Raw genomic sequence first — 72,089 nt, 5'->3', positions numbered from 1 at the left:
TTCCCCTCATCCACCCACATGTACTTGGAGTCGATGACGTATCCCAGAAACTGTACTGAGGAGAGATGAAAAGGTGCATTGCTCAGCTTTCAGGAACAACTCGTAGGACCTCCACAACGTGCCCTTGGTGTGCCGTCAGACTTTTGGAAAAAAGCAGTATGTTGTCAATATGTACGATGACAAACCTCTGTAGGAAGTCTCTGAGTCGCTGACTAATCCATTGTTTGTTTTATTTAAAATCCATTGTGGTGGTGTATAGAGCCAAAAAAAAATGTTAGAATTGTTTTGATGCCCCAATATTTATGGACCTGACTGTATGTGGACAACACCCCTCTAAAATTAGATGCTGCTGACCAACTTAAACCAACTAAGACCAGGCTGCATGTGCAAAACATCTTTCCAAACATGAAGCATTTATAAACCTCTTGGCCAACAAAATATTTAACAACATGCATCGGCTTGCAAATTATAATCAGAAGAATACAGATAAACCATATATTGTTGTAACATTGTGTTTATTAGTCATGTTAAATCAGTGAAAGCAGTTCAATCCCCTGTTTCCTGGAGCAACATGCATTACCTTTGTTCTTTGTGGCATATATGGAGTTTTAGCACGAGGGCTTGGGATGGAGATTTACTCACAGAACTGTGATTCACAGACAAGATGCGCGTAAAATCACATTCTATTAATCGTGCAGCATTATGAACAAGTAATCCATTCAAAATCTTACTCAACTGATACAATACCCTAACAAACAATTTGTGTCTTGAGTGGTTGGTTTATTCCCTCACAAAAGAAGTCAATCAAGACACAATCCAGTAAAATAAGCCAGGTCTAGATATCCCTGGGTGTAGTCCTCAAGCACTCGGGTGCCCTGCTTGAGAGTTAGTAAAGACATTCTGAGGCACATATCTGGCCATGATTTGGATGACAAGCCATTGAGTCCTGGTTTGATGTAGCATTCTGTCACAAATGATGGGTCTGAGACATGCAGATCCATTTACAGGCTTTTAATAGGCAAATCCAAGAAATAACAAGGCAAGGAAGAACAAGGTATAGGCTAACAACAATGTTACATACAGGTGCTTCTGGATTTATAGTCCTGAAACAGGAAGTAGCCGCAGAGGAAGCAATCACAAATCATCTGGTAAGGACTCCCTCTGCTGGCTTGGTATAACAAATGGTTGGTTTTTCTTTCATTAATATTATTAGGATATTAAGTAAACTTGATGCTCCATGATAATATTCTGTAAATTTACTGCTGTAAATATGGGCTATCATCTTCATCAAATTCCTGATTTTTTGTTATGTCTCTCTCAATCAAATATTGTCCTGTCCTAACAACCAAACATCAATAGAAAACTATTTATTAAGCTTTCAGATGATATATAGCCCAAATATGGATTTTAAAATTTACCCTTATGACTGGTTCAGAGTCATAAATGTTCTCCTACTTGCAGCTTTGGATGAAAGTATCTGCTAAATGAGACATCTGCTGTCTTTTGTTGCATTGTGCTGCACTAGAATTATCCAGACTAAATTATTATTTCCCAATATAGCAAATTTATAATATAGCAATATAGCAATATAGCTGATTATTTTCATTTTTTAGTTAAACTACAATGTTTATTCTATCAAGAATTTATCATATGAACATGAACTTACTTTCTACATTAAGTAGGCCTACATAATTTGTTAGAGAGTCCCATCAGCCTTTTGAAAACGATGCTACACTTGGCGGGATAAATAGATAAGGAACTAATTAAAGTGATACTAACTCAAGGTCAGAAGTCACAGGAGGTTTATCCTTTAGTGTAGGGGCAGAAGCATAGAGTTGTTACTCTTCAGAGACATACAACTCAATTCTGAAGATGCTGCTATCTGAGCATCAAAAGATGACTCACACTCTTTTTATCACACACACTCATTTCACAGACAGAATTCTCCTCTTTCCTCTCCTTACATACACCATTTACAAGCTGTTCTTCTTCTTCTTCCTAGAGAAATTAGATTTTTTATTGTATGTGGAAACAACATACATAATACACTTAATTGTGACACACTGAAGAGATACTGAGAATAGTGTAATAATAATAATAATATTTGTGGCAACAATTGTTGAGGCTGATCTTGCTGGCCACTTCCTAACTGTGGTGGGGCATTTATATGGACTTCCTGTCATTTTGCATAATATTTAAGCCCCAAATTGGGATGAACACCTTTTCTTCAGTAACACACATCATCTGACACTTGGTGGGGACCTTTCCCCTGCTCTGGATTATAGTGCATCTAGACCTGTTTCAATATACAAATCAGTCCATACAGTCCTGATTTTTCTAAAAACATTTAGGATAGCCAATGTTTAGAGATTCTATAACCCTACTACCAGGTCTTTTATTTTACTCCTGGTACATAACTCCTATTCACAAATAGATTTTTTTTTTTGACAAATCTCTGACAGTTGTGAGTATGAAGCCATATTTATCTCAGACTGAGGCTAACTATGACGTATGTATTGCTACCAAAGAACTAGACTACTGACCCTCTTGCTTGTTTTGTTAGGGACACTTAACTTCTAGTGATTATCGTTAAACTGATTACAGAGACCATCTTCAGCATTTAATAGCAAATAGTTCAATCTAAATCATTATACATCCCTATCATTGTATTCTTCTACTTTATATTGTTCACTGCTTTGATACTTGTTAAAGCGCTATATAAATAAAAATGATTAATTGATTGATTGATTGATTGACCCTGGAGGTTTAATTTCACTCTACTCTCATACGAGTCGTTTGTGAGTTATATTACTTCAGAAATAGAAACTTTTCTCTCTCTCTTTTGTAAGTAGGACCCAGGAAGTGTTGAAGGTATATCTTAGAGGCCAAATTATTGTGTTATGTGTATGCCAGAATAAAATTAATTGAAATTTGACAGACCAGCACACTGAAAGCATAGAAATTCATTCTTGTTTTCATACATTTGATCAAAATGAATATCTCAATTACAATTTCAGAGTATTCGGACTGGCAAAACACCAGGTCCAGATGAATACCCAACTGAATTTCTGTACTCAAACGTTTCTTCATTATTGCTGTCCATCTTTGAAAATTCTTTATTATCTCATTCTTTTTACCATACACTATGCCTCAAGCAGTCATTTTTCTGACTCTTAAAAAGAAAAAGAATTTCAGTCTTAAATACTGATGCTAAGATTCTAAGCAATGTTCTAGTTCTGGGTGTATAAAGATGTTCTTCCAGTAGTTATATCACCTGATCAAATAGGCTTAATCAAGAATCAATATTTTCTTTTTTTTAAACCCGACGTCACGATTCTTCAAAAGTTATTTTATCACTTGATGCCGAAAAGGTGTTAAATCGGGTGAGATGGAATCTTCTGCCCCATATCACAATTGAACCTCTAGCCAATAGCATTAAGGTTATCTAATAATATTGGAGGGTTGTGGAGGGAAAATTTGAGCATAAAGTATCCTTATATGATGACAATGTGCTGCTGGATATTTCTGACCCATCCTCAAATCTTCCTAATTTTTTTCACTTGCTCAGTGAGTTTGGTCAACTATCTAGCTATAAACTTAATTACCAAAAGAGTGAATTACTGGTCAGCTTAATGCTATGGCAATTTTATACCTGGAGAAACACGAGAGAGCAAAGGAGAGAGAGAAATCAACCCACTGTCAGTAGGAAATCCAAGATGGCGCCGTTGAGGTCGGCTGCCGCCACGACTGCCCGGGCAAAACTTTTAGTTTTATTTTCCCAACCAGAAGCCGTGGGTAGACAAAACTATCCGTGTCTCTCTGAGATCCGCCTGCAGCCTATAACATGGGGATAGTCACTGGGGATAGGACTGAATACAAAGCTGCGCCGCACAGCGTGCACAGAGCGGTGAAGGAGGCAATGAGGCGCTACAGGAGGAAACTAGAGTAACAGTTTCAACACAGTGACTCTAAGAGCCTGTGGCAGGGACTGAGAAACATCACGGACTATTGTGGACGAAATCCCCAGGATCCATCAGCGCGTTCTGGGAACAAACCTGCAACACCTGCACCAGCCACTCAGCGACGGATTCACCGCACTTGGAGCTTGTCAGCCACGGGCCAGATATGCCCGGCCAGGCGGCGGCTTCCAGTGAGCCACAAGACTCGGAGCTGGATGCTAACCTGTTGTCTCTCTCTTTGTCTCCCAGAAGCCACATCGTGACGGGCCTACCTGAGCTAATTCCCATTACCCTCACCGTGGACTCCCTCACTACTCTGAACCTTGGAAGCACGGAGGACAACTCACCGCTGCACTCACCGGACTCACCGCTGCGCTCACCGAACTCACCGGACTCACCGACTCACCGCCACATACTGCTGTTTATCTAATAAATACACCCTCCAGGGATTCCAAATCCTGTTTCTTCTTGTGCTTCCTCTGCCTCGTCACACTATAAAATGCAAACCTCCAGAGTGGAGAGCGCGGATGCTTCTCTGGCAGACGAGCTGAATAACTTTATGCTCATTTCGAGGCTGCAGCTAATCATGCTAATCATGCTAGCGAAGTTAGTGGTATGACGAACAGCATGCATGACGAGAGAGCCGAAGAGGAAATCACGTTCACCATTTTGGAGCATGACGTAAGGAGGGTGCATTCAGGAGAGTGAACACCAGGAAGGCAGCAGGACCTGACGGGCATCACAGGTCGGGTTCTGAGAGCCTGTGCTAAACTAGCTAGAACTGGTGTTCAATGAGAGATTTAATCTCTCCTTGAAACATTCCACAGTCCCCAGTGTTTCAAACAGTCCATCATTGTTCCTGTGCCAAGAAACCTCAACCATCAACCTCAAAACAATGATTACCGCTCGTAGCTCTGATGTCTGTAGTGATGAAGGGCTTCAAAAGACTCAGCCAGAGACTTCATCACCGCATCACTACCGGACACACTGACCCACTACAGTTCACGCCTACCGCCAGAACCGGGTCCACGGAGGATGCCACCACACAACCTCCACACAACCAAGAGTCACCTGGATTTTAGGAAAGGGGGACTGTGTGAAAATGCTGTTCGTGGACTATAGTTTAGCTGCTCAACACCATAGTTCCTCCACACTCACCTCGGGTTGGAGGTCCTGGACTCAGCCTATCCCCGCGCTGTTGCACTGATCACTCAACTTCCTGACCGGTTGGTAGACCACAAGCCGCAGATAAAACAAAGGGAGTTAATAGTGGATCTCAGCACGAAGCAGGTGCGCTTCTTACCATCCCATCGAGATCAACACCACTGGAGAGATTGTTCAAATCACGAGGACCTGTCTTGGTCCTGTCACATCAACACCCTGGGTGAAGAAGGCCCGGCAGCTGCCTATACCATCTGAGGCGCTTTAAGGGACTTCAGACTCCCATCTCAAGAGTGAAGAGGTCCTGACGGGAAACATCACCTCCTGGTTTGGGAACAGCACCATGCAGGACAGGCGAGCCCTTCCAGAGGGTGGTGGGTGCCAGCTGAGCGCACCATCTGCACTGAGCTCCCAGCTGCAGCACATCTACAACAAGCAGGACTAGGGGCCAGGAGATCAAGTGAAAGACCTCAGCCATCCCAACAATGGACTCCTTTTCTCTGCTGTTATGCTCAGGAAAGCGCTTTGTTCCCTGAAGGCAAAAACAGAGAGAATGAGGAGGAGCTTCTTCCCGCAGGCCATTCGGACTCCCATGTTCACCCCTCTTTCCCAGATACTGGGCTACTTACAATTGGACAATTACACTGGACAATATTGCACTAGTCACTTTACTACTGTACATTCACACAGCCACTTTTTACACTTTATATTTTATACTTTATTTTATTTTATATTTTTATACTTTGTACACTTCTTCTTTATATATATTTTATATTATATATATATATATATATATATATATATATATATATATATATATATATATATATATATATATATATATATATATATATTGTTTTTTCTATTCTGATGCTGGACGCTTGTAAAAAAACATTTCACCGCATGTCGACTTGTGTGTTTGTGTATGTGACAAATAAAATTTGAATTCTAAATTTATGTTCTGCTTTACCATTGGTACATCATTTATCTGCCTCCTTTGAACAATTAGTCCAGAGATTTACTATTCTTTGTAACATATTATAGATATTTCATTTAACTGTAGTTTTTATCATCAAATTTAAAAACAGTTTCACCTGTTGTCCTCTATCAGTCTCTCAATTGATTCCTATTCTAACATGGGTGCGGAGAAAACGATCCATTAGGCAAAATTCTATGGATTACTTAATCTTATATAATCTGTTCTCAGAAACTCTAAAAACAATGGAAATGGAGAAACCATACTGATGATGTTTGACAGGAAGTTATTCAGGAGAAATACACTGGGATTCAATTCTCAAGACCTTTTGCTGGCAGCAATATTTGGAATTGTTACTCAAGACTATAATTTAAGTAGATCCTAGTGTTGTTTTGTTGTTAAACTTCACAAATACACACACACACACACACACACACACACACACACACACACACACACACAGGCAGGCTACATATATTTGTTTGTATACATGAAGAAAGATTTGAGTTATGTTAAGTTTGGAGTTGACAATAGAGAACCATAGCACCACAGCTCAAAATAAAAAATAAATAAGCGCTATGGATGGAAGGAAATAGATTCTTTTCTATTTCTCTTCTAAGGTCCAATCAAGTTAGCTCCTAAAAATACCAACACACCTGTATTTTTACATTTACATTGTCATATAATCTGGGAGTGGCAGATTTTATGTTTTATTTTTCCACACCTTTGTATAAGTACATATCAAGACCTGTGTAGGTGTAAAAGCTATATCTAGCCTGTAGATAGATTATGCATAAATTACTATTTGACAAAGATGCTAAGCGCTTTAAGTGCTTATGTGAAGACATTTCTGAGCATTTAAACTATATGAAATGGTGGGTGGTCCTCAGTAATTTAGTCAGGTTTAAAATTATTTTCATTCAGTGAAATAGCATCACCTTTATCTTTATAAGCGCTTTATACAGGCAGTTGTTTCATATTAAACCTTAATAATCTAGAGAATAATATAGAGAATGAAATTTGCCGTCACAGCTGCAATGGCATTCTGGAATTAAGAGCACGTAGGGAGCACTGCAGTGAAGTCTGAAAATATAGTAAATGTAGACGTTGGTACTAGCCTTGTTTTATATTATTATATAGATGTGTTGGAGTAGTTAGGGAGCTCACTTTGCGCTATTGATTAACGCTATGCAGTAAAGGTCTATTCAATGTGAACTTAAGATGAATCACACATAAATATAAAATAATATAATTCTTTCGACACTAACCAAGCTGAAATGTAAGCTGAAACTGCATTGTTAAACAGCAAATAGTTGTGGCAATAATTGATCTCTGGTCCACACTACAAACAGAAGAAAATTATATGCTTTGGAAATAATATCTGCAATAGCTCATTTATTTTTAACCACAGTGGTGTAATGGAGGAGTAAATGATGAGTATACAAACAGCATATACCCACTTCTTTATCAATCGGCTTTGCTTATACCACTTAAAAATCACTCTGATACAACATTTCATGTCACTGTAGAGTCCACAGGTGGCAAAATCATGACAGTCCACCACATCAGTCTAGTTCTGGCAAGATCTTTCCCCTAGGATTATAAAATTAAACTTGAAAATAACCAACAGACAACGTTGTCTTTAAGTTATTTTAAAAGAACCCTGAGGAACGTTTCTAGAATGTTCTTATTATTTATTCAGGAGAGCGAATCAGGTAAGGCCAGGGGTTTTCCTTGTTTCTTCAGAGATAAACCAGAGGAATGCACGTCTATTGGCAACTAAGCACTCAGGCATGCGAGTTAGGAAGTAAAGAGTATGTTTAATGTAGACCCCCTTTCTGAAGTTTTGTATTTAATTAGATAACTCTGTTTCTGGCTATATCAGAGTAAGGCGGACATCAGTCCTGGAGAGCCACTTGGCCTTGCAGAGTTTATTTACAACCTAATAAAGGTTTGAACAGTTCTTACAGAACTACAGACCCAGGTGAGTTTGAGTGGGGTTGGAGCTGGTCTCTGCAGGGCTGCCGTCTCTCCCAGGGCCAGGAGTTACTCTGTATAGATGGACACGACACACGACACATATCAAATGAACATTTATTAACCTCATTTGTACTTACCATATGGACTTTAAGCAGTAATATTGACTATGGCTGACAAGCATGACACACAGTTGCCTTCCAGCTAAAAATTGCCGACAGAACCTTAGCAGATTTAAGTGCAAACTCCAAGCTGACTTCTAGAAGAGACGAAACCACTTCTCAGACAGAAGGTAGGAAAACAAGAGATTATGTAGCATGCAACAAAATACTTCTAATGCAAATCTTTGTATAACCTGCATGTGGATATATAGGTTTTTTCTCTAACCTCCTGTCCTCATCTCAAGGCATAGAGACCTCCTACAGTAGACCATTTTTGGTACTTTTTGTTTTGCAGAACCGATGCCTGGCTCCTAAATCAGTGTCATCACTATTGCCATTTGTTCATGACCCTTCACTCTAGAATAAACTCACAGCATTCCAAATGTTGGCATCTGTTTGTTAACAAAACCTTAAGTCTTACGGTGATCTTGTTCTCTAGCTGCTTGCTAAGCTCAGTCAGATGCTTTGATTAGGAGTAGCTATATTGCCGGCTGTTTAGCAAAAGAAACATAGTCAACAAGGTTCATAGAATTTAATTTCTAGTTTCTTGAGACCACATAGCATAACTAAATAATCATGACTCAAAAATGACACTTATAATTATCCTATTTGATTTATACTCTACGACTTTGTATATTACTAACAATATGGTAATGCCCGGTCGCTAAATACTTCAGCTCATTATCAAAAACTAACATTAGACCATATGTACAGCTGTAATTGGCATTCAACTGGTAATGATCAGTGGTATAACTACTATGGTTTTTCAATAACATTATTGTTGCCAATCTTAGCCTCACTTGAATGCTGTATCGTTTGTAACAAAGTTTTTTTTTTCATTGCGTTTCTGCAGGAATTTTATTACAAATACTGTGGATTAAAATGGTAAGAAGTGTCACTTAAAGTTAGTGGTTAATTGCCAGTTATCATGGTTTAACTCTAGTAACCATGATTATATTTGTGTTGACAACATGGTTCACGTTTTACAGGTAACTAATAACATTGTGAACTGGCGGCTATTAAAACGGTAATACTTACATTTGGCCTAAAATTTGAGTTTGTAACTGTATCAAGCACACTCATACTAACTGGAGCGTGCATCCTGAACAGTGTAGTGTCAATCCAGATGATAAGTCAATCAGAAAGTAGAACAAAAGTCACATAAAGCGCAACCATTTTGAGAAAGCGTAGAAAATGTCTTTCTTCAGGCGCTTTTGTAAGTTGCTGAAATGTCTAAATTCAGCTGAGACCAAAGTCTCTCACTGCCCACGTAGACACACACCTTTCGATAATATAAGATATCTCACTGACTGGAATGTGAAGATATATCATCCACCACTAACAACACACTCCTTGGATGTGTATATCGCAGAAAACGTGACTCCCAATGTTAAACACGTGGCTGCAGTGTCAGTCAGTAAACACAGAAGTCAGACTGAGGATCTTACTTGCTGAGGGGATGAACTGCTGAACTGCTATAGTCCAAAAACAACTCAGAGCTGATCTTTTTTCTTGAGATGTGTCTCTTCTTTCATTAGCTGTGATTTCAAGGCATGCTGATCCTACTTCAACTCTTGCTTAGACAGGAAGTGCTCCAGTCGCCTGTTTTTAGTTTTGCTGTATTTCTCACAGGAAACAGAAAAAAAATGATCAGTTTCACGAAATAAAGCTAACCAGGGTTTTGAATAAAAATGTTACTGACATTGCATTGTATGATAAAATCAACTTAAAATTTAATTTATTAAACAAAATATTGTATACAAAAATATATAATTACTATTTTCCTGAGAAAAGCATAAACATAACATCATAAAATCTTCTCAAAATCTATATAATAAAAAAATTTATTTTATTAAACAATAATATTTGCAATATTGAAAAAAGAAGACGTAAGTTTCAGGAACAAGTCTTCTTCTTCACTTGACTCCCTCTCCCCAGACGCTTCTCAGCTCTTCCGAACACAGAGACGCTCCCAGGTGGCCAGGGACATAGACCCTCCAGCGTGTCCTAGGTCTTCCCCTCCTCCCGGTGGGACATGCCACGAACACCCCTCCCGCCAGGGGCGTCGGGAGAGCATCGGAGACAGATGCACGGCCACCTCAGCTGGCCTCTCCTCGATGTGGAGGAGCAGCGGAGTCTAGTCGAGCTGCGTCGATGACTGAACTCCTCATCCTATCTCTAAAGGGCGCCCAGCCGCCCTACAGAGAAACTCATTTCAGCCGCCCCTTATCCGAGGATCTCATCCTTTCAGTCATGACCCAAAGCTCACTGACCATGAGTAAAGACGAAGTCGACGTGGGGTGAGAGCTTCGCCTTGTGGCTCAGCTCCTTCTTTATGACAGACCAGTACAGTGACCGCATTACTGCAGAAGCTGCACGATCATCATCGATCTCTCGTTCCATCCTTCCCACGTGAACAAGACCCCCAAGATACTTCGCTCCTTCACCTGAGCAGGGCTCCCACCAACCTGAGGGGCAAGCCACCCCTTGTCGACTAGGGGACCATAAGTCTCAGACTTGAAGTGCTGATTCTCATCCCGGCCTTCACGCTCAGCTACCAAACGCTGACGCTTTTGCAGGTCTTGGCAGATGCAGCCAACAGAACAACATCATCAGCCAAAGAAAAGCAGAGAAGCTATTCTGTGGTCACCAAGCCAGACCCCTCCAGCCCCGACTGCGCCTAGAAATCCTGTCAATAAATAATAGAACCGGTGACAAAGGGCAGCCTATGAGTCAACATCACGCAGAACCACGTCTGACTTAATGCTGTGTCTGAACCAAGCTCCTGCTCTGATCTTACAGGGATTGGACAGCCCTTACTTAAAGACCCCCTTACCCCATGATACAGAGCACCCCAGGGCCATGAGAACCGGTGAATGCCTTCTCCAAATCAACCAAAAACACACATATGGACTGGTTGGGCAAACTCCCAAAGAACCCTCAGCATCCTGAAAGGGTATAGAGCTGGTCAGTGTTCCACATCAGGCCAGAAACCGCATTGTTGTTCCTCTTAGGCTGAGGTTCAACTATCGGATGGATTCTCACTCTCAGTACCCTGGCATAGACTTTCCCAGGGAGGCTGAAGTGTGATCCCCTATGGTTAGACACACCCTCCCGGTCCCCCTTCTTAAGAGGAACCACCACCTCGATCTGCCAGTCCAGAGGCACTGTCCCAGCGTCCACGATGCTGCAGGCGTGTCAGCCAAGACAGCTTCAACATCCAGAGACCTGAAGAGGTACTCAGGCGGATCTAGTCCACCTGGTGCCTGCCACCGGAGGCTTCTCAACAACCTCAGTGACCTCAGCCAGAGTGATGAGTGGTCCCCGGGTCCCCGGCCTCTTTGCTCTCAGTGGAAGAGATGTGTTGGCAGGATTGAGGAGGTCCTCAAAGTATTCCTTCCACCGCTTGACAATATCCCCCGGTCGAGTTGCAGGTTCTCACCAGCACTGTGCCCGGTGTTGGCGAGCACCTACGCCCTTTTCTGAGGCGTCGGGGCGGTTTGCAAGACCTCGGCCTCCCGAACTCACTCCCAGACCCGAGTTTTTACCTGCACAGCCACCCGGGCAGCCCAGTCCCTTGGCCCACCGGTACCTGTCAGCTGCCTCCCAGGAGTTCCATGCGACCAACCAGGCCCGATGGGACTCTTTCTTCAGCCAGCGGCATCCTTACTTCCGATGTCCACCATTGGGTTGAGTTGATGCGGCGACATGCCACCGGGGCCCTACGGCCACAGCTCGGACCGGCTGCATCGGTAAAGGGTGAGAGCATGAGTCCCACTCGGACTCAATGTCTCCAGCCTCCTCGAGATCCAGTCAAAGCTCTGCCGTGGGAGGAGTTCGAAGATCTCTGGCAGGAGTCTCTGCCCAAGCGTTCCCAACAGACCCTCGGTGCATTTGGGCCTGCCGTCTGTCTGGCCTCCTCCCCGCCAGCTGGATGCAACTCACCACCAGGTAGTGATCAGTTATTAGCTCGCCCCTCTCTTCACCAGTATGTCCAGACATGCGTCCGGAGATCAGATGATACAACCTGCAAAGTGATCATGACCTCCAGCCTAGAAGTGTCCTGATGCCACGTGTACTGGTAGAAACCTTATGCTTGAACATGGTGTTGATTATGGACAGACCGTGACTAGCACAGAATTGTAACAGAACTACCACTCAGGTTTAGATGAGGCCGTTCCTCTGATGTGCCCCTCAGGTGCTAGCATCACCGCGTGGCGTAGGTGAAGTCTCCCAGCAGGGCCGATGGGTCCCGGTTGGAGCTGCTCTAGCACCCCTCCCAGGACTCAGAAGGCTGGGTACTCTTTGCACCATTTGGCCGTAACCACAAATGTGTGAGAGTCCTCCCCCAACCGAAGTACGCGAGGCGACCTCTCTCGTCACGGGTTAAACTCAACACATGGCGGCTAAGCTGAGAGCTATGAGCAAGCCCACACCAGCCTCGCCTCTCCTGCAGGCAACACCAGAGTAGTGAAGAGTGTATTCGAGAGATGAGTTCCAGAGCCCAAGCAGTGCATGGAGAGTGAGCAGCTATCTCTAACAGGTATCTCTCGACCTCCCGCAGCAATTCAGGCTCCTTCCCAGAGGGTGGCGTTCATATCCTAGAACTGGATTCTGAGTCCAGGGTTGGAGTTGTGAGGTCCCTTAACCGACTGCCACGAAACCACAGGCACGGCCTCCACGGTCCCTCCTGGAGTGGTAGGCCGCAGGAGGATGGCCCCGTCGCTGTTGGGCTGAGCCCGGCCGGATCCCGTGAGACCAGGGCCCCGGCATCTGGCGCTCGCATGCGCCCCAGCCCCAGGCCTGGCTCCATGGCCGGGCTGCGCCATACTGGCATCATCGCGACTCCATTGCCCGGTAAGTTTCAAGGAACAAGTGTGACCAGAAAGTATTAAGTCACTCAGGGTTTCTTGGTAAATATTTGCCAAAAATATTGCATAATATCTTCTTAAAATTGAAATTATCAAATAAACAAAACAAAAGAAAGGATCAAGTATGATCCAAGATAAAAGATCAAAGTTAAATTCATTTAATGCTAAAAAGAACTAAGAAAACTATAAATATTGCATAGTATCATAAAATCTCACTGATAATTATCAAAAATTATTATTAAATAAAAATATATGTTTTCCTAAAAACAAAAAAAGGAACAAGTGTGAAACCCAAAGTGAAAGAGATCAGTTTTATTCATTTTTAGTAGGTAAAATAATAGTATTATAAGAATAAAAATATAAATAATAATAAAGAATATTCTTAAACAAAATATGCTGATTTTGTTGAAAGGACAAAGTGTTATCTGAAAATAAAGAGATCAGATTTTAATTCATTTTATTGTAGAAATAACTCAGAAAATGTATAAATATTTACTTAAGTATCACAAAATCTTACAACATTTTAATATTATTAGAAAATATTATTGAACATGATAATTACATAGATAATAATAACATATATAATTCACTATTTCCTGAGAAAAAGCATAAGCGGACATTTCAAGGAACAAAGTGTCACGAAGTGGAGTTTCCAGAAGTTTAATTAGTTTTAATAGTAAAAATAGCAGAAAGAAAAGCATTTATGTATGAATGTTAGGGCGTATATTTGGAACCAAGTGTGACTTACAAAAAGTGAAGTTTCTGAGGTTGAATTAATAATGTTAAAATTGACCCAAATATGAGAATACTCAGATTGTATTGATGTTTTAAGAGTCAAAAAGAATTCAGATTCAGTCTAAAGTTTGATTAAAGCGTTTCAATATATTCATATACAGTGTAAATATGACTTAGTTTGAAACATGCATAATGTAATGAAACATCTTCCCTCCTGATGATGATGAGGATGACTTAAAACACACTTTCACATCATTATGGGTGTGTGTGTGTGTGAGAGTGTGTGTGTGTGTGTGAGAGAGGAGAGAGAGTGTGTGTGTGTGTGTGAGAGAGAGAGAGAATGTGTGTGTGTGTGAGAGTGTGAGTGTCTGTGTGTGTGTGAGAGAGAGAGAGAGAGTGTATCAATGCCATGTGTGAGAGAAGTGTGAGAGTGTGTGTGTGTGTGTGTGTGTATATTGTGTGTATGTGTTTAATGTTTAATGTGACACAGAGACACTGAAAGGATTTGTTTCATGAAGTCTAAACTGATGAGTAGAGGTTTAGTAGATGTGTGTGAATGTGTGTAGGTGTGTGAGTGTTTGTGTGTCAGAGGCGCTGTAGAAGGACAGAGAGCCACTCGACTGCGTCAGAAACCTCCTACTCTCTTAGAGTCTCCAGGAGAAGAGATATGAGTGGAGTTATTGCTTCGATGAATGGTGAATCCGTGATCAGAACAGATCAGTCCAGGAGTTCAGATTATATTCAAACAGGCTATGTCACTCTCTCCCTTCACTCTCGATGTCTTTATAACACTGATATTTCAACAGCTCCGCTCCTCAATCTCCCAGAAACAGCGTCAGTCAGAGTCTCTGAACATAGAGACCTGACACACATCGAATCTGTCTAGATGATCAGGATATGGCTGTATCTCTTTCACATTCATCACCTTCCTGTGTCTTCCAGACAGAGCGAGTCGAGTGTTTGCTGTGTTTGGAGTCAGTGAGATCACAGGCGTCTAAGCACAACACACACACATTTACTACTGAACTAAAAACAAGAAAACTGTGTGTGTGAGAAAGTGTGTCTGCAAAGTGTTTATGTGTGTGTGTGTGTGTGAGAGTGTTTTACTGCTGAACTGTGTGTGTGCCCTTTCACAAGTCCTGTCATAATCCGTTCCTCACTCCACCAAAGCCACTTTAACACACACACACACACACACATGGATGCACACACAGACACACACACACACTGAAATCTTCTCTAGCTTTTGGACCTTGTCAAGTCAATGTTTTTTCTTCTATATCACTAACAGAACTGAATGAGTTTGTCACATGATCCTGTTTGCTGTAGTTCTCTTCATCTCTCAGCTGTGTTTGGATTTAAACCTCATCTCTCTCTTAGTCTCAGTCACTGTTTCTGGTCTCCTGTTAACCCTTTGATGAACTACATGGAGTCTCGCGGCCCGTATTCGTGCCTTTTCTTATTTCAAGTCATGCCTTTGATTCTTTGCTGAATTTGGAGAGAATTGATTTTTATCATTTATTATTCCAGCTCTACATTAGTGCTGCTTGCCTTTTAGGTGAAGCCGCATATGACTTTCCTCATCAGTTCCGTTAGTCATTTTTGCCACGGACCCATGAAGCGTGCGTCAGTATCGTGATGTTGAAAGATGTGCTATGACTTTTAAAAGCCTATCGGGTCTCGATGATGGAAGTACGCAGGGCGGCGTCTTCCTGTTCATAGCCCGCCTAATAACCATTATAGATGACCTTGCCTTAAATCCAAACATATCTGAAAACAGATTCAGAAACGTGAGGTGGGCTCGTTTGACTGCGAGGCAACAAACAGCCAATCCTGAATCACCATAGACATCTCACTATCACGCCCTTATACATTATCAAACACCTAAAACCCCAACACCAATCCCAAAGTCACCAGAGACATAGGGGTTGAGTTTATATCATTCATACCCGACAAGCAGTCTTTATAATATCATGATGATAGCTGCCCGAGCAACCCCCTTAGTAACCAAACACAATAAACTAGCAACCTTTTAGCAAGACCTGTATCTTTCTGCGTCAGAACCATTACAGACATGGGTTAGTTGCTAACTAATAATCAAACAACCTGTATTATATTTAGCATGCTAATTTAAACATAATCATGCAGAAACAATCTTTAGACACATCTTTGTGTATACTGTAGTCACTTTGCTAAATCATGCTAGAAACATGCTAAGCGGCATGCTAGTCTTACTAGCGATGCTGTAACACGATAATCACTTACTAATCATACTGGACACATGTTAGTCAGCCCTTTATCACTCACCCAGGCATCTTTAGTCAATACTTTAGCAGGCATGCTAGTTATTTCTTAATCATCTGAAACATGCAAGACACATTCTAGTCACTTTCTAATCATGCTGAAACATGCTAGCGACATGCTAGTCACTTGATATGGCATGATAGAGACATATAGCAAACCGGACTTCAGACGCTTGTGGTGATCTTTGTAGTCTTACGTGCTATGATGACCTTCCATGCTCATTCATGTGAGAACTCTTTCCCAAAACTCAATAGTAAGTACTTGGCAGTGCGAGTTTTGCAGCAAGCACCACTCAAATTTTCTTGGAAATGCTTTCTAAATTAAATATCTTGTTTAAATCATCATATTTATTTTCCATTTCTTCCCATAGTGAAAAAAACAAAACAGTTTTTGTATTTTACCATCAATTTTACACACAGAGAGTCAAAAATGACCCATATAGAAACTTATTAATATAATTATTTTCTTCTTTTTTTACCAAGTAAAAACATATTACTGCAGAAAACTATTCTGCATCAGTGTGGCTGCTGTTATTTAAATTAATAGTCTTATTTTTTACAACAGAAAATATTTGATATACTGTAGGTAATAGACATAATATTTGATTGTTGAACTCAGGCTATCTTGACCTTTAATTCTATTGTCAATTCTATAAACATGTCTAATAGGCTGCTATTATATTTGTTGACATACTATTTTAACTGACTAATGTGTGAGTCAACACAATATTAAAAAGTCTAAATAATATATACAAGTATATTTATTTGCTGTCATGAAGAAACTCAATTTTATTCATAATGGAAATTATATATATATATATATATTTTGTCATAAATCTGATTATATAAGTTTCTCAGAATCTCAGGAGATCAAGGCGTCTTGAGTCACAGATTCAGAGTCAAATATCTTGGGAACAGTCTAGTTCACATCAGGCTGGGACTGGAGTTCAGGCCTGTTTGAGCCGTAACTCGCGGCTGTGGAGCAATGCATGTTGGACGTCTACACCAGAGGAAGCCACCTCGGTCCTGGGAGGTCAGTTTTTATGAAGCTTGAGCTAAACCCCTGCAGGACTCTGCCTCTCACAGGACCCCAGCTCTGACAAAGGCACAAACCTGGTTGTCATTTGTGAGGCAAATGAGATGGTGCTGTACCTGTGCGATTTTATTTTGAATTGATGTAGTAACTTCAGAAACATAGAAAAATATATCTATTAATTTGTAGTAATTGTAAAAAATAATCTTTGAACATTTATGGATCTTGGAAATTAAAGATCAGAATATAAAATGCTAAATCAAAAAGATAAAACAAAAAACAAAAATTGTGAAAAACAAAATTGAATTAAAATGAATATAGGTAATTTCTTATTGTGCATTAAAGGATTTTTTACAGCATATGCATCAAAGTTAAATTTCAGATCATTATTCTGTAATTTATCTGTATTATTTATCAAGTCCAGGAAGTACTGGCCCAGATAGATTCCAGAGCATACAAGTTAATTGGCATTTAGAGCATCTAAATATGATCAGATTTGCACAAAAGATGGGCTGACAGACTCATTGGCTCTATTATCCTACCATTTTAACTTTTAACTAATTTAGTTTAACTGAAATAATAGTTTGACTTTAAATCGTATTTCTTGTGTCTGGGAAATCAGCTATGGTTCTCCTTTGTTAAAAGATAGTTTATTTAGTTCAGATGGGACTTAGGGCAGATTTCTGCAAAATGCGGATCTTTTGTAAAATGTAAGTGAATTCCAGTCAAACTTTAGATTAGGTCACAGTACTATAGAAATTTTAGTTGTTTTAGTACTACAGGACTTTGGGAATCTCAAAGGGAATTTCGGTTTTATCGATTTTTAACAACTTGAAATGTTCACTGGTTCTCCAACAGAGTTGCAGACTTGTAACAAAAACACTTCCATCTTTGAAAACTTCTTCTGGATTTAATCCTAAAGGGAAACATGTACTTGCTTTACTTTTTGATCCATTGACTACATGAGCGCAGGAGCAAACTTTGAGTCATATATTTCCCCAAATCAGTAGCGGTGATCACTTTTCCTAGAAACTAGCCACTGCTAGTCTATTTCATACAAACACAGCAAGATAATTGAATTTTTTTGCATCATATGAATTTAGATGCAAGAGAAATATCCAAATTCATCTGCTTTATAAAAAACCTACTAAATGTGAACAAATGAACAGACAAATGTTTAAATGACATTTATTCCGTCATGAACTTCAGTCAAATCAGTAGCCTGATAAATGATTATAATTTTCCTGAACCAAGTGGAATTAAATAATCCTCTAAGATGAAACATAGAATTGTCATTTTGTACTAATATTAATATTGTTATTTTTGTCCATCGTAATAAATCACAGTAGACATCTAGTAAAACCAGTGTACATACAGATCTGAGAGAGATGATTGTTTCACGTTCTTGCTTGAGTTTGTCAGATGTTTGAGTGTTGAGAGAGCAGCTTCACTCCTGAATCTCCTGGATGATTGTGGCTCAGATCCAGCTCTCTCAGGTGTGAGAGTTTGAACTCAGAGCTGAAGACAAGTGCTTCAACCTTCTGCTGTCACCATACAGTGTTAAATCTACAGCAGAAGTCTTCATGTTAGTGGGCTTCATTTTTAAGGCCGGGACACAGAGTATAACACAACCCACTAGCCACAATGCTCTATATCGAAGTAGCACCAATAGTTAATATTCATCAAACAAGAAGCACAAACTAAGAAATAGAGATAGAAATATAAAGCGAACAAAACTGAGTGCACTTCATTTTGAATATCAGTAACGTGGCATTGTTCTTTGTTTTAAACGCTCCATTGTCTTAATACTGATATGTTAGATCACTTGGTAAGATCACACAGAATTACAGAGTCTTCTGTTTGTGCATTTCATTTGATTTTCTTGTTTTCATCACTTCCTTTAATTCTCTGGCATAGCTCATTTTGCTTAGACTACGTTGTAATAAGGCTCTTTAAAACTACTAACATGCTGATGAGAGCCAATGTCCATTGTGTGAGTAGGTCTCAGACTTTAGATATGTGCTGTATAAATATAGCTGTGAGTTATTGCTTTTGCAGCATGATTGTGAATATAGTTGTAAAGGAAATGAATAAGATTACTGATTTTACTTTACTTTTAGCTTACCAATCTTTACTTTCTGTATCAATTTCTGAACACTCAAACAGAAGAAGCACACATCAAATCAAACACAAAAACACAATTTTATAATATTCACTTTTTGAATTATAACAGGGAAGTATCTTGATTTCTTTGTTCAAGCACAACCATTTAAAACACCAGACTAACTCATGGAGTGCCTCACTTTAACTCCTCACAAGAGAAAAACTTTTACTTAGCAGCCAATTCTGTTTTAGAGTTGTAGCACCAGGAAATAGAACACAGGTCAAGTTATACAGTTTTTTTCCAGGCACTTTAGTGCAGTTTAATAAAAAAATTAAATCCTTAAAACAACTTGTGCATCTTCCACATCATCTAGTGACTTGTGGACATCATAAGCAGTTCCTTATTATTACCAGACAAGTTGTGATTGCTTTGAAACATTGCTTTTGGAAATCTGTGGTTTCTTACATCATCAGATACAATGTCTTGGCTAGCCCATTATAATACATTTCTATCAGGACCACTATCTTTAAAGATAATTGACAATTAGCATACAGTTTCAATTATCGGTATGGTTCTGTTCTGTTTCATCTAGCACTGGATGGAAGCAGGGAGAGCAGTATTAACCCCAGACAGACAGAACAGAGCCAGCTGATATATTGTAGATATTAGTAAAGTTCAATCATTTTGGTAGATTTAAATTGGTGCTTTTTCAAGGAAAATCAGAAGGCTGGATCTGATTGACAGAAGATGAGGAGTTAGGGATGGATGAGGGTAATTCATCCCATTAAATTCCTCAGGTTCTACCTGTGTTCTAGTGGTTTTGAGATATTAGGCTTTGAAAGTTTTTTACATTCTAGCAAAACAAAAACAATACATGGACCCAAATCTCTTTCACTACACATAAGTCATTTTCTGCTTGGGATTATAGTTCTATCTGCCAAAACAATAATAATTGAAAGCAGCAATTTTCCAAGATATACAAATAGTTTTATGTAATTAGTTTTCAAAAATGCCAGAATTATAAAGTAGTCTGTCTGTGAATGTATAGGAATGTATGGGGAAACAGGAACGTCTGCGTTACGTATGTAACCCTCGTTTCCTGAAGAGGCAGAGCGTCATCCAGGATGACCGGCAATTGGGATCTCGCAGAGACCAGTCTTTCGCCAATTAATATCTAAACAAGCCAGAATTGAAGGTGGCATCGCTGTCGCATCCAGCTGCATGATCACAGCGCGTGTACCAATCAGCTTAATGGTGTGCATGTGTTGGGAGTTTTCAGCTGAGGCGGGCTAGTGACCCGGCCTTCAGCGGGGTGCAGCATGTTGTGGGACGGCGTCGGCGTCTCCGTTCCTTCAGGAACGGGGTTACATCGTGGCAGGCGCGTTCCACTTTCAATCAGTCCTCCGAGTCGTCGGATGACGGCGGGTGGGATCACTACCAAAGCGTCGTAGGCTGCCTCTTCCAGTGTCTGTGGGAGCCCTGGCCCCTCAGTCTGCTCCGGCGTAGGCCCGAGCAGGCGGTGTTATTGAACCCGGTGAGTGCCACTTTGCCACGCCCACCTGCGGGACTCGATCGTGTAGCCAATGTTGAGCGGTCTCGCCTTAGTCCCAGCGGCATCATTGTGGCGCGTGCCACTATCACCCCAGGAACTCTGAAAATATTTCAATTAGGACATGATCCTGCTCTTGAACATGTTCCAAGCAGTTTCAACACGGTGCTTGCGCTCCTCTGTGGTGTGCATCTGATCGATCAGATCCAGCTCCATCCCAAGAAAAGAGATCCTCTGCGTTGGACAGAGTTTGCTCTTCTCCTGGTTGACCTGAACCCCAACTGGCTTTGGGAGGTGCTGTGGCACAGATCCTGTGTTCGCACAGCTGTTCAGATGCGGCCAGTGTCCAGTTGGTTGAAATCTGACGCTTCTTACTCTCAGCCAGTGGAGCAAGGGCTGCCTCCTGACTTGCATGAAAGCTGCATTAAGCGACAGGGGCGAGAGGTGGGGCTTGTACTGATATACTCGACCTTGACGCGGGCCTCAGGAATGGCCTGTGGCGGAGAATCGACACATGTAGTCACGTGTCGGCGCTAAGGTGATCGCTACCCAGCCAATCCTGAGGTGGACGCACTGAATAGGCGTTTCTGTGTCAACATCCTGAGCAAGTGCTCGATTCAGGACTCGCAGATCAAGATTAGTCATAACCCACACGCCTTTCTTGGGCGCTATGAAGTATGGGCTGTAAGGCCCGACCTCCTCGGCTGGAGGAACCGGCTTTGCTCATTGTACTAGAAGGACCTTGTCTAAGCCCACAAGACCAGAGGGCCGCGCATTTGTTCGCAGCGTATAGCGGATCCCGCACTGAACGGGGCGCGGGCGAACTGAATCGCCTGGCGAGTGGAAGGGTTCGCGGGCCACCAGGATAGCTGGAGAATTCAGCCAGGCATCCAGAGACCGAACTGCGCGGCTCGGCGGAACCGCGGCGATGCGGGCGATGGGGCAGCGAGAAGTCTGCGATCGAGCGGAGACCGGCTCGGGCGTCTAAATGGCGGTCAGGCGGGGTCTGAGTGTATTCCGCAACTCTTGCCTGCATCGCCAGTAGGCGGGTAGGCGTTGGTTCGTCTCCCAGTCTTCCCACTGCCATATTGGCCCAGAGACAGAGCGCGCCTTCGAGGTTTTGAGTAGCGGCAGCATTCTCTGCCTGGCAGGCTCCCTCCACTCCCGGATCTGAGGGCCTCTTGCACCTCGCGCTTTCTCCAGGTTGGCAGGAGCCTGGACAGGCTGGGTGGCTGCTGCCTGCTGCACCAGCTCCGCGGTGCTGCCTGAGATGGGGCTGCTGCGTTGGCTGGGAGGCGGTGGCGGCAGCAGGGGCACCCTTGGCTGACAAGCTGGCTGGGCGGGCCGTCGGCGGCTGAGTGAGAGCCCAGCAGCTGCGCTGAAAGGCAGGATGTTTCTTACCTCAGTCTGCTTCTGGGCAGCGGGAGAACTGCCTGAACAAAAGGAAGTTCTCCATAAATCGCCGAAGAGGCGGTCTGGGATATGGGGGCATTCAAGGAGCGTGTCTTGTCTACCTCGCGCATGTCGACGAACTGCAGCCGCAGATGGCGTTCTGGACCACCCGTAGTAGCCGCCGCACAACTTAGAGACGCGTTATGACCTTCGTACGGCACAAGTGGCGCGAGTCCATCACGATACAGAAGTTCTTTCAGAACTTCGAGGTCATGACCACCCCTGTGCAGATCAGCCCAGTGCGTAGCCTGATGAACCTGCAACAACGGCAAGCGTGTACTGCAGAAGCAGCTTGTCCACAGGCCGCTCAGGCACTGCCGTTCAAAGCTGACAAGTGCCTGCAGGCCGGGAGGCACAGGATCACACTTTTCTGTGAGCTTGACATTGGGACACAGCTGCATCCCAGCTGGCCACGCTCCACTGGAAACCGTCACCGTAACTCCCTGGCTGTGCGCTGCTCAGGAGTGGTGAGAGGAGGAGCCACTGGGGCAGTTTCTGGCAGTGAAAGGTGCTTTCACATCTGATAAGCTCCTCATGCACTTCAGGAAGAAGGTACCGGGGTGGGGCCCTGAGAACCAGCGCGAAGCCACCCTTAAATACCAATCGCCCAACAGCCTCGAGGCCTGGGAAGTAGTGGAGGATTTCCGCCAGTCCGATCCTCGTTGGCCTGGGCGACATGACACCATTTCTAGATCTGTATCGGTGCATTTCGTGCCTGGTAGGCGCTGACAACCGGATCTTCACTTCAAATGTCTGGCTCACCTTCCGATCTGGCGATTGACTTCCTGATCATCAGAGGCAAGGAGGGTACAGCTGATACCGTGAGGTCAGACTGCCTTTTGCTCCACTGGTGCAGAGTTTAAGCTTTGTGTCTGAAATGAAGCCCACACCCCATCTGCAGCCAGGATGAGAACCAAGTCCAGTAAACACAAGCTCACCGCCTCCTTTTCAAAGCGTGACCCAGCCATCACTCCGGATGACCCATCTCCCCTTGAGAAATGATTCATCCACAGCCACCGCCACCTCGTGCTAAGCCCGAGCACTCGGGACAACGTTGTGACCATCACCTAACACCCGAGTAGCTAACCGCATCCGAAACCTGCGGGTGTCGTCGTCCTGATAAGACCCGCGTTGTCTTCAGGCGCGTCAAAGGTTGCCAGGCGTAACGTCGTCTTTAAAAGGCGGCACCCGCGAATGCTCTTTTAGTGCTGAGGCAGCAGGGATAGCCGTTTTGCACACAAACGGGGGTAAGTGCAGCCTGATTGCCCTGGCAATCCCTGCGACGCGGGAAAGCGACCTCCGCTGAAGCGCGGCGCCAACACTTTCGTGGGTCGTCTTTGGAGCAGAACAGTCGCTTTCGGCTCAGGCAGCTGAATATCGTTGCACCCGCGCAACATTTATCGCTGTGATCAGCGGCAACTGGATACGATTAGCGCATGCAATCTTAATTGGCTCGTTTAGATACTCAGTAGATTGGTCTCGGCGAGATCAGTTAAATCAGTCATCCGGCGTGACTCGATGATGACCGACTGAAAGACAACATTCTGAATTCATGCATTGCATTTCAAATCAGATACTTTATGTTTTTCTTTGAAAGAACTTTTAATAATAATAACAATAATAATAATAATAATAATAATAATAATAATAATAATAATGTTTCTTTTTATCAGTTATTTTTTATTAGGGTTATAGAATTACATGTAATGTTGCTAAATTCATGTTTATTAATAATATTTCTGTTTTTTTTTTTTGAGTGAGCCCAAAATCGTTAAGTGTTAGTTTAGTGGTGATGAGTGTAGATGACACAGTGCTTCTACTACATATGCTATCATTTCAAAAGATGCTTATGATGGGCTTTGGTTTTGAAGGGTAGCTTTGGTCTCCTTGTGAAGCCAAACACTCAGGAACTCATGCCAGCTCACAAAACAATGACACCCATCCTTCCCCACTAGACACATAGGACGAGTCTGAAAGAGATGCTAAAAACCTGCTTACAATATCCTGAAAGTGTAGGCATAAACTCCTTATGTTTAATAACAATTTTACAATCTTAGTGTCTCATATTAGAAACAGACCAGAAATAAAATCTTAAACCTGGGAGAAATTCTGTTCTTCTGGTGCCAATGTTAATTGTGTCCCCTGATATAGTGTTCACCATGTTTTTCTACCCCCAGCTTTCAGGCCATTTCATGTCCCAGCAAAGGACCTTAGGAAGCTTTTATTGTGTTCATTTATAGTTATTATATTCTGATTTTGACTTTTCTTGATTCTGGACTTTCTAAAATAATTTTTTCAAGTAGGTTAAGTATGTAGCGCTATTTCCAGAAGTCTGCATTCAGGGCCAAATCCTTGAAGCACAGATGGATAAACCAGGAACAACTATTTTGGGGACTGTTACCAGTTTAACACAGATATATGCTTCGTAGTTATAAGAGAAAAATAATTATTTACTAAAATTCATTACACATATTTTACTCCATCCTAGATGTATCTGACTTTCTTCTTTCAGGCCAGACACACAGTCTGAGTTTTTTAAAAATGTGTCCTGGCTCTTTCAGAAGCATTAGAGGCTTGTGGATGTGACCTTTGTTGGAAGCAGCTCCTAAATTGTATATATCCCCTCACTTGGTGCACCAGGACATTAAAACTAACCTATACACCTTCAGAGGTGATTACATGCACTCTGAACCCAGATCGATAGGTTTAGTATGAAATATTTCTAGTTTTAAATTTAAGTGTATCCTAAGTTTCAAATTTATCAAAAGAAAGCCAACAGAAAAAAAAGGAAATTGGATGAAAGGGAAATATAGTAGAAAGTAACTATAAGTCCCGTTCACACAAAACATGATCATTATAAAGATAACAATAAGATAGTTTTAAAAATCATTTCTCAATATTAAAAATAGCAGTCACAGCTAAGATAAAGACACAGAGAAACAATGTTATTGGAATAATTTTCAGAACAATAATTTCCAGCTGAGAACAATGCAAACATTGGCAGCCAATCAAAGTCATGTATTATTTATTTAAAGAAGCATATGCACACATCACCACTTGAGTTATAGTTATCTCCTATGTGGAGGCTATAGTTATTTTAATGTAAATCATAGCCTTCATTGTTTTCCCTTTTATTTATTTATTTTTCATTCCAAGTTCTATCTCAGTATCCTATCACCAGCAGTGCATTGTTGTTGGTTGCTTGGGACTGGACTGTCGGTGCAATTTGAGATTTACTAAACAAAAATAAAAAATGGTTTGTAAGATAAGAAATATATTTCTTAATATGGATTTTGAAAAATCATAACAAGATCTAAGATAAAACTCCTATAAGCACATCACAGGTCTAATCGCTTGAACAATTGAAAGTATAGGATTTCACTACCGTTTTCATGTATTGGCCACAAAATAAATCCCAATATGAATGACTTACGGGTAGTGATTTGATTTGGACTCTTCGATCAGCAGCGAGCAGCAGTTTGACTCCTGAATCCACTGAAGATCTCTCATTGTGCTCAGGGTCCAGCTCTCAGATTATGAAAAGTTTGAACTCAGGCTGATGTCAGAGCGACACAACCTTCCTCTTTCTACCATACAAACAGATAATCTAGAACAACAGTAATAATGTTAGTATATGCTTCATTTTTTAGATCTTATTTCTATTTTGGAAGCACATCAGTATTAGCAAATTAGTAACATCATTTACTCATTAAAAGGATTTTTAATAGGCTGTGTTTGGTCACCATTGACTTCCATAGTAGGAAAAAATGCAATGGAATACAAAACAGCTAGTTACACACTTTTTTAAAAACAATAGATCCTTTGTGTTAGAATAGATCAAAAGTACAGAAAATAATTGAGTTTTGAGGTTAGAAACATTAAAACTAAATTGTCAAACTTAACATCTACATCACCATGTTGTTCTGGTTTCAAAGAAAAATTCTCCTAGTCCATCAACTCATATTCAGTTATCAGACAAGACTGGAACTTCAAATAGGACTGTCTTTGGTCAGATGAAACTGAAAGCAGCTTTTTAGCAGCAAACACTTAAGATGGGTTTTTGAGTGAACAGAGGATAAAGTACCCATGTGTATAATGAAATACCTACTATATTTTCCGATTTTTGTGCTAAATTACCAGTCATCATGTCACCATGAATCATGGGTGAAGTCATAATCTTCCAACAGTACAATAAAATCCCGACACAAATCTCATAAACAACAGAAAGGTCACTGCACATAACCAAGCTTCTGCTGTCCATTCAGTCTCTGACATGAACCCTGTAGAAAATGAGTGAGATGAACTGAAGAGAGAAGCACCAACATGGGGCTAACCTCTAGAACCTCTAAATTCAGAGCTGTTAAATTGTAAAATAGAGTTTTAAATAAATTAAATGAAAAAGTGCTGTTAATTGTAGCCCAATGTGTATTAGAAAAAGCATTTACTTCATAATACAATTTCCTCCCATTTTAAAATTCTTATTCTCCAATGAAAGAGTAGATTTTAAGTAAATTTTTTTCAAAATAAAGGTTCAAAGGATTAATCAATTAATTTCACAGCCGCCTTTTGATCGTATTTCTAAAGTGTCAGCATTTTTGACAAGAATGTATTAATTAAAACAGTACAGAATATAAACTTTTGGATCCAACACCACAGACCGCAGCTAGGTTTATGAAGTCTAATGAATGGAAAAGCTAAGCGATTTCCTCTGATATTTTCTCTAGACTTGCTTGACAGGGTGTCTGTAACTATTAAAATCACAACAGGAATCATTGGCAGAAACACTAACCTCCAATATATTGAGTTTACAGTTTGGACTCTTCAGTCCAGCAGCCCCGAGCAGTTGACTCCTGAATCCTGAAGATCATTGTTACTCCAGGTCAGCTCTCTCCAGGTGTGAAAGGTTTGAACTCAGAGCTGGCTGATGTCAGAAGCGACACAACCTTCCTCTTTCCACCCATACAGCCAGATAATCCTAGAACAACAGTTATAATGTTAGTGTGCTTCATTTTAGATCTTATTTCTGGCTTTTGGAAACAACAGTTTATGACTATGCGGTGTGTATTATTGTGTGTGTGTTAGAGGAATGATTTCATAATTCAGTTCAGATTGCAATTATGTCAATGGGATTCAAATAAACTCATTATGATGCACCTTGGATTATATGAAATTTTTATATTATTATTTTTCATTTTATTATATAAACAGGTTGCTCTCTAAAATAATAGTTAATTGAACATATATTATTACATATTGAATTATTGTTAAGAATTAAAAATAAGTAGCTTAAAAAAATAAGCAAATATATAGTAATATGTGGGAACTTTTGACATCAAAATTAGAGTTGCTGGGGAAGTTCAAATTAAGAATTAAGAGACCCTGGACACAATGTCTTGTAGAGACACCACACGCTGCATCCGCAAAGCCCACAATATAGTACAGGACCCTGTGAACATTCCTCACACACATTATTCACCCTCCTGCCATCTGGAAAGAGGTACCAGAGCATTTGGGCCTCACAACCAGACTGCAGAACAGTTTCTTCCCACAAGCCATCAGACTCCTCCATAACCACACCTGAATGGCCTTCCTGTCCAATAAACAAGCATTCTTGCAATGTTATATTTATTAAGTTGTTTGTATTTTGTGTTCTTTGCACTAATTTTGTCTTTTGCACTGTTTGCACTAGTTTGCACACTGGGTTTGCACTCTACTCCTGCTGTTTGCACTAGTCTGCACACTTTGCACTTTATGTGGCTAAGACAATGTCTTAGCTCAATATGGAAGTTCTTTTGTATTGTGTTGTAAGTGTGACTCCATGTTCCCCCAGGTCCCGCAGAAACGTTGGTCTCATTTCACCAAGTGTACTGCACAGCCATATGTAGTTGAAATGACAATAAAAGCCACTTTGACTTGACGTCCCACTTACATAAAATTACATTTCTTATAGTCATTTTAATCAAATTTATTATTTCTAACATTCAAATTATTCATTATTATTGATGGAAAAACAACAGTATCATCAAGTGTTAAACTATTTATTTTGTGGCAAATATGCAGGTTGTAATGAATCAGAGGCGGAAGCCGGAGAGATCTCCATATGCAGAGTTTTAATGGAGACAGCAAACAAATCCAAACGTAATCCAAACTCAGCGCCAAATAATCAGGCAAAGGTTCAAGCACAATAACCAGTCCGAGTCATCAAGGCAAGGGGTAATCCAAAAACAATAGTCAAGAAAAAACAGGCAATAGGTCAAACACGATAGAAACAGACAGATAAAGAAACGCTTGGTATGCAGTGATGAGCTGGCAATACTTCGCACCAGGCTGTTGTTTGGGTCTGGTTAAAATGGCCGCCAAAAAGGGAAGTGGGGCGTGGAGAAAGTAGAGGAAGAGCTGACATTCACTACTCTGAGGAAGGCTCTCTCTGCTGGTGTGGCGTTACAGCACTTTCTCTCTGAGCACCTCCTGGTGCTCTCACGTGGTCGCCCCGTGGTCGCAGCAGGACGGTCAGGTCTGGCTCTATGAAATTCCTCTCGATTGGCGAGGGTCCAGTATGTCCGGCAGGTATCCATGATCTCTCCTCAGGTCCGTGAGCCCTCCCAGTTCACCAAATATTGGAGCTTACCCCTCGCTGCCTCTGGAGTCCAGGAGCATATTGACCATGCACGCTGGTGATCCATCTACATCCAGCGGTGGTGGTGGTCCCTCCCGCTCAGCATTGGGGTCAGCATCCGAGTGGACAGGTTTGAGGAGCGACACATGAAAGGAAGGAGAGAGATACGGTAGCTGGCAGGGAGCTCTAACTGGTATGTGACCTCATTGATTTGTCGAATGATTTTGAGCGGACCAACATACCTGGCTGAGCTTCCTGCTCGGCAGATGTAACTTGGAGGTCCTTCGTGGAGAGCCAGACCTTTGTCCTGGTAGATAGGAGGATGTGGGGCGACGCTCGCCGATTTGCTTGCAACTCTCTGAGTGCCAATTGCACGTTGCAGGTGGATATGAGCATTGTCCCACACCCTCTCACTGCGCTGAATCCAGTCATTAACGGCAGGTACAGAGGATGGTTCTCCTGACCACGGAACAAGGGGGTTGAGCTGCACACACTGGAAACGGGGTTAGTCCTGTGGATGAGTGAGTCAATGAATTTTGGAGCATATTCAGTCCAGGGAAGGAATTCTGTCCAACGGTGTTGCTCTCGACTGCAGTATGTTCTCAGATATCTCCCCGATCTCTTTGATTTAGTCTCTCCACCTGCCCGTTAGACTGTGGGTGAAAACCAGATGTTAAACTGACATTTATGTCTAGTAATTTACAAAAGGCTCTCCAAACCTGAGAGACGTGAATTGGGTTCCTCGTTGAGACGATGTCCTCTGGTATTCCATAGTTTCTAAACACATGATGAAACATGGCTTGGGCTGTTTCCATGGCTGTGGGTAGACTTTGAGTGGAACTAGACGGCATGCTTTAGAGAATCGGTCAATAATCACTAGGATGGTGGTGAATCCATCAGATGGTGGGAGGTTGGTAACAAAGTCTACGGACAGGTGAGACCATGGTCTTTGTGGAATGGGGAGAGGTTTTAGTAGGCCAGCTGGAAGGTCTCTGGGGTCTTGGCTTGAGCACACACTGGACAAGCTTTTTTACATAATTTGTGATGTCTCATGTCATAAAGGGCCACCAGAATGAGTTCTGTGTTAGCTTGATGGATCGAGAGATTCCTGGATGGTCTGAGCTCAAAGATGTGTGAACCCACTTAATCACTCTCCTTCTTAGTGTTTGTGGAACATATTGTTTGTTGGGAGGACAATTAGTTGGTGACGGTTCATGTTGAGTAGCTTGTTGGATTTCATCCATTATATCCCAGTTGATGGAGTGCGATGATTACGCTGGGTTCAGGATGGGTTCTGAGGTATGTGTCTGATGAGGGGATCATGTCTCGTGACAACGCGTCTGCTTTGCTGTTCTTGCTTCCTGGTGTAAGTGACAGTGAACTGAAATCTTGAAAAGAAAAGTGACCATCGTGCTTGACATGGGTTGAGTCTCTTAGCCGCTTTGACATATTCAAGGTTTTTATGGTCAGTGATTACTTGAAATGGATGTATTGCCCTTCTAGCCAATGCCTCCACTCTTCAATGGCTGCTTTCATAGAGAGAAGTTCCTTATTGCCGACATCGTAGTTTCTTTCTGCTGTGGAAAGTTTTCTGGAAAAGAAAGCACAGGGTACAATTTGCAGGTTGACCATGACGCTGTGAGAGCATCAGCACCAATGCCACAATCAGAGGCGCCCACTTCCAGGATGAATGGAAGGTCGGGATTTGGATGTCTCAGGATTGGGGCTGTAGTAAAACTGGTTTTCAGGTTATTGAAGGCGGTGTCAGCTTTGTTCTGGTCCAATGTAACTTTGAGGGTTTACCTTTGGAGTAGTGAGGTCAGAGGGGCGCTATTAAACTGTAATTTCTGATGAACCGGCGGTAGAAATTAGCAAATCCTAGAACCGCTGTAGTTCTTTGACTGTGGAGGGCCTTGGCCATTCAGTGACAGCAGTGATTTTAGCATTGTCCATTTCTACGCCGTGATGACTTATGTTGTATCCTAGAAAGGATGTCTGGAATACATGAAACTCACATTTCTCTGCCTTGATGTACAATTTATGTTCTAGAAGACGGGAAAGGACAATCCTCACATGATCCACATGTTCATCCTCAGATCTGGAGTAGATCAGAATATCATCAATGTAGCGATTACAAACTTGTGAAGAATATCTCTGAAGATTTCGTTGATGAAGGACTGAAATACTGCTGGAGCGTTGGCAAGTCCATACGGCATCACCTGGTACTCAGTGCCCCTGAGTGGTGAGAAATGCAGTTTTCCATTCATCTCCTTCCTTGATTCTGATGAGGTTGTAGGCACTTCTGAGATCGAGTTTGGTGTAGATCTTGGCTTCGCGGTTGTTCCAATGCAGCTGGGACCAGTGGTAATGGATAACGGAATTTAACAGTGACATGGTTGAGACCTCGTAGTCGATACATGGTCGTAATCCTCCATCTTTTCTCAACAAAAAAAAAACCCAGCTGCAGCGGAGAAGTGGATGGACGAATAAATCCAGAGTTCAAAGCCTCGTTGACATACTCTTCCATAGCTTGGGACTCCTGACGAGACAGGGAATGAATCTTACTTTGGGTGGCATAGCATTGGGCAGGAGATCAATGGCACAATCCCAGGGTCGATGTGGTGGCAATTGAGTGGCCTTAGTTTTACTAAAAACTTCCTGCAGGTCATTATAGCATTGTGGAATCGTGGAGTCTGTGAGCTGAGGGGACTCTCCACACTAGTGGCGCAGACATGGCAATGATGGGCAGTTGTGCAGACAGTGATTTAGGCAGAACTGAGACCAGTGTGTGAGTTCCCCATTGAACCAAGAAAACTTGGGTCATGAGTGGAAAGTCATGGGTATCCGAGGATGATTTCATACTTGGGTGAGTCAATTACATACAGTGAAATGAGTTCTTGATGAAACAATCCAGTTTGTAGACGGATGGGCGATGTCTGTCTGGTGATACCCCCTTTATGGGTTTATTTTTCCACAGTGGTGATTCCAATGGCTGGCAAACATGGTATGGTGGAGATATGGTGTTGATGAATGAGATCCTGGTTAATGAGATTAAGTGCTGCTCCAGAGTCAATCAGTGCTGTTAACAGAATAGGACCATTGTCAGTAGTTATCTGGACTGGTACAGTAACAGCCTTGAATATTTGTAAGGAGAAACCATCACAACTCACCCGGGTTGAATCAGCTGCCTTCTTCCGCCTTGTGTGGACACTGGTGATTGCGATGGCCTTGTTCTCCACAGTAGAAACAGAGATTCAGTTCTCGCGCTGATTTCTCTCAGTCTCAGATAGGCTGGTAGCTCCAATTTGTATAGGTTCAGAGCCAGACTTTTCAGGTGTACGGCTGACACTGGTGCAAAATGGGGTGATGAAATGTGTGGTTCTCCGTCTTGGTGCACTCCGTGCAAGTTATCCAACTTAATGGCGGTATTGACATACTCGTGAAAGACAAATCCTCTCCTCTGCAGGCCATCTCAGTTTGCAATTCCGGATTGAGACTTTGTTTAAAAACGGCTTTGAGTGAGACATCATTCCACCCACTTTGTGCTGCTAAGGTGCGAAACTCAATGGCATAGTCTGCTGCTGTGCGACTTCCTGAGTTAAATGCAGAATCCGTGTTGATACATCCTGGCCCCCTGCAGGATATTCAAACACTTCACGAATTTGGTTCATAAAATATTCAGCAGAAGTACGCGCAGATTCACGCCTGTCTCCCAAACGGCTGCAGCCCAATCAATTGCTCTGCTGGACAATAGTGACATGATCAGTGAACACTTATCTGCTTCGAATGATCCGTCCATACTTCCCAGGTAGGTGCGAGTTTGGCGAATAAACCCTTTGCATTGCTCAGCAGAACTATCAAATTTTTCTGGCAGTGCCAGTCTTACCGTAGGAGGTTGCGTGGGTGGAAGCGAACGGATATAATGAAGCAGATGATTGTTTGCTGCTTGCACTTGAGCCAGCTGTTCCTGATAATTCTTCATAAGTTCACTCTGGTAAGTGAACGCGGCCTCAGAAGTTGTGAAACCTCCGCTGGATTCGGTGAAGGCGAAGTATTCTGTAACGAATCAGAGGCGGAAGCCGAGTAGATTCCATTTGCGGAGTTTTAATGGAGACAGCAAACAAATCCAAACGTAATCCAAACTCAGCGCCAAATAATCAGGCAAGGTTCAAACACAATAATCAGTCCAATCCGAGTCGTCAAGGCAAGGGGTAATTCAAAAAACAATAGTCAAGAAAAAACAGGCAATAGGTCAAAACACGATAGAAACAGACAGATAAAGAAACGCTTGGTATGCAGTGATGAGCTGGCAATACTTCGCACCAGGCTGTTGTTTGGGTCTGGTTAAAATTAACTCTATTTCACATTATAACAACTTGTCTTACTAGTAATCTAACACGTTTACAATTTATTATTAAAGGGGTTATATAATATTGCTAAAAAGAAAATGATGGGCTCCATTTTAACGATCTAAATGCTAAATCTATAGCGCATGGATTCAGGTGCACTCAGGACGTGTCCAAACATTGCTATTTACATGACGGCGGAAAAGCCTGAACAATTTGAAAATATGTAACATAAAATACACTGACTTTTTAAATGCATATATATATATATATATATATATATATATATATATATATATATATATATATATATATTAATTCATCATTATAAGCAGTAATAGGCAGATAGGCAGAACTGCAAATAATTCTGTTCCACGCAATGACTGTTCATCCTTACACTTTTACAGGTATGTAGCAAATATAATAATAATCTTTTGATCTGTAATCCTTTAGTTTTTAATATCTGGTATGTGTGCTGCTGATCATCCCTGTGTTAGAGTCAATGCCATGCTGTGGACCGATCCAGACCAACTCTACCTCAAGCATGTGACAGAAATGTTACACCCCCTTACCGTATTTTGATGTCGTTTTCTTACGTGAATACAAAAAAAAAAATTAACCTCTCCTAAACAAGAACGTGTCATATCCAGTGGGGATATATTTACTGATTGTAATGGGTTATACTGTTTTCTGCCTTTTTTACCTCATTACCATGATAGCACTGAAACGACATACAACAAGCTCTACCCTTCATTTCTCAAAATTCATGTTTGAATAGCCAGCGTTTGAAAGTAGTTTTACTTTCACAAAACTTGAAATCTCATCATATGAACCCATTAAAACTATATTAATTTGCCTATATTTAACACCACACAGGCAGAGAGTGCTCTCCTCGAGTACTGACTGGTAGCACTCTCTTTACTTCCTCTACAACCATTTCCTGTTTGGTGGCCATATTAACCTGGGTCTGTATTTATCAAACTTCTCAAAGCTTAAGTGGTTAGGAGTTGCCAGCAGGGGCTGGTGGTGGTGCTGAGGAGACAGAGATGCACAAATCTTTCAGGAGAGGAAGAATGCACTTAAAATGTTTGACAACAAGCAGTTAAATCAAAACGTTACATTTCCATTACTAAAGAACATCATAACTGACTTCATTTTAGCGTGAGTGTTATATGCTCTTTAAAACAACACTCCCATTATTGTCAGTAAAGCGATCTACACTGTTTGATATGAAATCTGTTCAGTGATTGGTCCATGCACGTAACTGAAAATCCTGTTTGCAGCACAGCAACAGTGTTGGGTACATTACTTTCAAAAAGTAATTCATGACAGTTACTTACTACATCATCAGTATTTAAATGACTTTTTACTCTGTCTGAAAAGTAATTTAGTTACTTAATAAGTAATGTAACTTTTCAAATGGTTAAACAGAAAGGCTAAACTAGGAGATGGGTTAGATATATGAGAACCTACTGCAGTTACATGGCATTGTTTGGTGGACCCTCTCTATTCCAGTGGTTGACGACTGGATACATCAAAGAAGGTGTGGGACAGTACTCATGTTCATCTTCAAAGAGCTGTATGAGTGGAGAAGCTTAACTGTGTTTTGGACCTCATCGCCTGATTTGCTGACAATTGAGTTTGAATTTGTTTTAATAAACATCTACATATAGACTCTTCCTTGGTTTACGCCTCTCCTTCATTGCGTTATAATAATTTAAAATAGGCAATATGCATGTTCTGTATTAGCATAAAATATACATGGGTTAAAAAGGAAAAAAAATAATACTGCTTTAATTTGTTTTTGTTTTCCCCCAAAATGTAAAAGGTGTCCTGTTTAAATAAAAAATTTGTTCTGTGTTGAGCCAAAATTAAACATTACACATTTTCCCCTGAAGAAGTAAATTTACCCACTAAAATTTCATTCAGTGTAACAATCTTGTCTGGCATATTTCAACAAAAATGTAAACGTATGACACATTATAAGAAATTACTTTTACCACAAATACCAATTTTCTTTTATTTTTATAGTACATTTTTATAAAAGTAGACAATTTACTTAAATTTAATGTGCTTTCTATGGACATGAAATTTTTGTGATTTTCTTTTGACGTCTTTGATCCCACATTTATGCTGCATAATATTAAATTAAATGTCTAATACAAAAGCAGACTCAAGCTGTATATTTTATAATACATTCTGAAACTACACTATATAGTCAAAAGTAAGATTTTCAATGTTTTTTAAAGTCTCACCAAGCCATTTTTTCCCCAGTATATGTAATTTATTCATGTGATTCCTGTGAAAATATTTATTATTAGTATAATTTTGAAAAAGCTGAGTACTGAGTACTTTTCCATTTTTTTTTTGATGAATAGAACATTTACAATAATGAGATTTATCTGGAATAGAGATCTTTTGTAATGTTACAATCTCTGCCATCAACACCAGTGTAAGGAGGAGGAGGAAGCCGACGTCGAATCCATTTGCAGAAGTTTATTAACAGAGGTTGAAAAAGAAAGCATAAACGGTAAGCCAAGAACGCTTAGTAAGGCAGGTAGACTGGCAATACTTTGCAACAATCTAAATGAGGGCTTGTGGTTTTAAGGCCCTGGACAGGAAATGATATCAGAAGAAGACAGAGGGAGTGAGGTACTGCTAGTATTCTGGTGATGGCTCCGTCTGCTGGCTAGGCGTTACAACCAGCAATAATTTATGTCCAGGGAAATTTATTATTGCTGAAGTTGATGGCAGAGACAAGTTCTTTGGATTTTTAGCTTGCAAGGATTAGCTGTCGGTTGCAAGCGGGAGAAAAGCAAGTTTCTCTCTTTTGCCTCCAAAGCTCAGGTCACAAGTTGCTTTATTTATAGAGGAAAAGACAAGACAAAATAAATGAAAGCAAATGGCATAACATCTTTTGTGCGTCAGAATCTTCACTCCTTCAGATTCTTCTGGTGCCCATATCAGTATTATAAGGAGGTCATGTTATGACCGAGAATGAAACTGAAACTAAAGGGCCACAGGTGCATAAATGTCAATATTCATCTCTAGCATTCCGTTCCCACCAGGCGGACAAAGCCTGGCACCAAGTGGACACTGGTACACAACTCCAACGGTGAATATACGTTGTTAAGAGGTAGTTGATGGTCCTAGTGGTTGATTGAATGATGCATGTATGGCAGACTTTACTTTAGATGTCTTTATTAGTGCACTTGATGATGTGATATGAATATGATTAAATTAGTATCGTGGATCATTACCAAATTCCTGTTTCAAAAGTAGCAGCATAAGAAAGAGAAAAATACAGTGTGTTGCAAAATTGGTGGAAGTAACAGAGGATGGTTCCTTTGTCTCAGATGCCTGCCCAGAGTTTGGGAAGAAAGAGCAAAGAGGAACTGAAGAGGTTAAGGGGTTCTGAAGCCAAAGCTGTTTGTCGCCCCTTTGAACCTGTTTTTTCCAGCCTACGTCTATTAAAGTAACTATTTGAAGACAATGCAAGAATGAATTATTTTGGAAGTATTTAAGAACTGTATACTGGAGAGCATATCATGTATTAAATGAGCAAAAAGTAACATCCTTGTCTCAAGCTTCTGTCTTTGTGGTCGAGTTTGTGCTGACAAAGGAATTTGATTATTCCTGCACCCCTTGATAACCAGTCTAACCATGAATAAGGTAAAAGAGATCAAGATCAAGAAGTTATTATTGTAATAATGCTGGCTATTTCATTGCAGACTGTCTTGGGTTGAAAAGAAAACAACTGCGCTCTACTGTAGCTTCTTAACTTTTTTAATGGGTTTCCATTCTGGGTAAACCTACAGCACAGGTAAGGGTTAAAATGCTCTGTGACACTGGCACATCCCAGTCCTTCATAGTTGAGATTGCATTGTTAAAGTCCCGCTATACCAAAACCATTTGCAGTCAGGGTTGTGTATAAGTTTTTGAAGGTGTTTGTGATCGTTTACCTGCCAAAGGGGTTAAGTTTATCCTAGGTAATGATTTGGCTGGTGGGAAGGTTTTTTTACATGTTGGAAGTGTAACAAACTCGTTTTATCAGATCACACTGATGATTTGTCAGAAATATATCCTGAAACTTTTCCTGCTTGTGATGTCACTCAGGCTCAAGCTCAACAAATAGACACTGATGATTTGTCCACATCCTTCATGGCGCTTATATTTGTTAAAGATACTTGGCCAGCTGAAAATGAAAAAATAATGAAAACTCCACCCAATTCAAGTTCAAGTCAAAACAAAATGTGGTAACCAGTTTTTGCTGACAGTAATGTGTTGCTACACAGTTTCCAGAGGTGAATCTAGTTGTCACGGCACCAGTTGTCGTCAAAGATATTGTGAAATTCTTCTCTACTTTAGATTTTCCTAGACTATTTCCAGGATTATTAGACAAAGACACACATTTCCTTTCAAAACTCTTCTTACAAGTTTTCGGCAACTTGGAATATTTCTCACCCGGTTGCGCATATCCTATCAAAAGCCAAGGTGTTCTTTAACGTTTTTCATCAGATGTTAAAGGCAATGTTTCAAAAGCACTGTTTGGATACAGGTAAGGATTGGGATGAGGGAGTTCCACTGGTGTTGTTCACAGTAAGGGAAGCCGTGTAGGAAAGTCTTTAGTCCCGCTGATTTAGTGTTTAGTGTATGACACTGTCAGAGGCCCACTAAAAATGTTTAAAGCAAATATTCTAGCACTTGATTTTATTTGCAAAAACAATGTGTTAAATTACGCCAGTAAGTTACGCAAGCATTTGCATAAAACTTGCTCTAATGTGAGAAATTCATTGGCCTCTGCACAGAAAAACATTAAATGTCAGTTTGATCAAATCTGTACAGCGTGCTTTAGCGGGAGACGATCAGGTGTAATTCATGATTAATGGATTTGCCAATCCTATCTGTAGTACATGTCATGTCTCCTTGTTCCAAAAAGGAGGACACTGCCCAATTTTGCACTGACTATCATAAAGGTAAATGCTGTAACAGTACCAGACTGTTTCCAGTAGACATAAAGTGAGGACTGTGTGCAATCTTGGTTTAGCTCGATATGTCAGTAAGTTAGATATAAAGGATATTGGCAAGTGCCTATCGCAGATTTTATAACACCTGACAACTTCCTACAGTATTCAGTAATGGCATTTGAAATGCATAATGCACCGCCAACTTTATCAGCTTATTAATATTATGTACACCTGGATGAGTTTAGTCCAACCTGCTCCAATATATGGTCTGATGAATTGTTTGCAGATTTTTTTGGCATCTGATACTTTGACACCTTGTGTCATCTAATTTTAGCTGTATATTTGAGTTAAAGTTAATTTTCTCCTTAATTGACCTTTCACAAAGACCCACCCTCCTTAGTTACTGTTTCCATGAAAGATAATCAATGCTGCTCTCACACTACACACGTGGTCCCACACAGCGTAAAATACATTGCAGAGCAAAGAGAAAACTGACAACACTTTTGATATTAAACAAGGTCTCATGACTTTCAGCTTTTAAAGTGTGTTATTTTTAAATAAACTCAAACTATAAAAAGAGTTTTGTGGCTCTTTAATGTGTCGTGACAGATCACTGTATTGCCTCGGTTCAATATACGTTAACCAAGTTTTTTTTATTTCATTTCAGTTTTAAAAGGGTCACCCAATGCCTTTTTTGTATTTTGTACTGTTCTCTGAGGTTTTACATAAAAAAACATCATAACTTAGAGATAATGCATGGCGAGTTATAGACTCAGAAGTAAACGGCCACTGCTGTAATTGGCTAATAGTTGTGTATTGTGTATAGTTGTTAAACAGTCTGTGTTCTTCACAGATGTACACTGCTGTGATTTACGTTAAAATACAGAACAGTGTCCCAAAAAGTTCTCCTCTTTAATTATTAAAAATCACAAAATTAAAAACACAAACCTCAATGTGTTGAGTTGACAGTTTGGACTCTTCAGTCCAGCAGCGAGCAGCTTCACTCCTGAATCCTGCAGAGGATTGTTACTCAGGTACAGCTCTCTCAGGGGTGAGTTTGGTGATTGTAGAGCAGAAGCCACAATTTCACAGTGCTGACCAGTGAGATTACAGCCTGCCAAACTGAAAACAGAAAGGATAGTTTAAAAAGAATGTGTGCTGATGTCCCCACCAGACTGAAACACTTCAGTGCTTCTCAAACCTGTCCTGTTGACCCTGTTATTGTACATTTTAGATGCCTTCCAAATCAGTTGAACCACAATTCAATTCATGTCTTGAAGTCTCCACAAATGAGTTGATGAGTTAAATCAGACACGTTGGATGAGGAAGACATCCAAAATGTGCAGTGCTTGGATAATGAGGACAGGTTTGAGAAGCACTGCCTTAGTTAACAAGCTTTACCATATAATATCATGCTGATTTAACCTTCGCTCTCTGGTCTGTTCCAAACAAACGAAAAACTACACAAGTACATTACATGATTAAAAGTACATAAATGTACTTTGTACGTGTAATTTTTAAACACTGGGAATAATTAAGGGTATTTGGTCAGGGTTAGAGCTAAACTCAGCAACTGGGGTAGACTTAGAGGCTTTCACGCTTCTGAAAAAAAAACCTTAATAAAACATAACACTTCCAACATAATTTTTGTTAAATGTTATGTTTAATATAATTGTGTTCTGTTTTTCAGACTTGCAGAGCTTTTCTGCAGTTCCTGAGAGCAGGTAACAGTCTCTGATTCCCATCTTTTGATTTAATGGTGAATTTTTTAAGATCAAACTCAGCACCTCCTCTGACATCAGGATTATGTTTGCCAAAGTTGAGCATTGTATAAGGGAAAGAATTTTTTGTTTTGTTTGAGTTTAAAAATGCCTGGTCAGGCTTAAAGCTAAAATCAGCAGGACATTGGCCTCCAGGCCTGGAGTTGATAATATGGAGTATAGTTACTTTATTATCATAGGCCAATCCTATTGACTAAAATCACCTAAATGACTGATATGAATTTGGACTGCATTGACTAGTTATGTTGACAAAGCATTCTACAAAGCAACTGAACTAAAAATAAAAATAAAAAAAATAAAAACATAATAGCAATTATTGCTTGAGATAAGAAACATCACTTAACATTTATGCTTGTGAACAGAAACACATCTATATAGCACATCAAACTTCTGTCACAATGTGTGCTAAACTTCATATTTTCACACTTACACAGCTTTTCTGCAGTTCCTCACAGCAGGTACCAGTCTCCATCTGCCCTCTTTTGATCTGATGTTGTTATTGAAGTCTAGCTCATCCAGCACCTCCTCTGACATCAGGATTATGTTTGCCAAGGTTGAGCATTGAACAGGAGTAAGATTTTCTCTTTTTTTGATTTAGAGTTTAAAAATGCCTGCATTTCTTCAACAACTGAGTTATCCTTCATCTCAATCAAACAGTGTGTCAGATTTATCCATCTGTCAGGACTAACCTGATAATTTTGACTTTGTTTAAGGTTGTGAATTATTGTTTTAATGCTCTCTGGGTTGTTCTCGGTGTGTATCAGTACATCCTGTAAGAGTCTCTGATTAGACTCCAGTGAGATGCCATGAAGAAATCTAAGGAAAAGATCCAGGTGTCCATTTTTACTCTCCAAAGCTTTATTCACTGCTTCATTCAGAAACACATCCAGAGAAATATTTTCACCCTGGCATTTGGACTTTCCTGTCAGGAACATTTTCAGAACCTCGCTGTTTTTGTGTAAATAACAGTAAAACACATACAGTGCTGCAAAAAACTCTTGAAAGCTCAGATGTATAAAGCTGTAAACCTTCCTTTGGTGAATCACAGACTCCTCTCTGAAGATCTCAGTGCAGATCCCAGAATACACTGAAGCATCAGTGACGTCTATGCCGCTCTCTCTCAGATCCTCCTCATAAAACATCACATTGCCCTTCATCATCTGATTGAAAGCCAGTTCAGCAAGTTTCACAATCACTTCTCTGCTGAACTGCAGGAGTTTCTTTGGATGTCTCTTTTCATACTTCTGGTTCCTCATGTTTGTTTGAATGAGCAGGAAGTAGATGTACATTTCAGTCAGAGTTTGAGGGACTTCTGCACTGAGATCTTGTTTCAGGATGTTTTGAAGCACATTGGCTGAAATCCAGCAGAAGACAGGGATGTGACACATGATGTGGAGGCTTCTTGCTCTTCTGATGTTTGAGATGATTCTGCTGGCTTGATGCTCATCACGGATTCTCTTCCTGAAATATTCCTCTTTCTGAGGGTCATTGAATCCCTGAATTACTGTCACACGGTTGATGTAGTCCGAGGATCTGGTTGGCTGCTGCTGGTCTGGTGGTGATCCAGATGAGAGCAGAGGGAAGTAGATATCCTCTCATGAGGCTTGACATCAACAGACCCACTGATGAAATCTCAGTCACATCAGAAACTTTTTGACTTTCTAAAAACATTTCTGAAATTCTGCTTTCATCCAGACCATCAAAGATAAACACAACTTTACATTCCCCATAAATCTTTGGGTCCAGATCTTGAAGTTCAGGATGAAAATCAAGCAGAAGTCTGTGAAGACTGTACTGATTATCTTTAACCAAGTTCAGCTCTCTCAAATGTAAGAACAAACATGAAATCTACATCTTGATTGGCTTTTCCCTCAGCCCAGTCCAGAATGAATTTCTGCACAGAGACAGTTTTTCCAATTCCAGCGATGCCTTTAGTAAGAACAGTCTTTATTTTGTCTTTGTTCTCTCTTATTTCCTCATCTGCTAGTTCAGGTGAAGGATTAAAGATGTCACTGTAGTTGATTGAAGTGGCTTGATATGTACTATAACTTTTCTTTATCTGCAGCACCTCATGTTCTTCATTCACTCCTTCACTCTCTCCCTCTATGATGTACAACTGTGTGTAAATCCTGTTCAGGAGGGTTTGATTCTCTTGGAGGTTGACTGCCTCAAATAAGCTTTCATACTTTTTCTTCATGCTGGTTTTGTGCTGCTTTATGACTCTCTTTAGGTCATTAAGTGCTGGTTGATGAGAATTAAGCTGCAGATCTGTTTCTGTGTCAGAATGACTGAAGTGGTTCTGACTGTAGGAGGATTTGAAGGTCTGAGAGGACATACATCTGAAAAGAAATTAAAAAGTACAGAGACAAAGACAGAGAGAAAAAATATTTAAATATTTAAATAATCTTATTTTAAATCATACCACAACCACATTTAGAAAGATGTGTTCTATTTTAATTTTCAATATAAAGAATCTATTGCAGCCAGCAGACCCTTAAAGATCCAGATCTGTCAAAATTAATACATGTGCAAGTAGACAAAAATGAATAGACATAGAGAAGCACAGAAGATAATTAGTAAAGCAGCCTTTACAAAAGAGCCTACTTTTTTTCTCAGTTTTTTGTTATATCATGACTTTCATGATGGTAACACATTTTTTTTTTCTTTTTTAAAAAAGAACCGTTACATCCCTAGGATGTGTATATATTTATGTTGACTTGCAGCTCCCCCTAAGGATTGGCTCAGTAACCTGTGCATGTGCTCTTTTTGTTTGTTTGGTAATTGTCTACAGGTGAACCTCATCTACAGGTGAACCTGCGCTATAGTCCTTACTAGAACTAGGAAGTATGATCATATTAGCCCGGTTCTGTCAACATTGCACTGGCTCCCTATCAAACATCGGATAGATTTTAAAATCGTATTAATTACCTATAAAGCCCTGAATGGTTTAGCTCTTATCACATCATAGTCCTGCCCGTCCGCTGCGTTCTCAAAACTCTGGCCAATTGATAATACCTAGAATATCAAAATCAACTGCGGGCGGCAGATCATTTTCCTATCTAGCACCTAAACTCTGGAACAATCTCCCTAACTCTGTTTAAGAAGCAGACACACTCTGCCAGTTTAAATCTAGATTAAAAGACACATCTTTTTAATTTAGCTTACTTTTTATTATTCAAATCTGTTAAAGGATTATTAGGCTGCGTTACTTAGATCAGCTGGAACTGGGAACACTACTCCTAAAATACGATGTACTTGTGACATCGTAAAAAGAATGGCATCAACGCTAATATCAGTCCTGTCTCTTTCTCAATCTGTTTTCACAGTTTGTATCCAGACTAGATGGTGGATCAGCATCCAGAGATTATGTTCATCAGAGACCAGAACATCTAGATTCGCCTGTGGACAGATCACCAGATCCTGATGCACACACACACACACACACACACACACACACTAAGTCATTTACACTATCTGACACAGCTGCGTTTAAATTGAACTGGAAGTTAAGTGCTGGGCGTCCAGTCAGAGGAGAACTGACCCCAACTGAGTCTGGTTTCCAAAAAAACTTTGATTTGATTTGATGTTAGGTGGAGGCTTAACCCTCCTTAATATCTTGCTTCTTGCAGATTGCTTGAAAAGATGTTGTTGATGCCGTCACACTAGCGCAATTTAAGTGATAAATTGTGGGCATTAAAGGCAAACAGTCTATGACAGTTATGTATCGATGTAAGAGGCAACACTTGCTTAGGTCACACCAAATCTATCAACATATAACAATTAAGGCTGTCAGTTTGCGTTTAAGTTCATGTACTTGAATCTGGTGGGAACTCTGTGGATACGAGTCTCTGTAAAAAAATTAAGGACTGAATTTACAACAGAGATGGAATTCGCCGTCTAATTTGCTCCTGAGCAAGTGGAAAAAGCTGCTTATTAATACGGGAAAGCTGATATAGGAATGCCGTGACAGGTATCGTATTCCAGAACTAACGTTATCGCTTCATTTTAGTCACACTTCATTTTAGTTACTTTAAAATGCAGTGAAGATGAAGCTATAAAACATTATTTTATCTATTAATCAAATGAGAGCTAAATATTTTTTTTTACTATTAAAAGTCAAATATATAAGTAGTAGTGTATTGTGTAATATTATTTTAGACAAAAGTTTTAAATTGTTGTAGTAACAGAAGCTAAACCTAACTTTTTATTTTGATGGATTGCCATGAGAACCTGCATGTGTAGGTCTACGTATATATTACGGCAGTTTTGCTCGAATTAAACGGCCAAGTGCTCATGAAGTGACTCTCAGAGCAGTTGTGGGGATGTTGTTGATGTATTTATGTTCTCTTTTAACGAGATGGCGTATGATGTAAACACTGTGTACTTCGTTATGTGTGTGGCACATCTGTGCCATTCACATACAGAGAAACGCAGCAGAACATGTTGGATTTATATTATATTAGTCTTTTTGCAGCAAAATATTAACAGATATTAGTCCATTGCGTGAGTTGTTTCAAGTGTACTGACTTATATTTGATTAATTCAAATATTGACGAATATACTATAAATTCCATTTATGCAACTGAATTATCTATTTATGCGGAAACCATAAATAGATCATATTGTTTTGGCGTTGATTGGTTGGACTCGTGATTCCCAACAAATCAGATGCTCGACAGGATGAGATTGCTCCAGACCACAGAATGGTGAGTTCCGACAGGCTGCATAAGAGGCAAAATAGCGCATTTCAAAATGTTGGGTTTTTTTTTATTGGTTTTGAAAAAGACAGATAATCGATAAATAAAACAAATGCTTAATATTGGCTTCAATAACCGGAAAGGCCGATAATCAGTCTACCCCTATTTGCATGTACACAAATAATTTGACTATTTCCAATATTTAGAGTAAGGACTTAATCACATTATGTTTACATGTCAAGATAAAAGCTCTTCACTCCTGTTTACATGCAATTAAACTACTTGATTTGTCTAGATGATACAAAAGCATGGATGGCTTTTGATTTTTTTTAAGTTTTAATGAAATTAAGACAGAAGTCATGGTTTTTGGTGGAACCACTGTGGCCCCCCTGACTGATTTGGGTTTCTTGGCTCAGTTCATCAAGTCAACCATCACAAAGTAAGGCGTGAAAACTGATTCAAATCTTAAGCTTAAATCTTTTTTAGGCAGCATAAAAATTCTGGTGGAAATTTGCTTGCCTACACTGCTGTTGGGTTTTACTCACTGTTCCTGGATGAGGTACTGGTGGTTTTTCCCACCAGCCAGTTGTGTTTTCCCCATAAATGCAACACTTTTCTTTCCTCACCATTGTTTCTAGATTAAATAAAAAAAAATAAAACACTATCTGCATCCAAGTTATTGTGTGATACTCACACAAAATTCACAGCAGGTCCATCAGTGAGATAAGGAGGCTCACACATGGAGTTGTTACTCTTCACAGACACAAAGCTGAATCCTGAAGATGCCGGTCTCTGAGTGTTAACCTCACTGAGATAGGGAGGCTCACGCATGGAGCTGTTACTCTTCAGAGACACACAGATGAATCTTGAAGATGCCAGTCTCTGAGTGTCAACCTCACTTAGATAAGGAGGCTCACACATGGAGTTGTTACTCTTCATAGACACACAGCTGAATCCTGAAGATGCCAGTCTCTGAGTGTCAACCTCACTGAGATAAGGAGGCTCACGCATGGAGCAGTTACTCTTCATAGACACACAGCTGAATCCTGAAGATGCTGTTCTTGGTGTGTAAACAGGATCCTCCTCCTCTCTCTCCTCACACACACTCAGTTTATAAGCACTCATTTTATTCTGCTCCTGTCCCTCCACTCTCTTGTCTGCATGTGGAAACAGAAAAAATACACAATTTTAAAACTTTTTACAATTTTTGTGTAAGTTGCTGCCTAGAAGTGAGAAGGCACAGACTAAATGCCTGGACGCTCTGTAGTCATGGTTTACAGTCATTTTAGAGCAGTATAAAACAGCTGTTATACACAAAGCACAAAACACAAAGCAGTAACATTTGTAATGGAAATTTCTTGAGATTTACTAACCACTTATATAGACAGCACTGAATTAATTAACTTCACTTAATTTTAATTGAATATATATATATATTTATATTGTGACGGGAGAGCCAACGACAGACACAGTGGGCGTAAGGTCAGGCCTCGGAGAGGCTTTTATTAAACAAAATAAAATAAATACAAAATAAAGTGTCCAAATAAAAGGGGGAACTGGTGTCCTCGTCGTGCTCCGGGGAAAGTGCAGGTTGAGGCCGTGTTCCAGGAGGGAAGGGTCCAGGTAAGGGGCGGTCGCGCGCGCTCCCCTTTTTCTGGTCCGGGCACGGGCGGCGGCTTCCTCCGCGCATCTCCGTCGCTTCTTTGCCCGGGCGGCAGAGTGGGATGAGCTGTGTGGTCACAGCCTGGACTTCGGGGGTCCCACGACGCACTTCTCGGACGGCGGGGTGAGGTCCATCGCGCGCACCCTTCCTGGACCCGAGGACACCAGCGTGCATGCACGGGAAGAGACTCTCTCGGGAGAGGCGCGTCCGGTTAACGCGGCGACGGTAACGTAAATTCCTCCGTGTGCCTCGTCACACGCCGCCAGACCTGAACAATACCACGCCCCTCCTCTCGAACACACCCACTCCCGCCGTGCCTGGTGAAGGGCGGCGATAAAGGACGGGGGTGAAGATGACACACCGGAGGGCAGCCAACTCGTCACAATATATATATATATATATATATATATATATATATATATATATATATATATATATATATATCACATCACACATTTTCTAAACTACTTCAATTTAAGACAAATCATCAGTCTAGTCTGAAATATAGAATACAATGATTATGATATAGAGTAAAAGTGATGGATTTTTTATACGTGACTGCAGAAAAGAAAACAACATCTCTGAGTTGGTCCGAGAATAACCAGACATCTCTTACGTAAGATAACTAAACTATTTTCATTGGTCAGATGGGGATTTTGTCACCTTGAAATGTATACTTTTGACTATAAAAACTCTGGTAACCCTTGTCTCTTTGCTCACAGACCCAACCTGTGTGTAAACCAGATCACTTCTCTGTAGAGAAAAAAAAAACAAGACAAAGACAATTTTGTTCGGCTCTTCAATCTCAGTCTTTACACTCAGTTTATGACTCTGAAAAAAGGACTCTGCGTCTAACAAGGAGTAACAGTCAATATTATAATGCTTGCTTTTCTGAAATGTATAGAGGTCGACCAATGTATAGGTTTTGCCTGGAGAGAGCACAGTGCACATACAGCGCTGACATTTCAGTTTAAAACATAGACAGTGAAGAGGTACGCATACAGTACACTACTCCAGAGCATGTTTTCATGTCAATATAAAGTCATTCATTTGTTGACTAGATGCTGCATTGAAGAAAGAACAGCAGTATGTTTGAGTGCTATTTGTCAGAGCACTTCATTGAAAAAAGCGATATGCCTCTGCTGTGGTGGCAGAAAAATGAAACAGGATTGAACCAAGACCTCCAGAAATGCTCTGCACTTCATGAGCCTTTTACCATTTCATTAAAACTAGCATCACACAGAACTGTAAAGCTATTGGAGGCAACCAGCCAAAATAAAAGTTTAAACCAAACTTGCTACTAATAAAATTACGATGCTGTCCCTCGACTTTAAGGAATGCAAAGGCTCTCTCTGTCTACCACCGGAGGGAACCCTCTCCTGAGTACTAACCATCTCGAACTGAATTTTCCATAATGCCCCATACCTGGGACTGATTACCTGCCCAGGTATAACTCATTATACCCTCTACATGAACTGGCTCACCTCAAACTCAGCTTCAGTGCAAAGTCTTATCCTTGCCCTGGCTGGGTATTCTGTGCGTTTTTATTCTACTGTTGATTTCCCGTGTTGATCTTGGATCTTAAAACATTACACAGCATATAATCTGCACTTGAAATTTTTTTTAATGATATCCTTTTAGCCACTGTCTCAGGTGATTGTCATTCTAGTGCTTCTTGGTTTAACTGCTGCGTTTGACACTGTGGACCATGAAATCTTACTTTCTTGTCTAGAGCAGTGGGTGAGCATCAAGCAATGGTTCAAGTCCTATTTAAAAGGCAGGACTTTCTGTGTTAGCCGTGATGGTTCGGTATCCTCTTCATCTCCTCTCTTTAGTTTTTGGCTCTCTCCTTTTCTCACTTTATCTGCTACCTCTCGGTTCAACAATCAGGAATCATAGCTTGTCATCCATTGTTATGTAGATGATAGGCAGATTTATGTGCCACTTAGATAAAATTACACCACTACTTGATTTGTCTAGATCAGTGGTGTCAAACTCATTTCCTGGAGGGCCGGAGCCCTGCAGAGTTTAGATTCAACCCTGCTAAATCACATATACTATGCATGTCTGAAGTACTTGATTAGCTGGATCAAGTGTGTGTTTAACTAGGGTTGCATCTAAACTCTGCAGGGCTCCAGCCTCCAGGAATTGAGTTTGACACCTGGTCTAGATGATACAAAAGCATAGATGGCTTTTGATTTTTTTTTTTTTAAGTTTTAATGAAATTAAGACAGAAGTGATGGTTTTTGGTGGGACCACTGTGACCTCTCTGATTGATTTGGGTTCCTTGGCTCAGTACATCAAGTCAACCATCACAAAGTAAGGGCTGAAAACTGATTCAGATCTTAAGCTCAATAGTCAGATCAGGGCAGTAGTTAAATCAAGCTTTTTCCGAATCAAGGCAGTTGGCCAAAATAAAGTCGTACGTATCTATATATAATATTAAAAATAAAAAAAAAAATACACTTTGAGACAGTAACTGACTGCTCAGCTAGATTACTGCAATGTATTGTATGTAGCTAAATGGGTCTTCTGTAGGTCATTTGCAGATGGTGCAAAATGCTGCAGCACGTCTTATAACTGGAATATATACTGAAATATACTGGCTGGCCGTACATTAGCCAAAAACAAAGCTCAAGCTTAGCAAAAGCTGCTCCTAAAATATGGAACGATTTGCCTCTGCCCATCAGACAGGCCTCATATTTTTTTCTCTTAATGTGTTCTTAGTTGTCTATCTATACACACACACACACATGCACACACCCATACATATATATGAGAAAATGAAAATACAAAAAATACATTGCAACTTCATACATTGAATTATCATTTTGCATATCATAATGTCAATATTAATTTTGTTACCTGTATGCTTCCACAGTTTTACACCAGACCATTATATACCATAACACATTTATTTCAATCCTCCGTTCACAAAATAATAGAAAAAAATAAATAAAACATCACATGATGTATTCATCCGAATGCAAACAGTATCGGTTTTAATGGAAAATGTCATGGTCTCTGCTGGTAATTGTTTAACTTTTAAGCTCTAAATCCTAATGTAATATCCACCAAAACACACAGCATGAAACCGTGATGGTTTTAATGGTTAAAAGTTTGTAATGTTTGGTATTTGTATTGTAAATCATCGAATGTATGTGATGATTTGTTTTTATTAGCGGGGTCACCATGGGTTTTATGAAGTTATTTGTCATAAATGCGATAGGATTACTATAATGATCGTAATTACTGTGTAGTTGAGGTGGGCCTACTCCCGGGAAAAACCAGGACAACAACTCCCACTCCTTCCATGCTTACGTGCCACTTACATATTTCTTCAAGTACTTACATTTATCAGAGTACATTATTGATACCTCTCGGTCATTTTTAAGTGATCTTTCCGCGGCTGTTTTGCGACTTGGACGACCTGAGCTTCTCCTCGGCCTTCAATACTTTCCCCCGAGCGTCTCTCTAGCGAGAAGAGAACTACGCTCGAGTTCGACAGAACATCAGTTTAAACACAAAACGTAATCACAGTAACACGCTATATTGTAGTTTTAACACACTTACCGTGACATGTGAAGACATTTGTTAGAGTAACGGTCCTCCGCAAGAGTGTCTGAGACGATCACTTTTTGTTTCACTTTAAGGACGCCCAGGGATATGACGTCACGTGTCGCGTACTGCTCATGAGCAAAACAACCAATAGGCTTCAGCGAATATTGTCTCCTAGATATAGAAATGTAATTTTTGCACCCCTTAAATAGAAAATTATTATCCTCATTGAAAGAGAAAGCAAGAGAAAATGAAAAAAAAAAAAAAATAATTAGACTGGTATTGTGGGCATGATCATTTTCTGATTCAAATTATTATTATTAGTAGTAGTAGTAGTAGTAGTATCATTGCTTGCTATTATTCTATTATTATTATGGGAGATACACATCCATGTAGGGCCCATATGTAAACCAGTAGCTCACGCTTATAAGCAAAGTTTATTTGGAATAATTTAAACATGGTTATTATAACATGTACATTTACTTTATGAAGCACAAGTATCTAAAAACTTAATTTCTTGTAAAACACATCATAACTTGTATTCTGCCTGCTGTAAGCAAGGTTTGATCACATGAACATTACGGCTTGCTTGTTTTCAACTTTACAAAACATAAGAAAAGTGAAGCTCTCGACTAAAATTATTCGGCATAATGTTTCTATATGCATAGTCTAAAATACATTTCACATAGAAAACAGCTCAGCTTCTCGCTCCTCTGTCCTCGCTCCCAACGACCCTTTAAAAAAAAAAGACAACAATTAACCAACATTGGAAAGTTTTTTAGCTTCTTTTTAGAAGACACCAGGAGATTCTTAGTAAAGCAGGAGTGTTTGCTGTAGTCATTGGCAAGAAGTCTTCAAGAAATCTCCAATAAAAATCTAACTGAGACCCAGCGCAGTGAGGTTTATAGGTTTTCAAGGTGGAGGAGTACGTAGAGGTGGAGACCACTGAAACAAAAGCATGCAGAAACAGAACAGGAAGTTTAATCAGAACGTGAATCACATTGTCAGAGTGGATTCTCTTTAACCTTTTATAAATCTGTATTTTCCATGTTTCTGTATTCATGGTTTACTCTACTGTTCAATTTTTCCCCCCTCAGATTAAATGAATATGTTTACGTTAAACGTGAGTGCGTTAAAGTGATCAAAAGTTACGCTCAAGGCTTTTGCAAACAAGTTACATTTGCTATTCTTCCCAATTTCCTGTTCATTAAAGAATCAAAAAAAAAAGAGAAGAAAGCTATCCGTATTAGAATGGTTTCTGATGGATCACGTTAGACTGAAGACTGGTGTAATGATAAAGAAAATTCAGCTTGGTGTCAAAGAAATAAATCAGATTTTTAAACGTTTTACAGTATAAAGAGGCAGTTTTCAGTGTAATATTTTACATTAGTCTTCTTACTGTTTAAATAAATGTAGACTCAGTGAGCATAAACATATCTAAAAAACTAAAACAGTGTGTGTGTATATATATATATATATATATATATATATATATATATATATATATATATATATATATATATATATATATATAGATACAGAACAGACAAAAGTTTGGACACACCTTCTCATTCAAACAGTTTTCTTTATTTTCATGACTATGAAATCTGTAGATTCACACTGAAGGCATCAAAACTATGAATTAACACATGTGGAATCGTATACACATAACAAAAAGTGTGAAACAACTGAAAATATATGTCATATTCTAGGTTCTTCAAAGTAGCCACCTTTTGCTTTGATTACTGCTTTGCACACTCTTGGCATTCTCATGTATTCTAAATAAATGATCTGTATATGTATATAGGTGATAATGCGTAGAAGAACTTTTTATTTTGTCTAAATGGTTCCATAAAGAACCATTAACATGTTTCACAAAAGCTTCTTTGTGGCCAAAAAAGGTTCTTCGGATTGTAAAAAGGTAAGAAACTGATTTTTTTTAAAGACCATTGACTGAACGATTCTTTCTGGAACCAAAAATGTTTCTTCAATAAGATTAACAGCAGGTGCGTCCTCTGTACGTGGAAAGAAACTCACCTCAGCTCTGGAGAAGAAACCTCAGCGACATCTCATTAAGCGTTTCACTGCAATGAGCCGTTAATTATTATAGAGTCCAACTCTTCTGTTCGCCTCAGTGTCTCCGGCGTTGAGTGTTCCACACAGGTTTACAAGAAGTAAAGATTTTTTTTTTATCGAATAAAAGTCCAGCACACGCTCGGTGAGCTCGACCCAGCTTAAGTGTTTTCACCCAACACGCTTCTTTCACACGACGTGAGAGTTTCCTGTGTGGAGCGGTGACCTCCGTCCAGCAGGCGGCTGCGGCGAGTCCTCGGCGGCGGAGCTCGCGCAGAAGAACTCGTCGTTGTTTGGAAACAGCAGTAAACTCCACAGCAGCCGCCGGACTTCTTCAACGGCTGTTACATCATTCGCGTTCCCGTGTACGACGGCGACAAAACCGCGCGACCGTGTAGCGTTAGACCAGCACGCGTCTCGTTCGTCTCAGCGGTAACCTTAAGTCGGTTAAACATGAACGTGGCTAAAAGTGGTTATCGCGTTTTCTCCGCCAACTCTACGCCCGCGTGCACGGAACTCTCTAAGAAGATTACCGAGTAAGTATCCTATGACCAACTGCTCAATATTTAACGGGGGTCTTGATTTGAGGTGCTGCACTTGGTGTCGGTTAACGCGCAGAGACGTTATAAGGATTTTGGCCTGCTGGAAACACGACAGCCTGGCCTGTTTTTTTTTTAATGTTTAGATATCGAATGATAAAAAAAGCTCGCCAGCTGCAGTGGTGTTTACTATGCGGATTTGGGCCGATAACTGAAATAACTTATCTATAGAGTATCTCCACAGGTACGCGGACGCCTGGCGTTAAACGCGTTTACTGTAGTTTTCTCCTCATAAAGAAAGCAGCAAAACTGGTGAACAGTGGGCTATTCATCGCGTAAGCTGCGCACGTGACCGACTGCTCGTCGCTGACCGCGGCTGAAATAACCGGGTCGCCATGCAGCTCCGTCTCAAAGGGCCTTTCGTGATGTGACATACCTGTTCTGACTTTCTTGTGTTTGTTTGCGCAGGCGTCTTGGAGTAGAGCTGGGGAAGTCTGTTGTTTACCAGGAGTCGAACCGAGGTGATCAATCCTGCTTTATTTGCACACATACTTGACAGAGTGACCCTTGGCACCCCGACCCCTTCGTTCGTAAGGCTTAATCGGTATCTCTCTTAGAGCCGGCTCGATTCACGAGGAGAATGGTGAATTAAATCACACGAAGCCTAATGGGTCCCGTGACCTTTGTGTGCACCGGGGAACGTCTTCCAAAACATCTCCACCTAATTCCCAACATGTCCGTACACGCATGAACGTCTAGTCAACCTTGTTTTAATGTTAATGAATTTAGCCTTTCTAAATGAGCAACCGTGTGCTCAAACCGTCTCCTTATAAGAGCTTCTACTCAGCCTTTACAGTCTTTCTTGCCTCTCTTCAAACATGTGACCCTCTCCAAAGACTCCATCTAAGAGCATGCAGCCAGATTCTCGAATGATACCGATGCTCAAAACCTGTTCAAACAATAAACACCTTTTAATACGGACCCATGACTACAAGCTGTCTGTCTATGCAGTTTGATACAAACCTCACCACTCAATGCTGCTTTTCTTACTCTTTCAGGTTTTAATGAAAGATATCTCACACTTTAGCATCAATACACTCCTAGCTAATAGTCAGTAAGGATAGGTTTAGGTATTGGGTCACATTAAGGATGTGGAGTATGGTCATGCGGAATAATGTTCTCTATACATACTTATAAAGGCATGAGGTCAAGGTTTTCATTTTTGTTCATGAGGTTCATCAGACAGCTAAGTATCAACTAAAGAATTAATTTACCACTGTTATTGCAACGCCTTTCCTTTTTTTTCCCACAGAAACGAGAGTTGAGATTAAAGAGTCTGTGAGAGGCCAAACGATCTTCATCATCCAAACCATTCCCAGGTAAGTATTAAATCTAGCTTTAATGTGAATCTAACTTAACAGCTGTGTGACTGTGATCCTTTTCTTCTATATCATCATATATTCACCATATACTCGCATCATTGCGAATTAAGATACATTTTTAACATTCCCTCCCTTTTTCCGTGAAACACAAAAGGTACAAAGCGAAGTCCACGGGGCGTCTTTTCTTAATCGCGTGTCTCAAATTGCAGTTCTTGGCAGGCTCTTTACAACAATTAGCTAACATCCATTTGTCTGCGTCCGTCAGAGACGTCAACACCGCTATTATGGAGCTGCTGATTATGGCCTATGCGCTGAAGACCTCCTGTGCCAAGAACATCATCGGCGTCATCCCGTACTTCCCCTACAGTAAACAGTGTAAGATGAGGAAGAGGGGATCCATAGTGTGCAAACTGCTCGCCTCCATGTTAGCCAAAGCAGGTAACGACTTCGACCGCTGATCTTCTTTCTTCTGTTTTCACAGTAACGGTCAAAAATATTCATACCCCGATTGATACGGTTGACTGCATTTTCTTGACTCTCTGCGCCAAATGAAAAATGTTAGTTTGACTGAAAGGAAAGAGTTTGTCTACTTTTGACTAATTCTTAGCAGTTAACATACGTCTCTAAATGATTGATTTGGTTATGTTTTACACCTTTGCATATCTTTGGACACTTTGCAATGTTACCTAGGTCTGACTCATATAATCACCATGGATCTGCACCAGAAAGAGATCCAGGGCTTCTTTACTTTTCCCGTGGACAACCTTCGGGCTTCTCCGTTCCTGCTGCAGTACATCCAGGAGGAGGTAGGTAGCATTTACAGACATTAACTTCACTTTTTATATATAAATAACATTTTGTTCTTCCCTTTTCTATTCTGAATAGATTCCTGATTATAGAAATGCTATCATTGTAGCCAAGTCCCCATCTGCTGCTAAAAGGTAATGGCTCCTGCAACTGTTATTTCTCATAGATAAAAGCAGTTGTATCATTTTCTGACTCTATAGATTTAAACCAGTTTAAATTATGGGCTTTTCACGCTTCTAAAGGTATAGTCAAGAGGATCACATCTCTGCGTGTCTCGTCTCTCTTCAGGGCTCAGTCGTATGCGGAGCGCCTTCGTCTTGGTCTGGCCGTCATGCACGGAGAAGCGCAGTGTTCAGAGTCCGACATGGCAGATGGCCGGCATTCTCCTCCATGCGTCCGTAACACCATCGGTCACCCCGGCTTGGAGTTGCCATGTAAGAGCCACCACACTCCGAATCCAACCCAGTGACTAGGCGTTCATGTTAATAAGAGGTTAAACCAGCTTCACCCCAAAAATCGAGAGAACGTAGCATTAGCACAAAGAAACAAACTTTAAATCCTTTTCTCGTCACTTCAAGTACAAAAGCGACTGAACTGTCGTGAAATAATACCACATTCTTCCGCTTATCCAAAGTAAATTTACAAAAATGTTTTTTTTCTTTTCCTTTAGATTTTGGGGTGAAAAACAAGCGTGTTTTTGTACGTTTTAGCTGAGTTCAGACAATGAGCCTGTTTCGATTGCAGCATTCAGCTTGCAAAATAGCCGATTAAGGAGTTCAAGATAAGGTCAAGAGGGTTTATTTGTAACCTCCCCCCCCCCGTTCATTTATCACCGTCTCTAGATGTTTACGAAGACTTTGTCTCAAAACCTGCTATTGTGATTCGGAGTCGACTCTTTCCTTTGAGAGACGATAACTTTAAACAGACTTTGCGGGATGTTTTCAGAAATCATTTTCAGAAATCCACAATAGAGGGACTTTAAAAATAGATCTGAAGCATGTGTATACAACAACAAATATAGAACCGCTCAAAACACGTTGAAGAATTGAACAGTTCGGTTCCGGTGTGTTCAGACGCCGACCAATGACTGAAACGGACGAGTCAGTCGTCTAGGTTTTGAGACACAGTTATTGTATGTGCTATTTGTTCTAGATTTTAAGGTTCTCGCTTACGTTTTACCTTGAGCACACGGTTGCCTCTATATAGAGAAGAAACGAGATCACAAACACCGTTATATTTAGCAGGTCTTGTCCACTCACACGCCGCCTGAGAGGAGCTCGCTCCAAGCAGCTCGACGTACATTTATGGTTTCTGTGTGGACTTTGACAATCCCGCTCAATTTCAAAGCATTAAATTCGCCGGAGCTGAGACACGCTTAAAAGTAAAGCTCCCGAAAATCTATTTCCCGTCGGGGGTTTTGAGAAGGATTGTCGAAGTCCCGGTTTCATGTCTGTATGTTCTATCATTTGTGTGTGGATTTTTGTTTAACGTGATGTTTATTTATTGGTAATAGGCAAACAACAAGCTCCGTTCCCAGGCATAGAGCTCCCAAGTATGACGGTTAACTCTATTTGCTACCGATCACAGCAGTGAACACGCTCAAATGGTTCCTATTGCATGCGTGCAGTGGCCGAGGTCTCTCAGTGTCTGCGATCCAGCACTCTGAAGCACTTTACTTAGCACCAGCAAACCCACTTAGGGATGTTTGTTCGGTACAATTTACGTCTAAAGCAGTCAAAATGATTATATTATTTCAATTATATAATTATAAGCTATTGTGAAGAGTAGGGGTGGTCGGTATGTCCAGAATATCACAATACAGGTATATCACTATGTAACATTTTCAATATCAAGGCGGTGTTTTAACCGTGTCTTAATGGCGTTTTTTGTGCAATCGTGCATGGGAAAAAATAAACAAATAAAAGAGTTGCTATACTACGACTCACTAGAAACCAGATAAAAGCACAGCGCAAAAATATCTACCGATATACCGCCCAGCCTAATCATTTCTTTTCCCCAATAATGGATGTCTAAGCTTCAGAGTGCTTCGTTCGAACAGAACTAAGAAGCCTCGAATGAAGTGCTTATTTTCAAAATCCATGTAATTGCCATCGTTCAGAAACGGAACCATTGAATGTCTGTCTGAGAGAAATGCCTTTATTTGTGATCCAGGCTCATCTTGCCAATCAACACTCCATGCCTGCTTCTGAAAAATCCCTAGACTAGAGGTTTTAAATGGTAGTCCTTTAGCTGCTTGGAACAGAGGGCCCCTGCATCGTCTTGGAAACACATGACCTAAATAAATATATAGAGGAAGGTGCTCGACGAATGTTCGTGGAGGTCTAGATACAAGATTAATTAAAAAAAAAAAAAAAAAGTATGCTTTTTCTTCACAAGCTTGTAGACAGCCAAACATGATTTTTGATAATCTCTGCTGAGGTTTACTTTGTAGTTTGTCCACATTGTGTGCACTACACTGAGAGCAATGTGTCATCAGAAAAGTGTCTAAAATGTCACACTTTTGGTCAACGATCTCTGTCTCTGAAACAGAATTGCTTTTGTTTGCTGCAGTATTCTGCTTTATCAGACAGCAGATCGCCGTCTGTATTGGTAGTCGCTGGATTTGTCATTTCTCATTTGCTTAAAGATAATCTCTGCCATGTGACTAATCACTGCAGGGAAATTGCATCATTTTTATCACGCTGACTGACTGATGACACAAGACTGTCATCTTATGAAAGCTCTCCAAATAAATCTGTCACTTGTAAAACATTTACTAAAATATAATAAAATATATCTTTTTAAATATCGCTTACCGAAATGTCAAAAACTTGTGAACGATGCCTATCAAATATGCTATTTTACTAAAAAACCTTAAAGCAGTGCTCTATTGAATACGATTAGTGTAGATGGCCTATAAGCCTCATTGACCTGTCAGACTGAAGATATAAATACAGAAAAAGCATTGTGGGTCGTGCTTTTGACGAAAGGCATGTGTTGAAGGCATGCATTACTTCTTTAACCCCCTCGTATTCTTAAATCGACCCACCCTTCCTCTCTCTCGTGATTACTTGGGAGTGTGTGTTTTGGCTGTTCCTGTGACCTTCCTCTGGTTGAATGACATTAGCCCTTCTTGACCACTCCTGAATTACAATGATGTCCTGGAGTCTGTCATGTTGACTCAAGGACAGATTGATTGATGTGTAGTTTCCTGCACTCTTGACTCTTAGTGTAAAACCTCTAGGTGTTGGCCTCTATGATTGGGTATATTGGGGACCAAGAGATGATCATTTTGATTTCTGCATGGCATGAGTTTTCCATTCCTATTTGGATTGAATTGTAGGTGGGGTAAAATGGGAAGCGTTCTCCAACAAATAAGCTAGCGTTATTTGCAATTGGGTCCATGCAGGACTTTCTAAGTGATTAAATTACACTATGGGTTGGTTGGGCCATTGCCCAAACTTGCACAAACTTGAACCCATCTTACCCAATCTACTCTAATGATGGAATGTGATTGATTGGCCTCTTGGTCTGCGACCAATTTCGTGAAATGATTTGAAAAACGAGTGCATGTTTGTCTTCATAGTAATGATGGCCAAGGAGAAGCCGCCCATCACTGTTGTCGGAGATGTTGGAGGCCGCATCGCCATCATTGTCGTAAGAAATACGTTTTTTTTGGAATCTGTATTAGTGTGACGCTAATTTTTGATTGACTGTATGAGCAGCACATGTTGTTTCGGCCCTTTAGGATGACATTATTGATGATGTGGAGGACTTTGTGGCAGCAGCTGAGATTTTGAAGGAGAGAGGAGCTTATAAGATTTACATCATGGCCACCCATGGACTCTTATCTGCAGACGCCCCGCGCCTCATCGAGGAATCCGCAATAGACGAAGTGAGTCTTTCAGCATGTCCACTGAGAAGCGAATGGCTAATTCTACAATAAAATTATTTTTATTGAAAGGAGCATTTTACATGCATTGCATGTCACAAAGAAAAGAAGACTAGTATCTTAAAATGTTCTTGAAACCCTTACCCGCATGTTGTTCCAAACGTGTAAAACCTTTGTCTTTTGGAACACAGTTTAAGATATTTTATTTTGACTGCCAAGTAATGAACCCTGTCAAAAATACTCCCATCTGCCAGGAGTGGTTCAACTGTGACATTATGAAGATCATTTTTGTACACTTTATTCAATAATTAGATGATCTCTTCTGTGTCTCTCTGCATCACCGTAGTGCCATTTTGGAGGTTATCAGCTACTCAGTTTTGTGTTCAGTGAACACTCTCAAAATGGAGAGCCACATTGAAGATAAATTATTGAATGAAGTTATTTTTATTCTTGTCGCTTCATAACATTGCATGGCAGATGGACTGTTTTTAACATATTGATGTGAATTAGTGTATTGAATGATGTACCGTGCTTGACCGATATCTTTCTGGACTTTCAGGTGGTGGTGACCAACACTGTCCCTCATGAGGTGCAAAAGCTGCAGTGCCCTAAGATTAAGACGGTGGATGTCAGCATGATCCTGGCAGAGGCTATCCGACGCATTCACAACGGGGAGTCCATGGCTTACCTGTTCCGCAACATCACAGTAGACGACTAGCCACAGATGAGGAGGTGTAGAGTTTAGGGAAATATCTCCACTCTTACACAGTTGAGAGGTGTGCCAATGCAGTTCCCCATTCCCAGCCAAACAAACACTGCAGTCACCTTCGTTTCCCAGATAAACCCATTGTCCTCTGCAAAACAATTCAAGCGAATCTCCATTGCCAAATTATATAGTCAAAATCTAAAGTTAATGAAGATTTGCCAGTGTGCAGATATGAAATGATGCAAAGAACATAATTTTTTATAACTTTTAATGATACTCTGCAGTAAAATCATCAGTTTTAGATTGACTGGTAAAGCTTTACATTAAGGTTCCTTCGGTTAACATTAGTTAATGCATTAGCGATTAGAATATTATTTGTTGCAGTATTTATTAATGTTGTTTTAATATCAATCTAAGTATGGTTAATTGCTAGTTTGTATTAACACTTTGTTTTAATAATATATAACAACTGATTATCTTGTTCCACGCCAGCATTTTTGAAAAAAAAAAAAATAAAAATACAGTTGCCAGTCACTGCCAGCATTTTTGCTATTTTTCAGAAAAAAATTATCCACAGAATATTTTTTTGTATTAATATCTTTAATGCAATGCATTAAAAAAAAACGCAGTCTCTACTTATAAACATTCTAGCTTCAAGCATTCTTTTTTTTTTTTTTTTTTACTAAAAGCTAATAAAATGTCTTTTTTATCCAGTGTTACAGGTGGGGAAAGAGTTAATAAATATATTAGAAGTATTTTCTTAATGCAGTTAACTAAAGTGTGACCATTCCACTGTTATGGAAAACTGATGATTTTACTGCTTATGAGTATTTCTGATTTATTTTGGTTTCGTTGTACAATAGTTCCTCCAATTCGAAAGGGATAGTCCGCCCCAAAAGTGAAATCTATCATATTTACCCGCATTGATCTTTGCTTGTATAATTTTATTACAACTCTGGAAAAAGCCCCAAAGCAAACAACCCTTCTTTGCAGTAGTTTTTTTTTTTTTTTTTTTTTTCAGCATATTCTTTCAAATATTCCTATTTTTCCATGCGAGAGTCCAAGTCGTACAGGATTGAAGTGTGATTTTTTTTGGGTGAACTGTCGGTTAATATCCATGGCGCAGGTTAAGGAACCGAAATATAGTGTGTTGCAGAAAATGCTGGTTTCCGGGTGGTTTGGTTAGTTGATTTGTTAATAAATGTTTACTCAAACGAATGAGTTCCAAATGAACCAAGTACTGTGAATACGTTACGTCTCGTAAAACGCATCTGTACTCCTACGTAACAAAACTATGCGAGCTAAAAACGGCATGTTCCTCAGTTTCAGTGCGTTACTAACGTCAAGATCTGCATTGCCTGGTGTAGAAGATAAGACTTTGGGTTTTATCTTGAATTAACCACGTTAGCAATACTAGGCCAGTTATGTTCTGCAGATACATTTAGCGTTACCTAAACGAGTATGCTGTGATCACCTGCCTCGTTAGCAGTGACATCTACCGTTAAAATAAAAAAAAAAACGTTTAGCTTTCGCTTCCTGATTGAACCTGGAGCAGGATCGTAAAACCCAATGGTAAAGCTAACCACAACGCATGAGTTTTGTGTGTCGGGTAGAGCGGGATCACAGACGCACCAGCACTGCCCCCCCCCCAACCACCCCCCCGCACGTCCACGTACTTCCTCTGTGTGCGTTTGTCTCTGCCGTCGAGCCGCCCCTACGTGTTCGTTTGAAGCACAGCTACACTTCTTTCTTTTAAACGTCGTCTTCCACCTCTGTGTTCCTCATTTGTGCGTCGACTAGCCGTTTCCCAGTGCCTCACTCTGTGAGAGCGAGCGTGGTTGCTATGGCAACCTTATTCAGAGCCGTTCTAGCTGTGTTTTTGCAGTACAGCGCAGATACGGTCCAACCTTACGGAGAACATGCGGTTTTGCTACAGTGCATTGTATCTGCTGTTGCTTTGCAATCTTATTTTTGTAAATAAACACAAGTGATTCGCTTCATGCTGCCCAGGTGCATCTTTATTGGGATAATACAAGGGGACGATACGCGTTTGAAAATCTCCAACGGGATGTGATGCCATCAGTGGTCTTCGGTTTTAGAGGACGAGTCGGTAAAAGACCCTTTACTTGCTCTAAACTCCTCAGGTTTGTTCACGTGACACTGAGGAGCTTAGACCAAGTCAAGGGACTCAAACAAAACTGACCTGGTCACAATAAAAATTTGTATTTTTCACATGAAGAAAAGTATGGATTAACAAGGTTTATATTTTTTTTATATATATATCTTTGAAATGCATATATATTTCAATTGATTTGGATGAATTCATTTTCATTTGAAACGCCACCCAGAGACGTTTAACCGAAAATTAAAAGGTCTTTTACTTTCCCTTTCGTCCATGTAGCATAATTTTTTTTTTTGTTGTTGTTTCTGCAGTCGAATTCAATGCCCCTCATTTTTTTTTTTTTTTTTTTTTTTTTTTGAGGGGAGGCTACCAACATTCTACCAAAATATCAATATTTGTGTTTTAGAGAAAATCGCGACATGAGGTTGAGTGAATGATGCCATTTTACACCATTTGAAAAATATTTAGTGAGACTCGCCACACAGGGCTCTTTACAGAACGTTTTAAGAAGATCAAATATTAGCCTTTATTTGTTATGGTCGGATATATAGCTTTGTCGAGATCTTTACCTATCAAAAATAACATTTAATAGTTGTAGCAAAAAAAAAACCCATACCTCCAATTGTTCTCCAGCTGTAGCGGGACTTATCTGTGGAACAAAGCCGTGTTGAGAGAGCAACACTTATCTGTGTGAGGATGGCTGTAGGTCAGATCTGATGAACAGACAGCTGTGTGTTTAAACCAGACTCGAAGAGGAACTAGACATGCAGCATTTAGAGGTCACTTCCCGCTTTTGGCCTCAGGAAACAATACACCTTGTATCTACTGTTCATATGAAAGGGGAAATATTCACGGTTTGTGTGTATAAATGGCTTAACTGTATTTTAGCGCCCAGACATTTAGTGAAACTCTATTACGTAGAAAAGTCGTTCCAAACACGCATGACTGGCTTTCTGCTCTAGAACTCAAAAAAAAGATGCTGGGTGCAACGTTTGATTCAGAAATTATTAAAAAGATTACTTACCGAGATTAAAAGCAGTTCATATGACTTGAAATAATGCAGCTTTGAAACGATGAAATGCCAAATAAAATTTAAGGTAAAAAAAAGAATAAATTGCGGACATTTGTAGATGATGGAACCAGATTTTGAGAAATTTACAAATTGATCTCAGAAATACGTACGTGTTTTACGAGGTGGCTGATCGGTACGACCTCGCTCGTACAAAGATTTTCGCTAAATCGAGTGTATTTCATGAATTCGTACGAAATTTGTGTGAATGATTTATACCTAACCCCGCCCCTAAACACATGCGTCACTGGGGTCTAGACAAATTACAAGACTGTACAAGAGGTCGAACTAATTAGATCGCTTCGTAAAATACATATGAATTGGTTGTGAGATAGTGTTGAATGTTGAGCTCTGTGTTTGTAAGCAACAAAAATATAATATTTCATAATTTAATATGTGAAAAAGTCCATCCCATGTCCTTTAACATCAAAATAAACCAACCTATTTTTAATATAATTTTTTTATATAGAAGAATTTTACTGTTTATGCTTAAAAACATTGCTTGTTCTGAGCGTTGTCTCTGCTGATTCAGTAAATATGACATTTTCCACTGGCGAAAGCAACATTAAGGATAGTATTTTTTTTCTGTAAACAATGGTCTGGAGAAAGACTCTCATTCTGACGGCACCCATTCACTACAGAGGATCCACCGGTAATACTGCATTTCTCAATCTTTGTTTCCAAGAAACAAACTTGTCTACACCCTTCTGGTTTGAATCAGAAAGGTCCAACTAAAGGTTGTACTTCCTACACCAGCTAAGGAAGTTCAAGCTGCCGCAGGAGCTGCTCGCACAGTTCTGCTTCAGTAACTGTCTGGTTTGGTTCAACCACCAAATCGGACATCAGAAGACTACTACGTATGGAAGTCAGGGCTGCTGAGGATCAATCAGTTGTGCCTCCCTGACCAAACTCCAAGATCTTTGAAAAAAGTGATAAAAAAGGCCTGATAAATTACTTTAGACCCCAGATACCCAGCCCACTTTTTCTTTCGACTGTTGCCTTCCTGCTGGTGCTACACCGAGCACAAGAACAACCCGATGTACTGTAAGTACAGCTTTTCTCTCGGGTAGGGTTCCCACAGGTCCTTCAGAAGCCTTAAGTTTGTGAATCTAAAAAAAAAAACAACAAAAAAAACAATGAATAATTGAAAACCCTGGAAAGTTTTTCGAAAAGAAACATTAACTTAGATTGAATTTATTTTGTGCGTTAAGTTTTCTCTATAATTCCCATCGGTAGACCAGTGTGTTTTCGCGGCCTTGCTTGATTAACGTATTTAAGATGGCGTTCGCACGCGACCAAAAGCTACTACATTTCACAGACACACCAACAATGTGTATTTTAAGAGGTCGCTTAACCTCACTCCTGTGTTTTTTTTGTACGATTTGTCTAAACTCCAGTGATGGGCAGGTTTAGGGGTGGGTTTCGACAGACTTAGCAAAAAAAAAAAAAAAAAATTGTATTAGCGCGGTTGTACAAATGAGCCACCTCGTAAAATATTGTGACTGTGAAATTTAGCAAAAACAGTCTGAAACGGCTAAAACGTGATTCCTGGAAAACCTTTCGATATTTTTTTACCCAAATGATGTAGTGTTGAATTGGTTTGGGTGTTAAAATAATATAAACCCGTAGCAATACATCTTTAAGCTACTTAAGCCTTTTCAGTGAAACCTACGAATAAGTTAATGTCGGAATTTAGATTACATTATAGGATGTGCCGAATATTCTTCAGTTTTATGCAAAACAGAAACACGATAAATAGAATATCGTATCTCTGGCCGTAAAGTTGTTTTTGCATAGCTGCGTTCGACATAAAACTAACGACGAAACACTCGCCGCTTTTTAGGGTATTGGAAAATAATGTATTTTCTATGTCCGTTATTATAGTGAACACTTGAAGTCCCATATATATCGCTTTCTTTTCTGCATAGAGGTTCAGTGCTGTTATGCAGCAGGTATTTCTGCGCCAAGTTGGATAAAACGGACCTCACATTTTCATTGAAAAGGTCATTGACTGGCAGATTTGGGAACTAGCTGACATCCTGTTGTGTGCGTGAAGAACAATGAGCCTTTGTTATACACGACACACATTTCCCCCGTGGCTTCGTCACTGCATTCAGAGCACGTTGTAGCTTGGAGCAAGTCCAGTCGATGGACCACAAGATGGCGATATTTGACAACAGGATCCTCACTGCACGAGAACGCGCACGTTGAAGGGCCCCTCGGATCTTTAGAACTGATCATTTCGATACTTCGATAATAAATTGAGATCTGGACACAAATGGACGAAACTTAGGTGGATTGATGTATGTAATGTTCTTAAAGGCTTCAAATTGGCTATTTGGAAGTCAAGTGAATCTTTAAATCAAATATACAATATATGAATGCATTTATATAGTTGATATTTAACTGTTATTTATTTTAAATAGATTAGTATGCTTTCAAAAACTACATACCCGCAAGTGCCTTAAAGGTGCATAGCTAAAGTGTAAATTTTGACACCAAATGCATTGTTTTTTTTAAAAAGGTACTGTCCCAGTGACAGCTTTTGTACCTTTTTTCCCCCCTGAGAGTTTGGGAATGGTGTAGACGTTAATTCCTCCATCATACATTTCCCATACTATGATTTTTTATTTTATGAAGCTTTTCAAGTCTTTTGTAAACTGTTAGAAGGTATTACACACACACACACACACATACATATTCTCTTAAGAGAAGCCAAAAAGCCTTTGAGGTGCCATTAGATTTCTTTTTATTTTTTCCTTTACATGTGAAAGAAAACTGAGAATGTACAAAATCGCCCGAAGAAACGGAGAAAAGAAAGGAAAAAGACACCAGTGCATGAAATGAGTTTTCAAAAGAATAAAAGTGCATGTGCACAGCGCAGACATTTAGAAAATGGACACGTGACTTCAATACTTTGTAAACCCAAGAATGTCATACGGTCAAATTTTAAATTACGGTAAAAAACATTAATGCTACGGCATTACAATATTGCAATGTCATTTGACGTATGCGTGACTGAACATTGCAGTAGCTCTTTACACAACTCCAGGAACTCAAAACCAGTATCAGAACATTCAAGAGAATCTTTGCACAAATGCAACAGTTCATTGTCCTTTGATCTTTCTCCCCTTCGCCTGTAATCCCTCTTCCTTCATCACTGCGGAGGACGCTGATTTTGGAGCAGGATTAAGGGGAGGTTTCGCTATGTAACAAAAGCTTATTTGCACGCCCTCGAAGAGCCTTCCTCATCTTCAACATTGGCGTTGAGAAGCAACTCAACCCTTTTCGTTCTCAAAAAATCTTTTTCTTGCCATCTTTAGGAGACGGAGCAGCTGTTGGTCTTGTTCATGGGTGGTCGTAGACTCATGTCCTTGGGAAAGGTCTCTCTGCGACGGCGCAAAGCCGGGCTGAGACGGCTGGGGAGGTTTGCTTGCTGAAGCAGCTCCTTGAACACCTCCATCACGTTTTCGTTTTCTTTAGCCGAGGCCTCGAGAAAACAGTTGTTCCAGTCCAGCTCCACCTTCACCAGAACGTCGTCCGCCGATACCCTTCGTTCCTGCAGTCGGTCTTTTTTGTTGCCCACCACCACGATGGGGGTGAACTTGTCCTCCTTGACCTCCAGGATTTCCTCACGCAGTCTCTTGACGGCTTCTAGGGATTCGGGGTCATCCACGGAGTAGACCAGGGCGAATGCGTCTCCGTTCTGGATGGAGAGCTTCCTCATGGCCGGGAAGGAGTAGCTGCCGCTTGTGTCCATGATGTTGATGGTCACTTTGACTCCAGCCACCTCGTACTCCTTGCTGTGGAGCTCCTCCACCGTGCGCCGGTGTTTGGGGTCAAAGCTGTCTTGTAGGAAACGTTTAATCAGGGCTGTTTTTCCCACACCTGCTGCTCCCATGAACACCAAGCGCACTTCTGTCTTTTCCTTCACTTCCAGAGACATGATCCCAGTCCGTTATTCGAGTCCGCAGCTTCCAGGAAAGCCTTCAAACTTCTCTGTCTTTTGATTGTAGCTGTCTCAGAGCGTGTGAGATGTCGAACGGTAAGCCGCTGCATCTGTGATTTGTGTGTCCTCTCGCTCTATATATGGCCTTTCTCAATTGCAGGGATTTCGTGCCCTCTTCAGAGCTCAGCCAATCGGCTCGCAGCAGCATCTCTTGTTGGTAAACCACTGGCCAATCACGAGAGGCTATGCAGATGAGATACAAGCACTCGCTGTTGAAGGAGAAGCGGTGTAGTGGAGAGCTGTCAGATGGGTTTTGCGCCTTGAACACACCGGTTGTCGGGTGTTTTAGAAAAAGACGAGTATGTTTAAAGAGCTTGGATTCACATTTTGCAATTAAGTATATTTAATATTTAAGTATATTTTCTTATACTATATATGCAATCCTACAAAACCAGCCTTAAGGTGCTGAGGTATACATTGTATGGTTCAAAGCGATTGATTATGCCAAAAATCATTTAGGATATTAAGATCATGTTCTGTGAAGGTATTTTGTACATTTCCTACCGTGAATATATTCAAATTGAATTTTTGATTAGTAATATGCATTGCTACTAAAGAACTAAAAAGCAATTTTCTCAGTATTCAGATTTTCTTTTTGCACCTCAGAATCATTTTTTTTTTAGAGCAATTGCTGTCATCAACGGAAAGCTTATTTATTCAGTTTTCAGATATATAAATCACAATTTAAAAAAATCAAAAATCAACCCTTATATGACTGGTTGTGTGGTCCCAAATATGTGCGATTGATATTCTATGCAATTTCATCATTGCCTGAATGAAGATAAACAGCAGCGCTCGTAATAAAGCAGCACGTATCCTGTATTAATCCAGCACTCTGGAATGATGGGTGTTTTTCTTTGCATGCTGGCTTTCAGGATGCCTTGCTTTGATGTGTTACGCTGTACCCTTCAAGAAGGCAATTTTCTCCTTGAACTGTACGTTTGTTGCCAATGGAGCGTTTCAAATCTGTCACACGCGCGATTCGATTTTGGATGCTCGATATGTTTTAGGTTTTTTTTCTTCCAAGGAGAAAGCCAGTTGCTTGGATTGCAAGTGGAGGAGGCTTCATTTTCTGTGCTGAGAAGAACGCAATAGTGCAATCGCCCAATTCCGGTTCACCATCACACCGATTCGAGAAGACAAAAGCACTTGGCGCTGTAATAGTCACGAGCGGCGTATAACCCTTTTACCTGTGATGATTTACTCTCCCCACCCCCAACACTGGCGTGCTCGTGTATATATACACGTGCGGTTCGGCTGACAACTAAGCTGTCGGTTCTTTCATGTGTCTCGACCTCAGATGCTGGAAGACTATTGAACATCCTTTCATTACGGCTCGATGACATAATAAGCTCCGTTGTGTTCAAATTGTCTATTTTCTCTACTTCCTCCTGAGACCCAGCTATGGATTTTTTGCCTCTGTAATGGAAGGTATATTTTAGTGAATTTTTCTGAGCCCTCACATCTCACAGTTTTAACCCTGTAAGACGCGTTTCAGAGATTTTTATTAACGTTTCACCATCACCAATCCCTCTCATCGGTCTTTAAAGATGGCTAAAATGAATGAAGTGTATAATTATACATAGAAATATGATTATATTTCGCAATTGTTATTTCAATCTGAATATTATTTGTCATAAAGCTCAGGAAAATGTAATTCAAATATGAATGGGGACATCATTCCATACATGTCCACTGTAAAGGACACCGGGACTAAAAGCAGGTTTATTATGCATTGTATCAATTATGTCAATATTATTATGAAATATTAGATATTATAAGGAAACTCCGGCCAATTATTACTCACATTATGACTATTCTTTTTCTACACGCTGTCCCAACAGCAACGCATTCATTTTGCAAATTAGATACAGAAATTGGAAAACCAATTACACATATTACGTAAAACAAAATATAACAAAGTGATTTGAAATTACATATTTTAAAGTTTGGTATAAAAATCCTGAAACTTACAAACTGGTTTAAAAATAAAATAAATAAATAATGTCTTTTTGATATCTACTCATGCCATTTTTTATTTATTTAGAGTCCTCTACAGAGGGCATAGAATAAAATATAAATAAATTATAACTTGATTAATATTTAATGAATATGGGGGGTGTCTCAGGGGGATTTTGTTATACATCTTTCTCAAGCACACCGTAGTTTCTGTCGGTTTTATCATTTTGCCTATAATGAACACACTTGATGATAAAATAATAATACCCTGAAATAGTGAGAAAGTGTGTGTGTTTCCAATAAAAATGTAGTCCAATAAAATCCTTTTTTTTTAATTAAACATATAAGATGTTAATGATTAAAAATTCTGAACATCTCAGTGTCAGCGCACACTTTTTTTTTTGCATTGTGTAAGATAATTTAGTCTCAAATAAGCAGTATTCAATCGGATAGAAATGATTTTTTTTATCATTTTGGTGCGATCTCTGAAAGCCTCTTTCCTCTCGTGTCTGTTTCATTTTCTGTTCAAATGGAGCGTATCTGTTCAAGAAGCATAAGTGTGACGGGGGAAATGCACACATTTAAGCGATCTTTTCGTATGAAATGTGTGTGTTTGCGCATAATTTGCATTTTAATGACGCTTTTAAAATAAACCTGTGAATACGTTCTGGGGTTTGGATCCATAATTCAAATGAGTCTCAGTCAGGCAGCGGCTGATGATGTTGTGAATAATGAAAGGGTTGCTTTAAGGGCTCTTTCTCCTCTCAATGAACTGTAATTTACTCATTAGATGAGTTAGGATGAGACTTACTGAGTGATAATGAACTACACGGAGAAGTGTGTTTGTAGAGACTTCAAAGTTTTGACTCCTGTTACTCAGACATTAGGTTCTTCTGCCTTATTAGCACTATTTTTTTATTATTTTAATAAGTGGATCTACATCAATGGACTTATTTGCTTAGCATGATTTATGGGAAGCAAATCATTTTAACATGGCTTTTTTTAAGTGAAATAAAATACTGTAAATGTAACATTTTTAATATAGGCATTGCTCATTGCTCTGCATCAAACTCTAATTCTAACATATAGTAAGTACATTTAATGTACCTTTAATGCATTTCATGCATAATGAAGCAAACGAACCATGACAGAAGACGCAATGTACTTCTTTTGTTTCGGGTCAAATGTGAGCGGTTTCACGTTTCAGAGCTCGTTCGTCGCCTGGATAGGATTCTTCAAAAGATCCCGTTCTCGTTCCGCGTTTTTTTATGTTTACCATCGGCGTTGCTGACTGCGGAAAGACCCGCTTCAGCTGAAATGACACATCTGACCCAGACGCATCGCTGTGATGTGTCACCCACTTGCATCTGCATTTTATTATCCGGCAAAGTCGCCGATCGCAGAGCAGCGGTGAGAAGTGTCTCGATTCAGCTCGATGGCACACTCGTTCCAACGTCCATGTAGCTCAGCAGCTTTTGTTGCCGTTATTTTCCATTCACGTTTTACAAAGGGTCTATAAAGTTTAAAAAAAAGGCATATTCAGCATCATTATTCCAGTCTTCAGAATGGGATCCTTATGAAATCGTTCCAATACACAGATTTGCTTCTCAAGTAACATTTCTGATTATAACGTTGAAACACGTCAGTGACAATCACTAACACTTTAGTATAGAGAACAATTCTCACTATTAATAGCTGCCTATTTCTAGTTCCTAAACTTAACAAGTACCTTACTTACTATTAATATGCAGAAAAAGTTGTATAGTTAATGTTAATTTTACGAAATGGGACTTAAAATAAATAGCGACCAAACGTTCCGATGTTAAAATCATACTAGCAATGTGTTAAAACATATTAAAATCATATAAAAATGTGTTAAAACATACTAGCAACATGCCAATTCATGTTAGCAATATATTAAAACGGTAGCAGCACGTTCAGTCTAATCTTTTAGCGTTACATTTTAAAACGCATTTAAGCTACTCGAAGTACTTTCCAACAAGGCTTTGTGAAGTCAACGACAACGTTTGCTTACAAACCTCTCTCAACTAGCTAAAAATGTATTGATCTAAGCTTTGCGATCATGCTTGTGAGGTTTTGTTTCCTCAAACACATAACTGCTATATGAACGGTAACAATATACTGTTCGAAAAAAAGGGTACGAAGCCGTCACCGGAGCAAGACCCTTAGGTAAGGAAGGTCATTATTTTTATTATTAACTTAAAAGTACATATTAGGACATTTTGAAAAGGTACCATGACATTACTTTGTGAAACTATATAGCACGAGACTGGACCTAACTTCAGGTGGCAGGCTCTTGAGGGACTGTGAAGTCCCTGAACTCTAAAACAAGTGCCCTCGGGACCACACACATCAGCGAACCACGCGGCTCACGCTGACGATTATTTGTCGTAATGAGAACACTGTGCGCATCATCGTTCTCGCTGTGATGAAGCAGTTCATTATCTGCCTCATGGGCAGAAACGCTCAAAGACGAGAGGCTCGTTTTCTGCGTCCGCCAGCCGGGCACTGACCCATATGACTCATCCAAAATGTTAACGTGAGTACTCTATTATTTGCACACGAGAACTTCCTCGCCGATGACCTAGTTTCAGAAGCTCCGAAGGCACGCGGCCTAATTGGATTTGTATCATTCAGGAGCTTTTTGGTCTGAAACCACAAATGATAAGGAGGCCGCGGTGTTAGGCAGACTTGAAAGACCTTTTATTGACGTCTCTGAGCCCGAAATAGAGTGTGGAGGGAAGAGAGACTTTGCCGACTCATTCTTTATGCAGGGGTAATAGGACTGCAGTTTTTTTTACTCCGGGCTCCTTTTGTTGTTTTCCTCAGGAAATCTAAAATTCATTGTGAAGTATATCTTTCAAAGCGTTTCCCTTTGAAAAAATTAAAGTAGAGATGAGTCCATATCTGGGTCACTGTTTCACTGGAAACGGTGGCGTTTTTTGCCTCAAATGACTTGCTGATATAACCGACTTATCGAAATGTTTGGATCGATTTGAATGTGTGAACGCAAAATGAAGTTTTAAATAAAATGTTTAAATGTTTTATATATCATTTTTGATCTATAAAACTTCTTTTTTTCAAGGAGAGACAGTTTAGCCAGCATAGCTTTTTCAAACACTTTGTATTTTGTTTATTTTTTACGCTTTATCAGTATGTTTCTTGAAGTAAGTGCCGCATTGAAGCACAAGCTCAACCCAGGAGACCAGTTTAACCAAGAAAATCAAAGTTTGCTTGTTTACGCTGGACTTTGCTCCAAGTGGTTGGCCGTTTTGAACGTCTTGCCCTTTAACAGCGACTGATCTTCTGGAGCAGACATGGCTTTTGAGTTAAGTTTAAGTTTTATTCGTTTACATGAATCATGTAATGTGCATTGAAAATGAGTGATTCTCAACCAAACTGAGCTAAAACGAACTATAATATTTAGTTAAACTCTTTAATTTAAGGTTCTTTGGAGTCGGTCGAGATCTAAATTTTTATTAAATATTGTGAAAAGGCTAAGATATATTTTGGTGCATTTTATTTTGCATTGTTTGCCCATTCTCAACATAAGAGGCTTGAAATTTCAGACGGTATAAACTTTGATGATAAGCCCTCTAGA

General features: G+C 40.2%; 3 protein-coding genes and 1 long non-coding RNA gene across 5 annotated transcripts; 1 reads left to right on the top strand and 3 right to left on the bottom strand.

The window, feature by feature from the left end:
- Positions 1-37,013: 37,013 nt before the first annotated feature.
- Positions 37,014-50,046, bottom strand: LOC122334777 (protein NLRC3-like). The gene is given in 9 exon segments (XM_043232694.1): positions 37,014-37,438; positions 39,159-39,332; positions 40,422-40,572; positions 40,575-41,521; positions 41,523-41,815; positions 41,817-42,330; positions 45,383-45,845; positions 49,704-49,825; positions 49,925-50,046. Coding segments are annotated over 8 exon segments (2,682 nt in total). The 5' UTR covers positions 49,720-49,825; positions 49,925-50,046; the 3' UTR covers positions 37,014-37,314.
- A 281-nt stretch (positions 50,047-50,327) lies between these two features.
- LOC122335648 lies at positions 50,328-52,079 on the bottom strand. The gene is made up of 2 exons (XR_006248989.1): positions 51,947-52,079; positions 50,328-50,854 (listed from the first exon to the last, which is right to left on the bottom strand). It is a non-coding gene; the product is annotated as an uncharacterized LOC122335648 (long non-coding RNA).
- A 193-nt stretch (positions 52,080-52,272) lies between these two features.
- On the top strand, positions 52,273-61,308 carry prpsap1 (phosphoribosyl pyrophosphate synthetase-associated protein 1). 2 transcript variants are annotated; one of them, XM_043233070.1, is made up of 11 exons: positions 52,273-52,518; positions 52,990-53,042; positions 53,834-53,900; positions 54,169-54,341; positions 54,594-54,709; positions 54,789-54,844; positions 54,999-55,144; positions 56,224-56,262; positions 58,297-58,367; positions 58,459-58,605; positions 59,162-61,308. In XM_043233070.1, exons 1-11 carry the CDS (start codon positions 52,436-52,438, stop codon positions 59,318-59,320), a joined length of 1,110 nt encoding a protein of 369 aa, XP_043089005.1. In that variant the 5' UTR covers positions 52,273-52,435; the 3' UTR covers positions 59,321-61,308. The 2 variants fall into 2 exon arrangements, with proteins under 2 accessions (XP_043089005.1, XP_043089014.1); XM_043233079.1 differs by lacking the exon at positions 56,224-56,262 and having other exon boundaries at positions 52,275-52,518.
- Positions 61,309-65,231: 3,923 nt separating this feature from the next.
- rasd4 (rasd family member 4) lies at positions 65,232-66,580 on the bottom strand. Its single transcript, XM_043233293.1, has one exon. It carries the CDS (start codon positions 66,443-66,445, stop codon positions 65,819-65,821), a length of 627 nt encoding a protein of 208 aa, XP_043089228.1. The 5' UTR covers positions 66,446-66,580; the 3' UTR covers positions 65,232-65,818.
- Between the last annotated feature and the right edge of the window lie 5,509 nt (positions 66,581-72,089).

This window comes from Puntigrus tetrazona, chromosome 3 (genome assembly GCF_018831695.1).
Source record: "Puntigrus tetrazona isolate hp1 chromosome 3, ASM1883169v1, whole genome shotgun sequence".
Lineage (NCBI taxonomy): Eukaryota > Metazoa > Chordata > Actinopteri > Cypriniformes > Cyprinidae > Puntigrus > Puntigrus tetrazona.
Note: the sequence above shows the minus strand (reverse complement) of the source record. Positions and strands in the feature narration are given on the sequence as shown.

Excerpts from the sequence above, each read along its gene's own strand:
- rasd4 (XM_043233293.1), bottom strand. The coding sequence starts at position 66,445 with ATGTCTCTGGAAGTGAAGGAAAAGACAGAAGTGCGCTTGGTGTTCATG.
- prpsap1 (XM_043233070.1), top strand. The coding sequence starts at position 52,436 with ATGAACGTGGCTAAAAGTGGTTATCGCGTTTTCTCCGCCAACTCTACG. Across the intron at positions 54,845-54,998 it reads TCCCCATCTGCTGCTAAAAG|GGCTCAGTCGTATGCGGAGC; the intron begins GTAATGGCTCCT and ends GTCTCTCTTCAG. Across the intron at positions 58,606-59,161 it reads AGGAATCCGCAATAGACGAA|GTGGTGGTGACCAACACTGT; the intron begins GTGAGTCTTTCA and ends CTGGACTTTCAG.